Source organism: Rhinichthys klamathensis, unplaced genomic scaffold, assembly GCF_029890125.1.
Source record: "Rhinichthys klamathensis goyatoka isolate OS25496 unplaced genomic scaffold, OSU_Roscu_1.1 h1tg000401l_1, whole genome shotgun sequence".
Lineage (NCBI taxonomy): Eukaryota > Metazoa > Chordata > Actinopteri > Cypriniformes > Leuciscidae > Rhinichthys > Rhinichthys klamathensis.
This window is the reverse complement of record NW_026606902.1, coordinates 1,054,855-1,118,897: the sequence shown is the minus strand read 5'-3', so window position 1 is coordinate 1,118,897 and position 64,043 is coordinate 1,054,855. Positions and strand designations below refer to the sequence as shown.

At 39.7% G+C, this 64,043-nt stretch overlaps 1 protein-coding gene and 1 long non-coding RNA gene across 3 annotated transcripts; one reads left to right on the top strand and one right to left on the bottom strand.

Moving 5' to 3' along the window:
* Nucleotides 1-4,778: 4,778 nt before the first annotated feature.
* col1a1a (collagen, type I, alpha 1a) lies at nucleotides 4,779-22,535 on the bottom strand. Of its 2 annotated transcripts, XM_056234705.1 has the most exons (51): nucleotides 22,313-22,535; nucleotides 20,670-20,861; nucleotides 20,282-20,304; nucleotides 20,026-20,061; nucleotides 19,107-19,199; nucleotides 18,610-18,681; nucleotides 18,219-18,263; nucleotides 17,747-17,800; nucleotides 17,357-17,410; nucleotides 17,014-17,067; nucleotides 16,820-16,873; nucleotides 16,668-16,721; nucleotides 16,537-16,581; nucleotides 16,372-16,425; nucleotides 15,968-16,012; nucleotides 15,790-15,843; nucleotides 15,233-15,331; nucleotides 15,070-15,114; nucleotides 14,835-14,933; nucleotides 14,692-14,745; nucleotides 14,354-14,461; nucleotides 14,202-14,255; nucleotides 13,941-14,039; nucleotides 13,806-13,859; nucleotides 12,955-13,053; nucleotides 12,697-12,750; nucleotides 12,535-12,588; nucleotides 12,239-12,292; nucleotides 12,077-12,130; nucleotides 11,806-11,850; nucleotides 11,594-11,692; nucleotides 11,349-11,456; nucleotides 11,105-11,212; nucleotides 10,880-10,933; nucleotides 10,710-10,763; nucleotides 10,509-10,616; nucleotides 10,310-10,363; nucleotides 10,107-10,160; nucleotides 9,835-9,996; nucleotides 8,931-9,038; nucleotides 8,643-8,750; nucleotides 8,484-8,537; nucleotides 8,248-8,355; nucleotides 8,078-8,131; nucleotides 7,855-7,962; nucleotides 7,696-7,749; nucleotides 7,443-7,550; nucleotides 7,070-7,349; nucleotides 6,775-6,965; nucleotides 6,430-6,672; nucleotides 4,779-6,125 (listed from the first exon to the last, which is right to left on the bottom strand). In XM_056234705.1, the coding sequence occupies exons 1-51, from the start codon at nucleotides 22,392-22,394 to the stop codon at nucleotides 5,979-5,981; spliced, it is 4,347 nt and encodes a 1,448-aa protein (XP_056090680.1). In that variant the 5' UTR covers nucleotides 22,395-22,535; the 3' UTR covers nucleotides 4,779-5,978. The 2 variants fall into 2 exon arrangements, with proteins under 2 accessions (XP_056090680.1, XP_056090681.1); XM_056234706.1 differs by lacking the exon at nucleotides 15,968-16,012 and having other exon boundaries at nucleotides 15,790-15,840; nucleotides 16,378-16,425.
* LOC130070334 (uncharacterized) lies at nucleotides 18,584-19,245 on the top strand. The gene is made up of 2 exons (XR_008803866.1): nucleotides 18,584-18,715; nucleotides 18,991-19,245. It is a non-coding gene; the product is annotated as an uncharacterized LOC130070334 (long non-coding RNA).
* Nucleotides 22,536-64,043: the final 41,508 nt, after the last annotated feature.

The window sequence follows — 64,043 nt, the reverse complement described above, 5'->3', positions numbered from 1 at the left end:
GGAGATGAAGATTTCATTTTTCAGCACGACCTGGCACCTGCTCACAGTGCCAAAACCACTGGTAAATGGTTTACTGACCATGGTATTACTGTGCTCAATTGGCCTGCCAGCTCTCCTGACCTGAACCCCATAGATAATCTGTGGGATATTGTGAAGAGAAAGTTGAGAGACGCAAGACCCAACACTCTGGATGAGCTTAAGGCTGCTATCGAAGCATCCTGGGCCTCCATAACACCTCAGCAGTGCCACAGGCTGATTGCCTCCATGCCACGCCACATTGAAGCAGTCATTTCTGCAAAAGGATTCCCGACCAAGTATTGACTATTGAGTGCATAACTGAACATAATTATTTGAAGGTTGACTTTTTTTTGTGTATTAAAAACACTTATTTTATTGGTCGGATGAAATATGCTAATTTTTTGAGACAGGAATTTTGGGTTTTCATGAGCTGTATGCCAAAATCATCAGTATTAAAACAATAAAAGACCTGAAATATTTCAGCTGGTGTGCAATGAATCTAAAATATATGAAAATTTAATTTGTATCATTACATTATGGAAAATAATGAACTTTATCACAATATGCAAATTTTTTGAGAAGGACCTGTATAGAAATAGGCTAGTCCAGTTCCCCCTAGTTGCATTGAGGCAGATTTAGAACCCAGGTTGGTCATGCAGGTTTGTTTACGTGGCCACATATGTCATTGCCTCAATATAGGATCTTGACATAAGGATGTTTGTTACCTCCACAAAATTATCTTGCATTGTGGCCACAATAACCGGGACCCAGGAATAGACTTTTGTCAACTGTAGTGGACATTATATTTCAGTGAATTTCTCTGACACCATACATGTTTTAAGTTTGGATGTCCTGTAAAGAGCACATTCAGAGAAACCAAATGTTTTGAGGTTTCACCATGACAACAACTTCTCCATGGTCTTTAAAAATGACTGACATTAATTTAGTGATCAAATGTAGCACCCTTATGGAAATATGATAATATATTGCAATTATATTTCATTATAATTATAATTAAATCGGACTACTTTTCATAAACCAACATCTCAGGAGAACGTTATGGGGTTTCAAATCAAAATATGACTTTCTGTTACAGAACAGGGCATTGATTTCATACATGTCCACTGTAGTGATTTGAACACCAGGACTTAAATAATGTTTATCAGGCATTTTGGGGAACACAACAAGTGAATAGGGAAATAAATTATACATCAATATTCTTTAGAAATATTAGATATTATTATTAAAATGTTGCCAATTATTACTCTTACACTTCTTTTTCATTACATGTTTCCTCAAGAACACATTAATATGCGAATTAGATACAGTAGATACATTGTATTGAATGTGAATATTCATTAATGGCATATTGCATAAAGTGAAATGGTGTATCAATTAATTCCGTTATATCTTTCACAACATAGCCTTGAGTATCATCTTTATACAAATTTTGGTTGAAACTCAAAAATTGATTGGTGAATGAAAAAAAAAATCCCATTGTTTTTGCCTATATGCAATTTCATGTAATTTTTGTTTTTAACAAAAGAGTCCTGGTGTTCATTACAGAGGACATAGCATAACTATAATTGTTTTTTTTTCTTCTTTCTACCATTTGTTATTCTTATGCTCTAAACAATGTGATGATGTAACCGGTGGCTCGCGACACCAGTTATAAAAGCACTTGTCTGCGTTGTGTAGAAAGACACGGGACAACAGGCGGCGGTTTCACTGGATTTACTCTGTCTGATATACACAAACAAGAGAAGCATCTGTATAAATGACCCTCAAATTGCTCTCTTCAGTGCATTAACAATGCCAAGAGCAAGAAATACAGAGAAAACATACCTGATATACACAAACAAGAGAAGCATCTGTATAAATGACCCTCAAATTGCTCTATAACACAAATGTGATGTACATTTAAATCACCATGTGCTTTCATTTCCACATATATAGACCAAAGTCAAAAATATAACTTAAATAGGGAAAAATGATCAAAATAACCACACAGATAAGTAAAATAACATAATAGACATAAATTGCAGTGAAGATTTAGACACAAAAGCAACAATTAAAATAAAGATTAATTAAGATTGACAGGAGCCAAAAATAACCCTATTCAGTGCATTAACAATGCCAAGAGGAAGAGGAGGAGACAAAACAGGAAATTGTGTAGCTCATGATGACATCACAGCAATTAAAGGGGAAAACGCTCATTTCTCAGGCAAGTATACCAGATATATATGAAAATAAACCATTTTGTGTAAATTATAATAAACAATACATAAGTTTCAACAGTACACTTTCTGTACCTGTTACAATGACATGAAAAAATACTAAATTAAAAAAACTCCTCTCAGGACAGGAGGATATCACATTCCCATGACTTGGCTGTGTCTGAAAACTTAAAAATGCTGCCTTCGGAGGACGCATTCCAAGGTTGGAAGGCATCAAGACACGTCCGAATCCAATAGCTTCACTTCCTGTCTCATTATAGGCTATGCTATACCATGGTCATACCTTCATCTGATCGATTTTTGAAGCCAGCTTAGATGCATCTTTCGCAAAATATCCCACAATCCAGTGCTTTACATTCTGTGACAGTTGAGCTAAAAAATAATAATAAGGATGGCGTCTGACTGAAAATTGCGGTTTGTGGTCAGTTTGTACTAGGCCTACGTCTTTGACCAACTTTTTTTGCTTTTGATGTCATTTCTAGCGAGCAATTACTGTAGTAATTAAATATTTACTTAGTTATATCACAAAGAAAGCTCTCAAGTCATACGGAGGATCTGTGTTTTTTTTTATCGACTACTGTAACTAGCTACTTGGTCCAGTAGAGGGCGTAGAGATCCAGAGTAGGCTACGAGTACAGTCTTCCTGTGTTCGGTTGCATAAAAAGTTATCCATCCAATTTTTTTTTCTTTTCAAGACTGGTCAGTTACATAAAAAGGTAGATTGGTCTTGGATCTGAGAAGTAAGACTGATTATCCCTTGGTTAACTGCTAATTAGTCAGACTAATTCTTAAAACACACAGTCTTAACATAGTGGCTATTTCTGTCAGGACCACTATTGTCAAATACGATTGACAATTAGCATACAGTTTGGATTGGCGGTATGGTTCTGTTCTGGGCAAGAACTCCCTGCGCATCCACACAGCCTGGATAAGGGGAGAGCAGCAATAACCCCCCTTAGGTAAACAGAACAGAATCAACATGAAAGTATGCAGATATCATTAATTCAAGATTTTAAAGTACAACATCATTCGAGAATTTATTCTGATTCATGGGGAATCAGAATGCCAAATCCTGACTGGGCAAGAGGAGGAGCTGGGGATGGAGGAGGGTAATGAGCTCCTGAGAAACGCGATGCTGAAACTATCTATACTAGGTAGACGTGGATCAGCTGAGAGTTAGCTGATGCGAGCTTGACTAACGTGACCTGCCAGAACTGACTCTATGTTTATGCAGCTGGCCCCCAGATCTATAAACTAACGCCTTGAATTAGTCCTCATTGTATTAATAATTTAATATCACTAGCTAACATAGGCTACTCTATTTGCCTCGTAAGCACAAAGAACACATTAGCTTGTGAAGAATGAAGCCCAGTTTTCCCAATTCAACGAACTTTATGCATTTCTTACTCATCTCAACTAACTCGTGCTGTTTTTTTAAAATAGTTTTACCATGTAAGATGTATTGTATGTGCACCACATGGAATTTTATTTGGAATTTAATATTTATCATAGCCTACATGATTTAGGGATTGAAAACTGAATTTAGAACTAAAAGTTTTTTTTCGATGTAATGAACAATTTAGATGTAGGCAACAGTCACTCCCAATCGTTCAAATAATATGCTACTGAATTCAACACATGTGTATCATAATTTTTACCTAGCTACTCTTTAAATAAAGCCTACTATTTAACTTCAGTTAGGTTTGCAAAGTTTTCCCCTTTCCCCAAAGAATTTCAGTGTTTAAAAGTGAAAGTGAGTGCATGGATCCAGTTAGCATTTTAGATATTCAAGCCCCCCACTACGGAAGCCTCCGCATACCTTACGATACAATGGCCCTGTTGTGTCCTACAGGACTACCACCTTCACCACCTACCACCTTTAGCATTTCACTGCACACTGCAGCAAAAGATTGGTTCTCCTCAGTTTGAGCTCCACAAAAAGCTCCACTTTTAAATACTTGATATTTAAAAACAATAAATAGGCTATGTTTAGAGCAACATCTCTCTCAGCTTCCAAGTCAAAGGAATTCTCTGCCTGCGGATTATATTATCTTCAACAGCTCAGATGACCGATGATTTCAACAGATGTGGAGTTTGGAGCAGCAACCAACAAACAGTCTTGATCTGAATTTTCACCAATGGATCATTTGGATTATCGATGGAATATTATCCAGATCATCTTGGAGTACAATGATTTTAAGTTGCATTTTTGTCAACATAAGCGACTCAAGGCTGCACAAGGTTAGTACACGCAAGCATCAGAACATGCAGTATTTCTTTCTAACATGTTGACTTTAAGTTATTTTGCTTAAGTTTATGTCCTGTTGGTTATGGATTTCTCAGTAGTATAATAAACTACTTTAGCAAAAACACCATGAAAAAAGCACCAAAAAATGTAGCAGACATTTCTGATATTTTCTTTAATCTTTCCTTTTAGTAAAAACAACTGTAACAGGTGCAAGCTGTGCTTCATTCAAGTCCATTGGGCAGTCAGGGATGAGTCAAGATCACTTCTGACAAACATAAGGTCGACCACTTAACATGCTTTATTTCAGCATTCAAAATAATTAAAAACATCTCAAATTATTATACATATACAAAATAGGTACAGATCTTCTTGTTTTAACCCCCCTATGGTGTGCTTCTCTCATAATTGTATTACTTTTCTATTTTGAATTGCCTGTTTTATGCTTTAAAAAACCCTGGGTGAAAACCAAACAAATCCGGATTACAGAAGGGTGGGAAGGAAGTGGGGGTATAGCTGGAAGCAACTGGACAACATTTGGGGGGATATTTTGTAAAGAAACCAAAAGACAACAACCAAAAAGTGTCAAAAGGTGTTTGGAACATAAAAACAGACTCCACCTGCTTATTCTGCACTTAAAAAGACTGCGTGCATCACAGCTACAGTACTGCTTCTTAACAAAAGCTCTGCTGTCTGGCTCTTAGCTTACACTTGAGAAAGAGAGGCGTCTGTTACAACTGGGCAGCATGACACTAGGGTTTCTTTAGCACCAAAGGCCCTGTGAGCAAAAGTGACGAACAATACATTACTTTTAAAGCTTTCAGGACCTCATGAGGAAATAGCACCTTTACAGCTGTCAATTGATCTTTTAACCATACTTCTGCCAAGTAAAATCCTGACCTGGTGTTGGTCAACACTGGGAATTGCAGGTTTCTTTTTTGAGGTAGCCATAAGACATCAAAACAAAGTTGAACCCCTGTCTCTACAAGAAGTACTTTGTGTGACTCTTGAGAGGAACGTTGGCATTGGGCACCCGGTGGTCCTAATGGGTACAACACAAAGACACTTAAATGTCATTTTACAGATTTATTTAACACCTGAACATGGTACAAAGCATTTGGTTTCGCTCTTTCATTGTCCTTCCTCAGTGGTTGAAAAAAAGTCACTGCGATGTGTCTTTAAAACTCCAGGGGGATTTTACACTTTATAAGTATATATTATTTTCTTGTTGCCAGTGAAACAAATGAGTCTTCTAAAGTATCCTCTGTGTGGCTGATGACAAAATAGTGGTCCAAAAAAAGCCTGGTAACACACAACCACTGTCTTCTGAAGCACAGGTCTAAGCAAGTGGACCATTTGGACAGCCAAATTGAATTCTAGGGTTTGGTTTTAATGCATAGAAAAGATTTTAGAGAGATGATTGCTAGAAAAAAACACACACACACGCATTCAAACAATCTCAAGTCCAGATTTCTTTTTTACAAGAAGCAGACTGGGCCAACTTCAATGCCAAATTCCTGATTAGGTGCACCAACGTCCATAGGGGCGATGTCAATAATAGGCAGACGGGATGTTTTCGTTGTTTTGTAGTCAATGACTGTCTTGCCCCATGCACCGGTGTGCGACTGGAGAGATGGAAAAAGCAAAACAGGGATAGAATTAGAACCTTTGCCAAACCATTCTTTATGTTACTATAATAATAAACATTTATGTTGCTAAATTAATGTAAAGTTCATTCAGATAAAAGCTACTGCTAAATGAATATATATTAATGAAATCACATTGAAACAATGCTTTTATATTAATTGTCATTTTAATAATGTATCTTGTATTAGCTCTCATATTCAAGTAAACAGTACTGTTGTGATATTGAGATGCTGAATGACTGCGATAGTCACATCAATAAATGATCTAGAAGTTAGAACTCACCGTGCAACCATCCTCAGTGACACTGTATGTGAAGCGGCTGTTGCCCTCTGCTCTGATCTCAATCTCGTTGGAGCCCTGCAGCAGAAGAGCCTTCTTCAGGTTGCCAGTAGCCTGGTCCATGTATGCAATGCTGTTCTTGCAGTGGTATGTAATATTCTGGGAGGCCTCAGTAGACATGAGGCGCAGGAAGGTGAGCTGAATGTTGACATCCTCAGCCTTGGAGCCCTGACTGCCGTACTCAAACTGTAGGTTTGTACAAGAAAGTACAAGAAAATGAGCAAATATAAAAAAACAGACACATGAAAAAAAATATTTTATACTTTTTGGACTAGTTGACATCCTCACCTGGAATCCATCGGTCATGGCCTCTCCGAACCAGACGTGCTTCTTCTCCTTGATGTTCTTGCTTGTGTACCAGTTCTTCTTGGGAATGGAGGACTCAGTTGGGTAGACACAGGTCTCGCCAGTTTCCATGTTGCAGTAAACCTTGATGGCATCCTGGTTGCAGCCCTGGTCAGGGTCAATCCAGTACTCACCTGTGTTTTGTTTTTGAGGAATGAGAGGATTAAAGTAAGCATGACAATGTAGTATGATGACTGTAGAATTTAGGAATTTAGAACTGGGCAATTGAGAAACGTACCGCTCTTCCAGTCTGGGTGGCACATCTTCAGGTCACGGCAAGTGCGTGCAGGGTTCTTCTTGGTGCCATCTGGGCTCATGATGCTTTCAATCTGCTGGCTCAGGGACTTGAGGGTGGTGTCAACCTCCAGATCACGGTCACGCATCACATTGGCATCGTCGGCACGGAAGTGACGGAAGGGATCAGGGGCCTTCTCCTGTGGCTGGGCAATGAAGCCGATGTCAAATCCACCACCAGAGGGTCCAGGAGGTCCAGGGGGTCCGGGAGATCCAGGAGCTCCCTATATCAGCGAGTAAACCAAATATGGCGGGGTTAAAGTATATGTTTGGTTCACTGGGTGCATAGTCATGTAGAAAAAGAAAGAATCACCCACAGATGGTCCAATTTCTCCATTGCGACCACGGGGTCCAGGAGGTCCAATGGGTCCAGGAAGTCCGCTCATACCATCCTTACCAGAAGATCCAGAAGATCCAGCAGGGCCCTATTAATACAAAAACAGAAACATCCAAATTCACTCAGAATGAACTCCAAAACACTGTGTATATAATTTAACTACTTGATCAAATCAGAGAAATAATGGTAGTACCAATATGCAGCAAGATTATATATTTTATAATAATACTTACTCTAGGTCCAGCGGGTCCAGAAGCTCCAGCAGGTCCAGGCTCTCCAGAAGGTCCCTATTGACAAGAAAAAAAGAAATGAAAATTATAATTTTTTCAAGCTGTGGATATTACATTCGAGATTTAAACTGTATGTTCCATAAGCTAAAAAGAGTCACTTACAGGTGGTCCTGGGGGTCCCTGCATTCCAGTAAATCCTCTGTGTCCCTTCATGCCTCTCTCACCAGCCTCACCAGCCTCGCCCTTGTCTCCACGAGCTCCAGCGGGTCCCTGAATAAAGACATTACACCTCAGACAACAGGATTGTGTATACCACAGACAGAGCTACATGTAGAATCTGGTTTGGAAATTCTTTTGTGGTTTGAGTCTTTGACTCAGGACTTACAGAGGGTCCACGGGGACCAGCAGGGCCAGCAGCACCGGCAGGACCAGCAGGGCCCTAAGAAGGAAAAAAATAACTTGTCAGTTTTACAACTAACAACTATAAAACTAATCTACTCCCATACTTTTTAAGCCATCACCAGTTCAATTCATTTTTGGAGATGGGACACTTACAGACTCTCCACGATCACCAGTCTTTCCAGCAGGGCCAATGGGTCCAGGAGCACCAGGAGGTCCAGGAGCACCGGGAGTGCCAGCAGAGCCAGTCTCACCACGGTCACCCTATGTCACGAGCAGAAGAACAGATTTTTTTAAGGGACATATCCACAGTCACACAAACTAATGTGGGGTAACGAGGTTTGACTACTGAATGTGTTGCAATATGGGAAACCATTAAGTCTGCAGCTCACCTTGGGGCCAGCAGCACCATCACGTCCAGCAGAACCCTCATTACCTGGAGTACCCTAATGTAAAGCAAAGCACATAGGTGTCAACAAGGCAGGACTCTATAGTTTCAGGTTATGCCAATGAAGTTCAACAGGTATTGGTGTATAGGTGTGCATCCTTACCTCACGACCAGGCTCGCCAGAAGGTCCAGCCAATCCAGGGGGTCCCATGGGTCCTGGAGGTCCACGTTCACCAGAGGGACCAGAAGGTCCCTGCTTGCCAGGCTCTCCCTAGATGGAATGATGAAGAGAACTATGATGAATGCTTTACCATGACTGATGCTTAAGAAACCAACTTTCCAACTAGACGAACTCTTGAAAGTAGATACTGGCTGAATAAAATAAGTTCATGATTGTATGGCAGTGGATGAGCCATCAAAGGGTGTAAAACAAGGAAACCGGAATACTCACAGATGGGCCGGAAAGACCAGGGAAACCACGCTCGCCTCTTTGTCCAGGGAGACCAACAATACCACGCTGACCAGCAATACCAGCAGGTCCAGGTGTACCAGAAGGGCCCTGCAAGAAAAGAAGAAGGGATATTAGTGAGATAAAATAGTAAGTTCAGGGACATATCACAAGGAGTATTTATTTTATTCATGTCTTTATTTAACTGTGTTCTGTGTTCTTATAGCTAGAAATCATGTATAAATATCTACTAATTTATATTAGCATGGAGATCAAGATGGAAGACAGAGGGTGAATCTTATTTCCCTCTAGCAAAGAATTGTATTAGGGCAAACAATTGTGATAATAAGCACAGAATTGCCTTACAATTGAACTATACCTATAATTGATTAAATAACTACCCCATTTGGTAGACAGAAAGCTCTCAGTTAAAGTATAACTATTCAAGTTGTGAATTTGTAAGATAACTGTGAAAATTAGGACTAAAGAGTATCAAATAAGAAACAAATCCATGAATTAGGAAAAATGTATATTTTAATTAATATTATTATTTCAAACCATAAGTATTTTAAACCATCCTGCCTTTCATTCTGGGGATGACTTGGGAGAGATGAAACTGAGAGGCCAGTAATAAGTAATCTCCTTGATACAGTGTTTACAGGCCTTTACTCAAAAAGATTTGATGTGGGAAAACATTTTGTTGCCAGATGAGACCAGGATAGCATTTTAAATGCTCAAATAAATATATGTTGTGCACATATTTTGAGAGAAGAGAACTGGTTAAATCATCTGAATAATTTTGCAAGGCACTGTAATTGATATTATATTCATAGTTTGCTTACAGTCATGTATTTAACAAGGCCAGAAGGTAAGGCAATAGTGATATCGATCTGGATGAAAGACTTACATTGGGACCCTCAGCTCCGGGATTTCCTTTCTCACCAGGGGCACCAGGTGGTCCAGCAGCACCAACTTCACCAGTGCGCCCAGCAGGTCCAGTCTCACCACGGTTACCTTTCTGGCCCTCCTTACCAGCGGGTCCGGGAGCTCCTGGGGGTCCAGAGTTTCCCTAAGAAAAACAAGAAGCAATTAGAGAACCGTTGTTAATTATGGAAGAGGATCACAATTACCACTTTGATGTACAAATGACTACTATCAAAATATTTTGGAGGTTCTTACAGCAGGGCCGGGAGGTCCAACTCTACCAGCAGCACCAGGGAAGCCAGTAGCACCCTTAACAAAAAAAGTAAAAATGAATTAGTCTTATTGTGATATGTAATTTCCAAGTGTCTTTAAAAGCATAACATACTGTAATTTTTAGTTGTGCCAAGTACTGACACATCACCCAGGATGGAATATGAAATTATGAAAGTCATACTCACAGGGGGACCAGCAGCACCACGGGCACCCTTGGGTCCAGTAGAACCAACAGGACCCTGTATGGCACAAATCAATTTAATAAAAAATTTGGATGACACAACATTAGTGAAGATAACCATGACTATTACATGGATCAAACGTTATAGACCCAAAGGAGCATATGTCTGTTTTGGATGAGGAGATGATCTAAGAAGGTCACACCTGAGGTCCGGGGATGCCAGTTGCTCCTGCAGGTCCTGGAGGACCAGAATCACCCTTAGCACCATTGTCTCCAGCCTCTCCCTTAGCACCAGGCAGACCGTCGGCACCCTGTTGGAGAGAAATTAGACATTTGAACTAAGAACTGGCCTGTAATTGTTAAAACACTTTATAAGGATATATATATATACTAGAGTTACTCACAGGAGGTCCAGCAAATCCAGCGGGTCCTGAAGCACCAGTCTCTCCACGCTCACCCTGTTTGTAATTGTAAAACAGGTGAAATCATCAGATCATTTTAGTAAAAGAACTTCAATGTTTCTGCAAATGATCAATTTTGTATAGTATATCTGTGCATCAAGGATTGTGCTTACAGGTGGTCCACGGGCACCACTGGGTCCAACAAGTCCAGCTGCACCAGTCTCTCCCTGTTAAAATACAAATGATAGAACCATGGTTGAATATGCCCTTCGACTTTGTAAGAGTTATCATCAGCGATTATGAATATATGGAATTATATGGAATATATATATTGTATTATTCCATATATTTCATATATGTATATTCCATAAATGGAATCTAACACAAAAGACACTCACCTTGTCACCAGGAGCTCCAGCAGGTCCAGGAGGTCCAATTGGTCCGGTCATACCACGGATGCCATCTTTACCAGGGGCACCATCAGTACCCTTGCCACCTTGGTCACCCTGGGATAAGAGTTTGTTATCAGTTTTGAGAATCTGTGCCATTCGATTCATTTGCTCACTTGAATTGCTGTGAATTAGTACTGAGTGTGCTAACAGCTCTGACAGAAGTTGAAAGTTGTGCATCATTAGTACTCACTCTGTCACCCTTAAGACCTGGCAGACCAGCAGAACCACGCTCGCCAGGCATTCCTTGAAGTCCGGGAGGACCCTGAGCGCCAGGAGCTCCTGAGGCACCAGCATCACCCTAAGAAAGCAAGAAAAAAATCATACTCCTCAGGGCTTTGATTCGTATTTTGGGATATCCTCTGGATTGTGCCTAGCCATTCGCAGTAAATGTGTGGTATCACTTCAACAAAGTGTGTCAGGACAGGTGAGACTCACCTTGGCACCATCGTTACCAGCTGAACCAGGAGAACCACGAGCACCAACAGGACCAGCAGGGCCAGGGGCACCACGCTCACCAGGGAATCCTCTGTCACCCTGGGTAAAACGTAAATAGAGATACCATCAGTTCTTGTCCATCTCACAAATCTAGAACTAGAATAAGAATTATGGGCTATGTGCCATTTGGTGATCATGGTGTAGATACTCACTCTGGATCCAGAAGGCCCAGGAGCTCCAGCCTCTCCAGGAACACCCTGTAATAGGCCAAAGAAGGCAAATCAATAATGTGTCGCATGGCCTTTCATTTCGAATGAGGGTTTCCAAGAGACTTAATTGCTGTTGCTCAAAGAAAGAGCATGTTTATGCATAGTATCCTTGCAAGCAATGCTGAACTTTCATTAATCCCCTCTAATCATATTAGATCTTTGGTTCACATCTTCTGGTTTACTGTATATAATAAAGAGCAGTTCCATAACTTACCTGCTCACCAGCCTTGCCAGGCTCACCAGTAGCACCCATAGGTCCTGATTGACCCTGTCATTTAGATGCACAAAAAATAGATTAGCATATTGATGCCAATGTCTATAACAAAATAGTGTGTATTGAGTGGATGGGATGTGTGAGATGAGTTGGCACACTCACCTGGAATCCGGGAGGACCAGCAGGTCCCTGTTCACCTCTCTCACCAGCAGGCCCCTATTCATGAAAACAATATCATGAGACACAGTGGTTCATTAAAGTAATTATACCTCATTGTTATTGTAAGTATTATTGTAAAGTAGTAGATGTAAGAACAATATGAGTTGAAACTAATGTTGTATATAAAGCCATTATATGAATATTTGAGACAGTTTGTATAATGTATTAGCAGGACCACTGTTTTAAATGAGGCTGAAATAATGTTAAATGACATTATTGGATATTGAAGTGCTACTCACAGAAGGTCCAGTAGCACCAGGGGCACCAACATCGCCGTCCTTACCAGGAGCGCCCTAGAGTTAAGCATAAAACACAATAGAATAAGGCCCAGACTAAGATGCTATGAACCAAAAAGGGTAAAAGATAACTGTGGTGTGTAAAACAAAAGCACAGATACTTACAGTGGCACCGACAGCACCCATCACACCTCTCTCACCAGGTTTGCCACCCTCACCCTGCACAGGGGCAAAATTAACATCACTCTTAAAAAGATTTTTGTAACAAATGCACACTGAACCAGAACTCAAAAGTTTCTTAGACATAAAATATAAGCTATCAAGGTGTGACTGTCTGCATTTTGGCTATGCAGTGAGAATACTCACATTTTATAGTGTAGTTTGTTTCAAACTGAAAGAGTCAAGAGAGTTTAGTGCACTCACAGCAGCACCCTTAGGTCCAGGGAATCCCATGACACCAGGCTGTCCTCTGGCTCCAATGGGGCCAGGTGGTCCAGGGCGGCCATCTTGTCCAGCATTACCCTATTAAATATAAAACAAAAAGACCTGTGAGCTTTGATCCTTTTCTACAGATATCTGGGTATGAGATGGTATGTATGAATGAATGAATGAAGGTTTCATTAGTTAACATTAGTTAATTACTTACAATGCTTAAGTCTAGTCCCAGACTAACATGCATGTTTGAGTTGGGTTTTAAAGCAACTTGCTCTGACATATGTTAAAATATGTGACTGTCATTGTTTTGTCTCAAGATTCACACCAGTAGTGGTTTTTCTAAAGCACGTTTATAAAAGCTACTTTAATATCCTAATTGAACTATAGTCTAATCCTGGCTTAATCTAAACCCTGTCTGTGAAACCAGGCCAATGGTTTGACTGATTTAAGTGTCTTTTTTAAAACCAATGTTTCTTTAAATGTTCTGGAATAAACAATCTAAGGTGTCAAAAGCAGTTTTATGCTTGATATTGTATGATTCAGAGGTGTAAGAAAAGGTTCAGAAAGTAAAAGTTCTCCTCAGTATTTTGTTCCAATCACCTGGATTTGCTAATTAGCTCAGTTTTTTAAGACAGGATATAGAACTAATTATTAAATCAGTTCATGGGTGGAATAAACATATGGCAGGACTTCTGACCCCTGGACTTTACACCTCTGGTTGGATTTCAAACACCGGATCAAACCAGTAGTATTCTAGACCACTTTAGCATGCATTTGGGTTATCTGTTATAGTGTAGTTGGTTTGTTGTGACATTATGGAGAATTGTGTGGGCACTCACAGTTGGTCCGGTCTTTCCATCAGGTCCAGGGCTGCCAGGGCTACCAGTCATACCCTGTAATTGGCACGAAGAGAGAGGGGGTCAAACACTGACATACTAATACACAATCAATCCTGTGGATGCCAATTTTCTCACCTTGGATCCTGGCATACCAGGTTCACCATTGCGGCCAGGCTCACCAGTGGCACCCTTAGGTCCAACAACTCCAGGGCCTCCACGCTCACCAGTGGCACCCTGTTACAGAGATCAGAAAGAGTTGCACCATTTACCATTGATGAAATTTGATATATAAATATGGTAATATCCTAAACAGATTTTCTGCCTATTTTCTGTTTAGTTGCTAACTAAAAAGGATGTTAAATAGTATGAAACATTTTGTATCTTTTGTAGACCCACCTTAGGACCTGCAGATCCATCAGCACCAGGGAAACCACGAGCACCAGGAGCACCCTGCACAAAGAGGTGTGTAATTGTTAAGGTCTAGGCCGCTTTTAAGGTTCTTACTAATATTTTCGATTATCTGGAGAGGTTTAAGTGTGGGTACATACGCGTTCACCAGTGGGTCCACGGCCACCAATAGCACCGGGCTCACCACGGGCTCCTCTCTTGCCTTCCTCACCAGGTGGGCCAGGGGGACCCTGAACTCCTTGGGCACCCTGGGTAAGCACACAAGAAAAAGGAAGATGGTTAGAAATGAAAGAGACAGTCAGATTAGAAATCAATTATTGTAAAATAGTTGCTTTTTCAGTCCTAAGGCACTGTTTTTACAAAGCTGTGGAATGTTTCAACTAAATTTGCATGATTAGATTGATATAAAATGGAGTTTTAGAAACAATGAAGTGTGTGACAATGTTTTCTAAATCAAATAAATGAAGTTTATACTTACAGCCTCTCCCTTAGCACCACCCTCTCCTTTGGAACCAGGGGCACCGGCCTCACCCTGTAAAATGTAAAAAGTAATTGTGTGAAATAATTCACATTTTGTTTGAAAAAATGTGGCTGATGATCTGATAAGAAATAGACACTTACGGTGTTACCCTTAGGGCCAGGGGCACCAGAAGCTCCAGCAGGTCCGGGAGGACCGCGAGGTCCAGGGAAACCAGGAGCACCAGCAATACCAGGAGTGCCCTGCAGGTGGCAGCAGAGAGTAACAAAGATATGCCGTTAATTTACTAACACCAAAGTTCTAATCCAGGAAGAGGAAATACATTGGCCTAAAGAAGAACTTTTATCAACAAGAGCATTTGATTAAACCGATACTTACAGGAGCACCCTTGGGACCAGCGGCACCATCAGCTCCATTGTTACCCTACAGTAGAAGGAAAGCAAAATGGACAAGGTGGTCAGGACTGAACTGCACAAATAATTGAAATGTAAAACTGAAAAAAATATGATATTATATTTGGTGTTTGCAAAGATTTACTCACAGCGGGTCCAGCAGCACCAGCAGGTCCAGGGTTACCAGCCTCACCACGGGCTCCCTGGGGTCCCTCTGCACCACGAGATCCCTGAGCACCAACCTCTCCCTGGAGAAAGCAAAGAGCAAGAGTGAGATGGGTCAACATTACACTTAAGTAGAGCTACACGGGGCATCTCAATTCTCAGTGTAAATGAAGAATTGTGTTTATAGTCCATAAAAAAACCTTAAGATAATCAATATCTCTATGACGCTAGAAGATAAGTTTGTATGTCATCTTAAGTTTCAGATAGATGACTTTCTATTAATTTATCTGTTGTGGATCATTCAAGCTCCAAACAAATAATAAGTTCAAATAAATAAGCTTTGACCTATTAACACATTTCCAAAGATCAACGCTTCATTCATTGTTGGCCTACATAATCGAGATGATCGACAGAGTTATCGAGAACACCGACATCTGGCTCTATTGACCCACCTTGTGGCACTCTAGCTATGTGTTTGGTTTGATATGGAGTTTGAATTTGTGTAATCATGTGAACAAATGAGAGGTTTTTTTTTTTTTACCTTAGCTCCAGGGCCACCAGGGAATCCTGGGGGACCAGCAGGGCCAGTTGGACCCTAGAAATAGAACAAGAAAAAAAATTATATTAATTTTTCATATTAATTCAGATCTGGTGTCTTTACAAAAATAATCTGGTCTATTTTATTTTTAAAAAAACAACAACAAAAAACTGCTACTTACAGGAGGACCAGCAGCTCCAGCGGCACCATCATTACCACGAGCACCCTGAACATTTGAGAACATTGAGAAGTGGTGATTATTTGGAAGTCATTCATTATTTATATATTGAAAGTGTAATCTGTGCTATGGAGAGGACATGACTCAGATAAAGGATTTATAAAAACTCTGTTTTATGTTTGAAGGAATATCTCAACACATATAAAATGATCCAAAAGGTGCAGTAAACCTTTGAAAAATGTGGTTAAGCTACTGTGAAATGCTCAATATCCAGGTCTGTCCTTTGTTAACAAGGTACAGCCTGTTACATCTATAAATAATGTATAACACTGCAACATAAGTCATATATCAGGACAATAATAAAGTACAGATCACTTCAGGGTTATAAGGTTAAAAGGGTTACTTACAGCAGAGCCAGGAGGACCAGCACGGCCTCTCTCGCCAGGCAGACCACGAGGACCCTGGAAAACAGATTTACATTAGAAATTATGAATTTGAGAGAAACAAATTTGCAAAATAGCATGAAAGTCATGCTTAAATATGCAAATCAAGTGCGAATAGATGATCCTTACCATAGCACCAGGAGTTCCGTTCTCACCAGGGGAACCAGCCTCACCCTAATGGGCAAAGCAGGGTGTTAACTGGTCTGCTTACTGTGAAATTTAGGTTTAAGTGTAATACTGATTTTAAATTCTGTTTTCACCTTAGGTCCAGCAGGGCCAGAATCTCCCTTAGCTCCATCTAGACCGCTGAATCCCTGAGGTACAGAGGATGCACGTAAAGATTTAATTCATGTAGACATAGGTTGATAGTCATCAAACGAGAGGAACCACTCCCTAGAGCTAGAGCACTCACTCTGTGTCCCTTGATGCCTGGAAGTCCAGGGGTTCCGGGGAATCCACGAGCACCCTAGGGAGAAAGAGAAAGGCAGAAGGATTTTACACCCTTTTCTCCTTTTGTGGGTCAAACACCATAATGCTAATAACTAATGGAATGCAATTATAACAACAGTGTTTTAATTCGGAAATCCCGTGAATAGCAACACTCACCTGTGCGCCAGGGGCTCCGCGCTCACCAGGGCGACCGGGTTTGCCAGACTCACCCTACAGAGTCAGAGAAAAACAGATGAGAAAAAGGAGAAAGAAGCGGAATCACTGGCTAAACCCTAGAATGAATTATGAGAAATGTTTGCTATTTCACTGTCACTATTTCCTGATGTTTCTTTATCTGTTTCCCTATGATGTTGATAAGTTTAATGCTCGGCTCCCCAAAGTCTTAGATGAACAATATGCTGTACTATAACAGAACTACACTGTATTAACTAATGAAGTAAAAAGAAAAGGTTCTTACATCATCATAAACCAAAATCTAAAAATGATGTGGATTACTTACATCCTCTCCGTTCTTTCCAGGGGGACCAGCGGCACCACGGGGACCCATTGAACCCTAAAGCAGGAAAGCAGCAGAAAAAAAATCTAAGTTAGGAAAACCATTTGTGTCCATGTGAGTGTATTTTTATGTTTCACGTTGTGGCGGCATGAGTGAGTCACACTTTGGCAGAGTGAATTATCCAGATGAAAAAAGTGAAATATTGACTAAAATCTAGGTGCCTGAGGTCAAGATTCATGAACCCTGTACCATTTTGACCTACTGGAGTCACATATCTAAGTAGGTTAGAGTAATATTAATGTGGGGGAATGTAAATGGGTAAAGTGATTGACCTCAGATATTTACTGTGTGTTTGATTGGATAGATGTACAGATTATTTGTTTAGATACTCACAGGAGCACCAGCCTCGCCAGGCTCACCAGGGGGGCCAGTAAATCCTTGGGGTCCCTGTAGAGGAGGACAAAGGGCACAAGTTACAAAAAGCACAAGCCTGAGGAACACTGTTTACAGTGCGAGAGCGAGATTACATGCTAAATTAAGCATTGAGGAAAAAGGTTGTAGCTCATTTAGACTTCCTGGGTGGATAAAAATGAATAAAAAAAAAATAAAAAAAAAAAAAAAAAAAACGAATACAAATTACATGTATTCTGATTTTCCCAGGTATAAAAATGGCAGTAATCAAACTAATTTCACAAAGATTAAATTGAAAATGACAACAAATAAAAAAAGGGGGTTTTATGAAAAACATTAAAAATGCATGGTGCATATTTATATTTATCTATTCATTTAAACATGACTTCCAATATGGAACTGTTTAAAACATATTATATGTCAGGATGACAAGACTTTTAAGAATTGTACTCACAGAAGCTCCAGGAGGCCCAGGGGGTCCACGAGGGCCCATAGGTCCCTGCAAAAAAAGAGAAAAAGGAGATATAGTCAGTAAACCTGACAAAGTAACAATTGGTGAACATATTGTTCAAGGGATATTTTGTTTGAAGCTACATGCTACACATGCCTTGTATTGGGCTAAAGTGAGTTCTGTTTAGATCAAGAATATACTAAGCATGTGTTTGTAGTGCAGCAGCTGATTTGATGCTGTCTGTTATAAAAAGATGAATGGTGATTATATAGAGAGATAAATAAGTGGACATGCATATTGTACATTTATTGCAGTGGTATCTGCATCACTCAGGGGTTTGTAGGATGCATGCATGTAAAGGAATATGTGTCGGTTAGCATGTGTGCATTTTTACCATGGGGCCTGGGACGGCCATTCCACCTCCGGATTTCTCATCAAAGCCACCAGACATTTGAGGAGAAAAGTTCTGTGGAGGGACAAGAAGAAAAAGCAAAGACCTTGTCAGTAATTTGGACTGGGTCCATTTAGTTCTTACAAAGGATGAGACGAGAGACCCTTAAAAGGGATCTGTGCTCATCTCAGCACAGGACAGGATGAAACGTAACTGAAAGTATCTAGCAAGCTCATGTTCAGGGGCTTATCTTAAACTTAATCCAAAACTTTGCACGCCTGTGTGCAACTGTAGCCACTGCCCCAAGGGTGCTGTCCACTTTAATGGTGCTGAAATGTGTCAGCCCTGTGACCTAAAGGTGTTTTAAATGTGATCTGATTTCAGATTCTGGCCTAAACAAACTCTGGAAGTTTTGCACCTGGCCTGAAGGTACATTTAAGTTACACCTTTTACCGGTTGGAGAAATTTAGTATTTTCCCACTTTAGGATAAGATACTTACTCCACCAAGGCCAGGAGGTCCAGGGGGGCCTGGGGGCCCAGGAAGGCCAGGCTGTCCAGGGATTCCATCATTGCCAGCTGGGCCGGCAGGACCCTGTTTAAGGTCAAAGGAAGGGAAAATTAGGATTTAAGGGGATGAGGCAGATGCTACACTATGGCACAGAAAGGTTTCTACACTGAGTCCAGCTCACATTAAAGCGCTTACAGTTCAAAATGATTCACCACATCTATAGATCAGTCCTTTTTACTTGGTAGAGGTATAATGGTGGAAAGTGGTGGGCTGATATATAATTCGGTTGTCTTTTTACATTAAATATAGACCAAATCATCTTTCTGTGCCTCATCACAAGAGTAGCTAAAACACCACAAATACCATATAATAAGACAAACTAAACCATCTGTATGTGCTTGTGGCATAATTCTGTTGTTATGGAGACATGTCAGAAGTAAAGCATATCATTAGTGCTGCTGGTACTTTCTGTGTATGATTACTTATGATATATATATATCATGCATTACCATGCATTATAAACCACGCATAACCTTGCTAACAAACACTTGAACAACTCAAAATCTCAAATAAATCAGATTAAAACTAGTTTTAGATAAAATCCAATGTCAGTCAGATAAGCTATAAAAAAGAATTTATGACTAACTATGAGAAATGTAACATTTAGCATATAGTTATATAACATACACATACATACAACATATATATATAGTTTTTAAGCATTATATATATATATATATTATTTATATAGATGTGAGGGATAAAATCTTTTTGTGCAGTGCTAATGACAGCTGATTTTGAATTACATGTTTTTTTTTGTCTTCAAGAACTTAAAAGATGTTCATCAAGTAAACAAAACCCTCGACGAGGCAATAAACGGATGCATAAAAAGAGAGAAATATAAACCTACCCTGTCACCCTTCTCACCGGGAGAACCTCTAGGTCCCTAAGAGAGAGTGATGAACACAAATGAGTTTATAAGGATTTGTTTTCCCAGATAAACATAACAACTTTTAATTACCTAGTTTCAAATGAGTTCAAAAGATGCCTTGAGCATGCTGTACTTATTGCAATATATTGGACATTTAACAAGATTCTTCTATGAAGCAATGAACTGAAAACTTATTTGAGGCAACATAAGCTGATAAAAGTAAAGCAACATTTACCTCAACACTGGGTTCCTGGAAATCTATACAATTGAGGGGGGAAAAAGAAAAATTAGAATCATATAAAAACAGAAATTAATTAGATCCTTATCAATTCTAATCAACAATCAGCCTAACAAATGAGTCTCTGGTTTCCCCAAATTAGATTTGAGGCTTTGAGCCTTGATTTAGGCCTACTAGACCAAGAACCAAGCGACAAATTAATCCAGTGAATAACCATAAGGCTTGAAGCTTGAAAGTCATATTTAAAAATCCAAGGGAGTGAATGTTGTGGATCCATAAGAATGTTCCCAGACATTTTTAATGGGGGAAGTGGTGGTGGGGTTGTTTTGTTTGCCAAAGGTAAGGGGGAATAACCCCCCGATGCGTGAGAATCAAGGCGTCGTACCGTCGTCTGGGCAGACGGGGCAGCACTCGTCGTGGGGAATCACTGGGTTGGGGCAGTCGGTCGTGTCCTCGCAGATCACCTCGTCGCACATAACGGTGCCGCTGTCGCACACGCAGATTTGGCATGGCTCTGGTTTCCAGACGTCCCTGTCATTGTAGACCTGGCCGTCCAATGTGCAGCTGCCACTTGTGCCTATAACGAGTATAAGAGTTGCATGAGTGTAAAAGTAGAAATGTAAACGTTTGCTATTTGACTATGTCATATGATTTTAAATATTCAGGTCAGTGTGTTTCTTGTTTACTGTCGTCCACGTGAGCCTAAATCAGTGACAGAAGGTGGGAAATGCTGCTAATGTAGGCTACTTTAAATCATCTTTAAATAACCTCCAGATCTCTAAACTTAGATCTTATAAGGGAAATGTGAAGGATTTGGTCAACTGAAAGTAGGCCATCACTTTAGCATTTTCCTTTGAAAAAAATTCCCGTAGACGTGCATGGGAACAGAATAGCGGATGTTAACGCGTCGCACACCTTTACTTTTGCTTGAAAATGTTTGGTTTGAAAATGACCCCTAGGTGGCGTAGTGCCGTTAGGCCCAGGTTCTATTATTCAGTGGGAAAAGCTTGAGGGGAAATTTCCACGTCTGCTGAAGCTCACCGTCCATCATGACATTAAGTAATTGAAAACTGTCGACTTGGCAACGGCTAACGTTTTCCTTCAGTGGAAAGTCTGCTGGGTCCGCATGTGTTTTCAATCACCATAACAGAGGGGGGAAAGGGAAAGGGATGGGGTGGGGGATTGTCAAAATATGATGTCATTGCACATTTAACCACCAAGTGGCGCTGGGATACTGCCTGAAAAACGTAAGCCCTTCAGATGTAAAATTATGGGTCTGGAATATTAATTAAAAGTAAAAACAAAACAAAAAACATTTAAACTATTATTCTTTCTTTATTATTGTACAGAAAATCAAGTAGCTTTGTTTGAATGTAGGCTACATAGCAGACTTCACTATCCAGTTTGGAGAGATGCTCCAAGAGTGAGATCATCTCTTTTTGTTTGGGGGGAAAACTTTTTTAAATGGATGTCGCCCATATCCAGATTATTTTGCTGGAATTTAACATCTATATTGTTACCAAGTTGCTTGGTTTCCCCCAACTGGCCAATTTTATCACTAAGCAATGACTTCTGAATGTGTATTTATCTCAAAGTTTTTGGTTCCAAATTTTTATCAGCTACTCTTCAGTATTGAGCACATTATGGAATATTTGGTCTTCTCTTCCCTGTCTGCTTTTCTCATATAGCAGCTGTTGAGGACAACACATTGCGCGTGGAGGAGAATCTCCCAAACCTGTGCCAACTTGACTCCAAAGGCTCGTGCATGCAGAGCGTGAAAAGGCCCAGTGGGTCTAATGCATATCCAGACTAAGCAAATGTTATTCTTCCATTCCAGAAGAAAACATAATCTATGATAAAGGTTATAGGAAAACGCCTGCATTACTTCTTTTTTTTTTTTTGTAGTCCTCTGAGAATAATTTGTCTTGCTGTTTCCTTCTAAAGCATCACAAAATAGCCTCACTGCTTCACTTTTGCACCCACTAACCTCCAGCAAAGCTTAAAAAATTGTAGAAAAGTTATACTTACGATCATCCTCGCCTTGTCCTCTTGCCAAAAGCACCGTTGCGCTTAGCAACAGCGCCAACCGAATATCCACAAAGCTGAACATGTCTAAATATTAGACATGTAGACTCTTTGAGGCGAGGGAAGTTCTTTTTTTTCCTTTAGACTCCAATCATACACGGTAGGGTCCGGTCTTCTGTGATTCCAATCCAGACCCCAGCAGAAACTCCCTACTGCCTAAACCAACTCTAGGTCCTGGCTTTTATACCCCAAACTTTCTGGGAGGTGCCGGGCGTAGATAACTCAAGCATGTTCACGTTTAATAGAATAGCGTCCCTCCTTCACCGGACAGGGGGGCTGTCTTCACAACGTTTTCAGAACTAACATCTGAAGAAACCTGATCTCTTAATAAAAAGGTGAGGGTTTGCTCTCAAAACTTCTTTTTGGTGAAGCTACGTTGTGTGCCAAGGTGACCACCTGTATTGTGGGCATATCGTTTGTTTCAATATTGAATTCTGGAAAGACCTATTGACCAAAGACTTTCTTCAGATGAGGACTTGGGGACGAGGACCACGCAATGCTTTCTGAACTAAATTTGTTATAGTTTCTTTACTAATTTGTATACCGACGGAACAATTCTGTTTTATAGACATTAGTTCAGTTTTTTTTTCATTAGTAGGCTAGATTTCTTCTGCCAAGTATCTATCTATCTATCTATCTATCTATCTATCTATCTATCTATCTATCTATCTATCTATCTATCTATCTATCTATCTATCTATCTATCTATCTATCTATCTATCTATCTATCTATCTATCTATCTATCTATCTATCTATCTATCTATCTATCTATCTCAGCCTATTATTATTAAAATAGCGAATCAAAAGTTATTTATGTAGGCCTATTGTTTATAATTATTATTTGCCCCAGAAATTATTTGCCAAATTTATTTCGTTTTATTTGTTCTATGAAAGTAGTTGTGTTTGGTCCATCTTTGAAATGCATTATATTCTGATGCTGATTCAGGATGGACACATTTTCTTGTTAATAAAAGCAGAACAACAACATTGTTTTTTCTTTTAACTTGTCACCATGATATCTGTCATTTAGGCGTGCTCGATTTTATGATTGATAAATTCCAGGTGTTTCAACTCAATTTTCGTCATCGACAATTAAATTATACGTGGACGAAAAGTTGTCAACTTGGCATCATTTTGGTTTCACTATACAACTTAAGCACACGACTGAATTCTTTTTTCAGTTTTAGTGTGCATTTACTTTTTTCAATATCTTTGTTACAGTGAAGGAAACCACATTTGTAATAAGAAAGAAAGAAAGAAATATGGCCCAGACTAATAACCGAATGCGCTCTTAAAGGTGCACATCCTTAATACGCGGCCACGCACGAGCCATAAAAAGTGATTTGGCTTGCGAGCGGCTGCATCTCTCTTCCGCAGACACGTCGCACCTCTGGAACTGACCAATCAGAGCTGACGCTTACCCCCCCCCCCCCCCCCCCCCCCCTCCCCTCCCCCCTCTCTCTCTTTCTCTCTTCATCTTCATAGCAGTGTCTCATCCAAGAGTTGCGTCTGCCTCCCTATTCCGTTCAGAATAATGCAGATGAAAGGAGTCGCGAGCCTTGAGAGAAAGGGAGGGAGAGAAAGAGAGAGAGAGAGAAAACGCCACCTCATCGCTTTCAGGTGCACGTAGGGTCAGTCGCGAGGAAAGCACTTGTGCTATATTTACACACATGGCAAGTCAAAGCAATATGAATTAAGCATAATTGGAAGGGTTGCATGTACATTTAAAATTAATAACATACTAACATGGAGACTGTCAAGGGGTCTTTTGCAGTTCAGTGTGTGAATGCATGTGTTCTCAATATGCTAGTGTTTAAAAGTTTATGTGCATAAATTACTGAATTACTTAATTAATTAATTTATTTACATTATTCATTTAGCAGAGACTTTTATCTGAAGCAACCTATACAAATAATTAAAAGCCAACAGAAGATAAAATTATTAGCATTAGTATTAGTACCAATACTAAATTTGAGTACAAAAGCTAAATAATTATTATATTTATTACTGTGAAAAGAAAAAGATATTTTTATTTTTATTTTCTTTGGTAAAATGCAACAAATCACTGGCGACACTCACTGACCTCGCTAAAAATCCACAAAAATGAATTGTTTTTTTTAATAATTTGTTCCCCCATCCAACAATTTTCACAAAAATAGTAACCGAACATATTTCAAATGAAAGGCATAGAAATGAAACAAGAATGCTGCCAAAGGCTTGCCCTTTCTACTGAACAAAACAGCAAAAACACATTCATCTAACTATAAATAACTAAAGTCACAGAAACAGACGTATAATTAAGTTATAGACGATTTCTGAAGATTGAAAATGTATTTATTTAAATGTTAAACATTTTTGATGCTCAAAGTCAAGCATATGAACTGTGCACTGCCAACCATAAAGACATTTCAGTAATAATGTCAGTCAGTGGCAAACTTATGAGTGACAAAAAGTGCACAATGTTATAAAAGGCTCATATTCATGCCTTCATACCCAGCATATATACCCAGCCATTTATTGTCAAGAAATGTGCAGAAAAGTCTCTTTGCATGGCCCTGTCATTTGTCTAAATACTATAAATAAAGAAATATGCAGCAGTGGCCAAAGCAGACTTGAAAATTTATGAAAATGGATGCAACCACAAGAAGCCAAGTATTAGTGTTTAGCCTGGTAGAGCAAAGCCTTCTGGGAGCTCTCACATTGTCCAAAGCCAGCATGAACTGCAACAGAGAAAGAGCCAAGCACAACACAGCACAGACGGTTTCTAAAGATGTGACATGGAAAAGGCAGCAGGATAGAGGGAAGAAGAAGAAGAACTTTTCATTGGGCCGAAAAATATATCTGGTTGGTTTTGTAACACAGCAAGTGGTTCGTAATGGAACTAGGAGCCACTGTGCCAAATAAATTTACTTCAGTAAACTTAGGCCCGGTTTCACAGATAGGGCTTAGATTAAGCCAGGATTAGGTTGTATAGTTTAATTACTGTAGGATATTTATGCAGCTTTTATAAACGTGCCTTTGAAAAAAACATTACAGATGTGCATCTTGAGACAAAACAATGACAGTAACAAATTTTAAGATAAGTCAAGGTGCTTTTGGTTCAAACTTGCATTTTAGTCTGGGACCAGACTTACCGGTAAGCATTGTCTGTGAAACTGGGGGTAAGACAATTAAAAAGTAATTTTTCTTCATGTAAGCTGATAGGCCAACCTTCGTACGAATTTTACGAGGTGGCTAATTCGTACTAATTCATACGACCTCACTGATTTTTGCTAAATCATACATATTTAATGAGTTGCCCAATTCATGTGAATTCGTAGGAATGACCTATACCTGAATCCGCCCCTAAACCCACCCATCACGTGGGTTTAGACAGATCGTACGAATTGGTCGTGAGATTGCGTTGGATAGGCCTTTGTGTCTGGACATTTTGGGTAGTTCACCCAAAAATGAAACGTTTTTTTTTTCTTTCTTTTTTTCATACAATTAAATTCAATGGTGTCCAATGTTGTTTTGGATCACACCGTTCTTCGAAATATCTTCTTCTCCGTTTTTCCAGCGCAGTCTCATCCCAAGACGTCATATAACTGACGTCTTGGGACGTCTTTTGACCATACGTCAATATCCGCCTTTTTAGGGTACCCTTAAACGTCGGTTAGATGACGTTATCGGATCCTAACTCTACCCCAGACCTAAACCTACCCCTAAACCTACCCCGTCACCTAACTGACGTTAAAGGTAAAGCGTCAGTTGTATGACGTCCCAGGATCGTCATAAACCGACGTTTAAGGGTACCCTAAAAAGGCGGATATTGACGTATGGTCAAAAGACGTCCCAAGACGTCAGTTATATGACTTCTTGGGATGAGACTGTGTTGGTTTTTCCATTCCACTGCGCTACTTTTCCATAGTTTATTTTATCTACACACACGGTAGACGGACATCTTTAACCATTGTGCTCGCCTTACATCTTTTGCAGTGTCTCGTGCATGACACAGTGTTATAAAACGTGGCGCTAAAGTTAAATTAAATTCAACAACAACAACAAAAAAAGCTGCCCTGCATCTTCTGTTTTTAACCCCCAAAAAAGTGTTCTGTGCGAATGGCCTCTTACACATACAGGTTTGGAAACGAGTCAATGGGTGAGTGAATTATAGAATGTTAATTTTTAGGTGAACTATCCCTTTAACAAAGACCAAATCTGTTGCATCATGATATCTAGGCATTATTTTAAACCTTTTGAACGTCAACAAACACATATTACTCTTTCATTATAAACCAGAATCAAGCTAAACACTAGCATTTCATAGGCTACATTCATACTTGAAGAAAAAGGGACACGCTGGCGCTGCAGCATTGAGGAGCTTCTTCAACCGTCTTGTCATTACACGGCAACCGGCTCGGTCTTGCACGGTCGGAGACTCTGTGCTTTGATAGGCGGGTGTCTGTCCTGAGCAAACAGGTGTTGTGACCCACCCCACGCTTTCATGATGCAGAAGGCCTGCTCTCCAAAAATACCAGCCTCACTCTACTCCTGCTTCCACAGCTGTTCCTCTTTAGGAAAGTGCTTATCCTCTTTATGGTTCGCAGTCCTGCACACACATGCACACGCACACACACTCAATATGATAAAGGATCTGTGAACCTGGAAATACGGGAAGCATGTGCTAAAGGAATGGGGGTGGGGGGGGGGGGGGGGGGGACTGTAAAACACTGATAAATCACGTTGAATGCAGGCCCGCTCATCGGGAGATTGGGTTTGTTTTATTTTACATTAAATCCAAGTCAAGGTTCTCCAAAGTTACTCTGTGTAGTTTGGATGATTTTCATCTCAGCCCAATTCTTCAAAGCTCTGCTTTTTTTGTTGGAAATTTTGTTTGGTTACTCCAAGTTCCTCTAGTTTGAACAGAGTTTGATTTAATGGCATGAGGAAACCACATACTACAGCATAGATGAAACTGTTTCTAGCAAAAAAACGACACGCTTGAGTCTAAATCTATCTGTTTTTGCAGAATGTTCTGGAAGTATAGCTCCAAAAAGCCCAATTAAAGGATGCATGCTTGCTTTCTCAAACAACATGTGCATTGGCTATGAGGACACCAATGTAATTGTTTTTAAGAGTGGTGTCCTGGCAAAAGTACATTTAACCACAATGTTTTTGCCAACAAGTCGATATATGTTATGATACCCTTCTCAATATAGTTCCCTTTTATGTTACACACCATCAGGGTCAAACATAGGCATACTTGGATCTCTGCATTTTATTGACTACATTTTACTACATCCATTATAGCACATACCCCCAAGTACTGAAATATAAAGTACACAAATATCTGGTCTTTATGCAATAACTTTAGGTTACAAAATAAGTCTGTAATTATGAAGGGGATGTGTAAAGTTCTGGTGATACTCGAAAATCTTGCAGATTTCAACACATGAACAACTGTATCTTTTGCAGGAACAGTGGCCTGCATTTACTGGATTGTCGAAGGAATTGATTGATTGAAATGTAGGCTCAATCCAGACACAATGGGGGGAAAACCCCTGGCCCGGGACCGCCGGCTCACCAGTAAGAACTCCACTGAATTGGAAATGCAGATGAAACAAGAGGAGAAGTATTTTTTGTTGATTCTGAAATTGGTGACACATTGCAATAAGGGTTGATTCATTAACATTAGCTGATACATTAGGAGTCATTAAATAACAATATACAGTTTTACAGCATTTAGGTTAATGGCAACTTATTAATACACTTTTGTTAATTATTAACCGATTTGTATTTATACAACTATAAATATTAAAATGGTTAAAAATGATACCTAATGCATAATGATTTGTTACTTATTGTACACTACACTTTAGGATCAGTAAGATTCTTTATTTATTTAGCAAGGATGCATTAAATTGATCAAAAGTGACAGTAAATACATTTATGGATGTCCATTTCAAATAAATGCTTTTCGTCTGAACTTTCTATTAATCAAAGAATCCTGAAAAAATGCCACAAAAAAAAGTGTCCACAAAAATATTAAGCCGCGCAACTGTTTTCAACATTGATAATAATAAGAAATGCTTCTACTGTATTTTCGATATAATACATGCAACCTTGGACTTGAGAAGAGACTTCTGGCAAAATATTAAAAAGTCTCACCAATCCCAAATGTGTGAATGCTAGTGTATGTAGAAAACCTTTTCATATCTACAGCTAAAAGTTAATAATCCCTTTATATAATTGTATGGATGTTATTTTTAAACATAAGAAATGATTGCTTGCTCAAACTAACTTGGGTCTCTGCGTTTTACTGCTGTCTATATACAGTACACACTACACTGAAAAATAGATTTTAGGGAGCATCTCTAATGGCAAAAAAATGAGGAGACATGAAGCAGTCATGTCATTTCCATGTCCCGCCTCCCTTGTCCTTCTCATGATGATTTCTTTAGTGTTTGTGGTGGATGCCTTCAGCGTTCACAGAGTTTACAGAGCTACAGTGCCAGAAAGGCACAGCATTGAAATAGAAACTGGCATTTTCAGAACCTCCTCGTCTGACCCTGGTCTTTGTAATCTATAGTTCTGTGGTCAGTCTCTTCGAGATCAGCTAGTGATTATGGGTGGAGTCCCACTGGATTGAAAAAAGAGGTTAGATCAGAGTAACTTCTTTCTTTCTTTCTTTCTTTCTTTCTTTCTTTCTTTCTTTCTTTCTTTCTTTCTTTCTTTCTTTCTTTCTTTCTTTCTTTCTTTCTTTCTTTCTTTCTTTCTTTCTTTCTTTCTTTCTTTCTTTCTTTCTTTCTTTCTTTCTTTCTTTTTCAAATGAATTAAAAAACAACCAGACTTTAATTGGAAATCACTGGATAACTGATTAAGATGCATGCAGGTTGCTTTTGAAAGGATTTTTACCACCAATCATATGTAAAACCTTCATGTGTTTGTAGTGAATATGATTACAGAACTGTTGAGCTAAACGTTCTAGTGTGTACAAACACGACGAGTACTACAGAGTGTTGCGGAAGGCTTATGAATCCCCTGTGAACATCTGCTTTTTCATCACCCTTCATAACAGGGTCCTAATGAGTACAGTGTAGCTGTCCACGCTGACTGCCTGAACCAAAAGGTGCCTCTCTTTGAAGGCCTTGCTTTTATGAACGGAAGCAACCCGTTTGAAGAGCTGTTAAAGGACACATTTGCTGGGAGCATTGATGCACACACACACACACATTCACAACACATAGTTTACACGCATCTGCAGGGCAGGAACCAGCACACCAGGTAATGACGGTTAAAAACATTAAAAACGTTTTTACTGTCACTTTTGATCAATTTAATTGCTCAATAATAATAATTCTAAAGCTAATGGATGGATGGTTGACGACGGACGGATGGACGGACAGATAGATAGATAGATAGATAGATAGATAGATAGATAGATAGATAGATAGATAGATAGATAGATAGATAGATAGATAGATAGATAGATAGATGCATGTTGCAAACTGCAGTGAAGCAGCAGACACAATAGGTAAGACAATAAGATCTGTCACACAACTGACATATAAATCTGAATGATTAGATGTCCAGATGGGTTCATTGCATAATTCTTCATTGGAAAGATGGACACATTTCATAGGTTAGATGCACTACTATTCCTCTTTCTCTACTTGTAGCAGCTTGTAGACAGATGTTTCATTTGGCTGTGCTTGCCCAAGGCACTGCACTAGAAAAAAAGCTGCCTTGTTACGCAGGGGCCTTGCAGTGTGAGGGGTCATTTAAGCATCAGGAAAAGTTCAATACAGTTATGTCCTACAACCGTGTGTAAAAATGGACCTTTCCTTCCACTAAAATAAACTGAAGCCAATCTAAAATGAACGCCCCCATATTAAACCAAAGACATTGCAATGTCTCTGCCCCATAATAAGCGAGTCGCAAACTGAAGTCTAAGTATTCTTGTCCTGTCAGTCCGTCCGTCTATCTGTTTGATCTGTCCTTACATTCAAAGTTGAATTGCAAATACACTGATTTTGCTACCTCCATTTAAAATCAATTCAAATTCTGGAACTGAACTGCAATTTAAAAGGCAATCAAAACTGCACACGTCTGCATAGGCACCGTGTCCGTGTTCATGCTGTGTGTTTCAGTTAGTGTGTGTTTATTAGCCATGTGAAGTGCACGTCGGCTTGTTTGCGTGTGCGTTTTGCATATGTGTGCCAACCAGTAGCTTCTGGGTGTGAGGCACACTTCACAAGCTCCTGTTAGAAGTTAAAGAGAAACGAGAATGTGTTAGTTGGCGCCTGTGCTTACTAAGACACTTCTGTTGCTCAGCAGGTGAGCAGTCACACTTGCACATGCTTGTACAGCATCGGGTCTCACTCCAGAACCTCAATGCAATTTAAGAGCTAACAAAAAAATTCACGACACTTGATCAAAGACGCCACAAAGCGTGTATTGAATTCTGAAACAGCTTGCAGTCTACAACATCTCTCTCTCTCTCTCTCTCTCTCTCTCTCTCTCTCTCTCTCTCTCTCTCTCTCTCTCTCTCTCTCTCTCTCTCTCTCTCTCTCTCTCTCTCTCTCTCTCTCTCTCTCTCTCTCTCTCTCTCTCTCTCTCTCTCTCTCTCTCCATCCATCCATCCATCCATCCATCTCTCTATCTGTCTCTCTATCTGTCCGTCCGTCCGTCCATCCATCCATCCATCCATCGGTTTATATAATTCGCATTAAATAAATAGCAATTAAACAATTATTTATGTATTTAGCTTTATAATTATAATTATTGAGCAATTAAATGGATCAAAAGTGACAGTAAAGACATTTATAATGTTACAAAATTTTCCACAAAACATTGATAATAATAATAAATGTTTCTTGAGCAGCAAATCATCATATTATAATGATTTCTGAAGGATCATGTGACACTGAAGAAGTTCAGCTTTACCATCACAGGAATAAATTACATTTTATACATACAGTATATACATTAAATATTCAAATATAGAAAACAGTTATTTTTAAATTGTAATAATATTTCACAATATTACTTTTTTCCGTATTTTTGATTGAATCCTTCGTGAGCAGAACAGACTTATTTTAAAAGCATGAAAGAATCTTACTGACAACAAACTTTTGAATGGTAGAGTGAAAAAACATTGATCAACCACACACTTTATTTTAAAAAAAATGTTTATTAGATTCTTAAAAAAAAACAACAACAAAAAAAAAACCATTACTAACAATTATCATCGTCATAACAAAATACAACAATACTCCAGAGTCCTCAGTCTCCCCAGTCTTTCAGTAACCACACATTTGAATATTGTGTGTGTGTGTGTGTGTGTGTGTGTGTAAATATCACAGCATGTATCAAAACCCCACAGTATTGCCATCTGTATACCATGGCACTGCCCCAGCACTTTTTTTGTAAGGAGGGTGATGTGGATACACACCTGCAGAAAGGAAATGATGGGGATTCAGAGCCCTCTTCCTCCACACAGACAGCGTGTTTTACTTCACTCGCTGTCTGGCCACCAGGCACTACCATGGCATCACTTCTGCTTTGATAATCTCTTCACGTTCCAGACTAATGACAGGGTGAAGGTGGGTGGTGGTGAAAGGGGGGATCTCACTCCTGAGTGCCGCCCCAGAGACGACTGTAAACGTCTGTCATTAGAGCAGAGGTAAAAATCATCCCACACAATTACAGGTGCCCTCTGTACACAGAAACTGGAGAGAAATACTGGGCTCTGAGGAACAGGTGGTTGACTTGAAGCTTATCACATTTGCGAAACTTCAGACTATACAATTTTTTATGGTTTAGAATTTGAATTCAATTGAATAACGTTCATATATACTCAGCAAAATAGAAACATCCCTTTTTCAGGATACTGTATTTTAAAGATAATTTTTATATAATTTGATAACTCCAAAATAAGCTTTACAGATCTTTATTGGAAAGTGTTTATACAACGTTTGTCATGCTCGTTTAATGAACTATAAACAATTTTTACACATGCACCTATGGAATAGTCCTTAGGACATGAAGGCCTGGTTCCACAGACAGGGCTTAGTTTAAGCCAGGATTAGGCCTTATAGTTCAATTCAGCCCGTTCTCATCCCAAGGCGTCATCTAACTGACGCTTTTGACCATGCATCAACATGCCGACGCACATGGTACCCCTTAAGCGTCATTATGAGACGCGCCTCCTAGTGGTCTAACCCTAACCCTACCCCAGACCTAAACCTACCCATAACGAAAGCGTCATCTAACAGACGCTAAAGGGTGCCATGTGCGTCGGATTTAGACGCATGGTCAAAAGCGTCAGTTAGATGACGCCGGAGGATGAGCGTCTCATATTGACGCTTAAGGGGTACCATGTGCGTCGGCATGTTGACGCATGGTCAAAAGCGTCAGTTAGATGACGCCTTGGGATGAGAATGTGTTGTTCAATTAGGCCTTTTAAGTTTTAAAAAAGGTACCTTAGAAAAAACATCACTAGTGTGAATCTTTAGACAAAACAATGGCACTGATATATTTTAAGATATGTCAGTGCAAGTTGCTTTCAGTTAAAACAGCTCAAACATGTGTTTTAGTCTGGGACTAGACTTAAAGCTGCTCTAGGTAACTTTTGAAAACATGTATTTGCTAAAACTGTCATTATGTCCTGACAGTAGAATATGAGACAGATAATCTGTGTAAAAATCAAGCTCCTCTGGCTCCTCCCAGTGGTCCTATTGCCATTTGCAAGAAATACACGCTCCCGGTCAGAAACAACCAATCAGAGCCGGGAGGAGTGTCTTAGCAGTGTCAGTCACGCTCGTGTACGCGCTGATCACACCCCTCTCTTGCACAGCGCGAGCGCCAGAGCGCGAGCCGTCGTTCAAACTCAAGATTGCCGGCGTGCTGCAGCTGTGCTTATGACGGAGAAACAACCTAAACGGCCAATTCTCGAGTGACACCTGCTCATAAAACAAAGAGGTAAAAGGAAAAAGACTGATGACGATAAACAAGCGAAAAAGAAAGAATTACACAGAGCCCATTGACTCGGTGTCAAAACTCTAGCGGCATAACATGTAGATAAAATGTCACGCACTCTGCTAAGCAACAATTGAAACCTGCTAATTCACTGGCTTGTCATGTTGCTGAAATAATGTACTAGCACACCTTATCTAGCATTATATATCGCTATAATAATTACTTACATACTGTAACGTTAGTTACCGTTATATTAACGTTATCTTACTAGCTATTTATAACTTATAGAAAGAGTGCAACGTTATAAAGTTACATGTAGGCTATTGCAAAATACATAATGATTTGAGGACCAAGTTTGTAGTCAAAGTATGGGCAGGCCATAGTCAATGTAAAGCATATTGTTGACGTTTAGTCCCTATTAGTGAATGTGCCATTTAACTTTTTATCCACCGTCATCGGTGGGCCTGTTTACTAGCCTGCGCGTTCACGACGTGCTCCGCTGTGGAGGACGTGCTGTGGAGGGAGGGCTGTAGCGCAGCAGAGAGCAAGGGGGTGGGACCTGTAAGTTGTGCTTGTTCAAATTTTCGGGCTAAGTCAACGTTTTCTCAAAACTCCCTACTGCAGCTTTAAGCTCACAGCACGAACTGGCAAATCTGTTGCAAGTCCATGAAGATGAGATGCACTATAGGACTTAAAGCAGCTGTTGGACACCAGATTCTGACTGCTACTTTTGATATTGACCCTCCCTTTGTTCACAGACTCATTATTCCATTTCTGTTCATCAAATGTCTATAAAAAAAAAAAAAAAAAACATTTCAAACTTATGTTTCAGTTGTTGAATCTTGTTCATAAAAAATTTACACAATAAGAAATTTGCTGAGAAAAAATCAGTTGAAAGTGGGAGGAAGTTTCTATTTTAGCTGAGTAAATTTAATAGAAATCAGTCGACAATTAATAAACGATGGGACAACCAATACCAATAGGTAATTCCTGTTAGAGCCCAGGCATTTAAACTTAATTATGAATTCGTCATTTTCACAATTTCACAGAATGAAACCTGAGAAGATGAAAATAAAGAGCTAAAGTTAGACACTTTTCAAATAAGCAGCTGATACTCACTCATGTGTGTGCTGCTGTTTTCCCCTAAAAAAATGATGCTAGTCATTCAGCTAGTTAAAGAGACACTCCAAAAGACACGACTGAATGTGATTGAAACTATTATTTAAAATACAGGGGGAAAAAGTTAATTACCAATAAAAAAAAAAAAACTATTTTCAATATTGTAATATCAACAAGAAAACATGTTTGTTTTGAACATTTCCAGTAAAATAAAATACCTGGAATAGTAGTAAATAAATTGCAGAATAAATTTTAGATCTTACTTCAGGACCTGGGGTAAAAATAGCAACATCCAATGAGAAAATTCACGTTATTGTGGTATTGTTAAAAATATAACTAATATGATTTCCATCTTAAAAAATGGAAAGTGTAATATTTGTATCCAATATATTAAGACATAGCGATGGGGGAAGGAAAACATATTAGGAATGACCCAAATACTATTACTTCCACCAAATATTTGTATTTCCACGTGGACTCAGATCAATAACAGTGCAGGTACTTTATTGACCTTTTTATGTTGTTTGCACTGTTTTATAGCTCAGGGAAGGACTCAAGAGTAGTTGAGGAAACATGGAGTCTGTTCATCCTTTGCTGTAAAACACAGCAGGTGTTCAATGTTTGGGATAAATTTGACTTCTCCTTCGTGATTATTTGTGTTGGTTAGAAAAGAACAGCTCTGTGGTTGGAGGAGGAGACAAGGCCGTGGACAGCCACGTCTCCATGGGACTCTGCTGACAGAGGACTTATAGGGATTGAAACTGAACGAATGGAGGATTTCATGGAAGTTGCTTAGGTGAGCTTCGCCTCCAGGTTCGATTCCTGCTGTTTCCATTAAGTTGAGACCAGCCGTTCTTGATGCAGTCCACCTGATATCACTTAGTTTAATCCTACCTGCCCTCCCTGACAAAGGCTCCGGATGCTTGTTATGCCAGCTCCCAACACAAACACAGACAGCTCTAATGATTGGGCACGCTGGAGGCTGCAAAGCATTATGGAGCTGTGTGTGTGTGTGTGGATGTAAGAGCCGGCAAAGCTGAAAGAAACAAGGTGGGGTCGTCTTCTGTGTAGTTCGCCGTTCACAGGGAGGGCAGCTGCAATTTTGACAATTCCAGAAAAATTCAAACCCTTTTAGTCAGTACAATCCGTGCAGTCCTTGTAAAAAAGGTTCCGAATATCAAAATTAATGTGGCATGAGCTTTTGATTGACGTATATTATTGCTCAACCATGGCTGATCACAGCTCACACCAGAAGCGAACGAGGTTAAGGGACGACCTACAGAGAGAGACGAGAGAAAGAGACATGTAATTTACCAAAAGAGCTTGAAAGAGTGGAAGCAGGATTCTGTTTTACTTTGGTATAATTTAATCTCCTTTGCCTTGGACTGATTATGTGTTTTAGGTTTAGGCGAGGCTTCTTGTCTTTGGCGCTTGATTTTTTTTTCTCTCTCTCTTTTACTTTCTGTCTCTCTCTATCCTGTCAAGTACTGTATCATAAGATTGATAAATTCATTCCACCAGTTTAAGTTCAGTGGCCAAACTATTAAGTGAACAACAAATTATCATCTGTATCTCACAGTTAGCTTAACTTGCTTTTTGTCATTTTAATAAGCTTTAATATTCTCTTCCAATGCAGAACAAATATTTGGCTTGTGTGTCCCTTTGCACACCACAAAATCTTACATGGCTTAATGAAATGGCTTCAACAAGGTCTGTTCTATTAAAGGCCATCACTAGAAGTGCCTTGCAGTGCATGGGATCTCCACAACTGCAGTCCATTAATTCAACAAGATGTGAGACTGACAAGAATAGTTAGTAACTCAAAATGACACATCTTTGTTATAAATTATACATAAATCAACATTTGAATGCAGTTTGAACTGAATTGATAATAGAATATTGTGAGGCGGAAAGTATAAAATGTAGTACAGTGCTGTCTTGCAGCCACAATGCATTTATTTTTTGACACTTTTGCTACATTATTTGAGGACCACAAGGCTAATGACTGAGAAAGAAAGATAGAAAAGGAAAGAGACAGAGAGTGAGTGAGTTTATGGAAAGCATGGCAGCACTATGCGTTTATGCTGCCAGAAATGAAAGCACAGAAGGAGGACACGAGGCAATAAACCCAGTATCACCTAAAAGTAAATGGTAGGGAATGAGGAGAAGAGATGAGGATTTCAGGAATGTAGGCGAGAGAGAGAGAGAGAGAGAGAGAGAGAGAGAGAGAGAGAGAGAGAGAGAGAGAGAGAGAGAGAGAGAGAGAGAGAGAGAGAAACAGAAGGAAAATAAAGTCTTTTCGCCCTCCGACCACATGAATGCATTTACCCTGCTACTGTATTTGTTAATGAATAAGAGGAGCACATATGATCTTTGTGCCCAACAGGTCGTAAACGCAAACGAGTAACCCTTACATTTAACACTCATACTATACTCATACTATATACACTCATACTGCTGGGCAACTTGTGATACATTAGATTACGAACAAAACTACATTTCCACAAATGTGCACAATGGCCAACATGACATATTGATAAGCATGCAGTGTTAAATTATGTCATTTCATTATTTATTAGGCTTCTATGCAAAACTCTGAAAATTTTAGGAGAATTCAAGTCACTCACAAACTTCCCTGAACCTTGCATGTTAGTTATTAGCTAAATAATTTAGTTATTGTTTTTAAATGCTTTTAGTTACCAATAAGAGTGTATAACTCTCAGCTAAATTTAACCCATTTTTCTTACAATAAGTGCAGGAAATAGGTCAAGCTCCCCTATGGGCCTACGATATTTAGCACCCAGAAAGAACCTACTTATTAAAAGTGGAGCTGAAGATACTGAGTTGGTGCTCAAGAAACATTTCTTCTTATCAATTTTGAAAACAGTTGTACTGCTTTATATTTTTGTGGAAACTGCGATACTTTTCTTCCAGGGTCTTTGATGGAGAGAAAGTCCCAAAAGAACAAAATTTATTTGAAGTTGTAATGTAAAAGTCTTTATTGTTAAAGGAGCTGTATGTAAGATTGTGGCCAAAACTAGTACTGCAATCACTTTCAAATTACTGTAGAGCGGTGTATCCCCTCCCCCTCCTCCCTGACTCAAGGTTGCCAGATCGGCTGCAGGATCCCGCAGGAACGTGACGAGCTGCAGCTGTGGTAACTAGAGCAGAGCTGGCAACCCGGATGCTGCAACACTACTGACTTCGTGATTGGTAGATAGGTGGAGGGTGGAGCATCAGACCAAAACACAACATGACAACATCAACATCAGTTGAGGGCTGCAACTGCACTTTTTAAATGACAATATCCTGGCCAGACTACTGTTGTCAGTGATATAAGTATTTGAAATGTACATGATTTCTTAATGTCTAGTGACATATCAGGGCCATTTTATGATTAATTGAAATAAATTTCTTACATACAGCTCCTTTAAATTAACTTTTTATTAATTTAAAGCTGCAGTCCGCAGTTTTTCCTCTTTGTCGCCATCTCTGTTCGAAATCTGCAATTGCAGTTATTCGCGGAATTATCAACTTTACGTGAGTTGTACTCAGCGGATGAACACAATGTTTGAGGAGAGTGTGCAGCTGTCACAGTCACTGCGCCGGTGTGGATACTGGCATTCAGAATCACAGATTATTCTTGTAAGTATGACCAACATAAGAATTTTCACCGGAAAATGTCATCTGAACAAGTAAGTAACTTTGTTCCGACCAACTAAGGGGGAAAAAAGCATTGCAGTAAATTGAATCTAATGATTGCTTATCATATCACGTCAAAACGTGCAAATTATCCTTTGTTCTCAAATTGTTAATGTTAACAACATCAGCATTGCGTGACTACATTTAATGCCCTTCCGATATTATCCTTGTTTTCGCATGGGTCCGGTTGCAGTCTCTTTTTTTCTGTAGCCACTCTGAAGTCTGAAGTCTTTCGCATTTTACACCGGGTGAGTCTCCAGTTGTCACTAGTGATTGTCATTTGAACCTTTCTGGATCCGCCATCAAATTGATAAGTTTAATTATATCAAGTGCTGTGAGAAAAGGCAATAAATCTCCACCTCCAACATCCTCACACGCAATATAGCTTATAATAGCCGAGACTCCTTCTTTATGTGCACAGATGTGACGTAATGACGCAAAGACACGCTCGAATCTCCCGCGGAAATCCACCAGTACCACTAGAATTAAAAACATTATTACAAGCTTATCGTTTTGAATCGAGCTAAGGCAAGCAGATAGTTTTGAACGCTGGTTATGTATTTTTTCAAAAATGTATTTAGGATCATTTTTAACCCAAAAAAAGCTATGGGCTGTCTTTGCTGAATAGAAATCTTACTGACCCTAAACTTTTAACAGTTTAGTGCAATTATTAGAAGTTTTAAGGGAACTGTGAACACTCTTAAGTGGATACTTTTCATACAGACTTAATATTTTTATACTTCAAACCTGAGGCACCCTGTATAGGGCACTGGACACAACCATTTCCTCTCCAGGGGACAGGGGAAGCCAGAAGGTCATGGAATATTCCAACAAAGTGGATGGAGAGCAGATAAAGGGGAGGAATACATGGAGTTGTTTCTTCTAACTGAGTGCATGTGTTCTCAGGAAGTCAAGTAGATGTCTCATACTGTTTCCAGCATAACTAACCAAAAATTCAATGAGCAAAAAAACACCAGATAACGCATGCAGCAGAAAGGTCTTTAAATACTACGTATCTGGAAAATTGAAACGATGTGAATTCAATTATTTGTGCAATGACGAAGTAAATATTTACAACATTTGGCGATCAAACACAAGCAGTTGCGTTTAAATGGGTCTGTTTGGAGAGAATCTATCAAACTTTCATGACTTTGTTGCCTCAGGATTTGGGACTTTTTTTCACTCTGCCACAACTTGATGATCCATTATAAACTCACAAAACTGTTAATTAATGATGCACAGAGGATGTATTCACCTGGATGTCAGCTTCAAGAGCACATTTAACGTGTGCAGAGAAAAGCCATGGTGAATAAACTCAAACGTTTGACCACCAATGAAAATCTGTCATTATTTACTCACCCTTATGTCGTTCCAAACCTGTTTGACTTTCTTTCTTCTGTTTTGATAAATATCCAGGTCAAGCACTTCCAAATAATTAAAAGTCAATGGGGTCGGAGGCTGCAAAATAAATAAATAAATAAAATAAAGCACCATAAAAAAAGCTTAATAAATGTTGTGCATCACAATATTCTAAATCTTCTGATGCCATATACGACAGCAACCCGGCTAGGAAAAAAACCCACCTTAAACCAGCCTAAGCTGGTTTTCTGGTCTCATTTGGTCTCCCAGCCCGGTCTGTTGGCCAAGGAATGAGGCTTGTTCTTCAACATGCCATTTATCAGTCATTCAGAATCACCACTCTCAATCCTTCAAACTCTTTCTCCTGGGAGCATTTTACCCAGCCTGGTCTGTTGGCTGGTTTTAGAGGGGTTTTGGACTCTTTTCTGCAGGCCAGGCTATACCAGGTGCTTAACCCAAGACCAGCAAATTGTTTTAAACAGATTTAGAGTTTTTTTTAGCAGGTAAGTCTCAGAATAATCAATTACACAGTGGAGCAAAAAATTAATTAATAAGCTAACTTGTGGGAATTTATAAATGGATCGCAAGAACTCGCAAAGGTTTGTTTACTGACAAAACTGTCTTTAAAATATGGTATTTGATCTCTACACATTGAATACATTAGATATACAGTCTTCATTTTAAGTGTCATGATAACCTCATGTCCTCAGAAGCCTCTCTAATTTAGATTTAAAAGGCCAAGGAATGAGGCTTGTTCTTCAGCATGTCATTTATCAGTCATTCTGAGAATCACCACTCTCAATTTTTCAAACTCTTTCTTCTGGGAGCACTTTGCCCAGACCTGCGTTCTGCTGGAAAAATGTCTTGCTGAAAAGCTATTAGTCGCTCCCTTCCCCCTTTCTGCAGTGTTCCAGTCGGGGAAAATTTGTCAGGGAGTGAGCTCTACTCTGCGTCTGCAGAGAACATTACCTCCCCCTTTCTTTCTCTCTTTCTCAGGCTCTTGAATTCTGAAATGCGCAGAAGAGAAAAGACTAAAATATGTTGTGAGAATAATGGTCATGGATAGGAAATTTCCAACAACTTCCAGGTGCATTTAGTTATATATTACTGGTAAACAACCATAATGCAACTGGTTTTACAAATCTGTCCCAGAAGATAAAGGTGATGCAGAGCTGAACGTTCAAGGGTAAATGCAGACCATGAAGAACCAGGCCGTCACTATCCCTTTAGGGAAAAGCATAAACGTTGCTAGATAGTGTTTCACTCTCCAGCTAAAGGAATTCCTTCCCATAGGCTAGTTTATCTGACTTGAGAGGTTGTCTGGCACTGAAGTCCTCCTCATACTCTGGAGGGGGAGACTGGGTGATTCATTTCACGAATATGTACACACATTTTATCTCGCCTGCTGATCCATTGTAGAGTGCTGGGTTAAAAAAAAAAAGGGAAAGCAAACTAGCTTTTATACTATTTATTTTTCTTTGTTGTACTTAAAAATCTAGATTTTGCAAGCTGGTCCTATAGGTGAGAGTAAGTTCACGTAGTGTAACAGCGCAGCGCTTCTGTGTTGTACGTCACACGTAGGCTCACTATTGGCAGACGCTGGTCATGTGTGCGATGCGCAACACAGAAGTGCTGCGCTGTTACACTACGTGAACTCACTCGAGGCCCACAGAGAAGGAAATTAATAGTTGAATAAAGTCGTTATTTTTGTGTGTTTTTTTGCGCACAAAAAGTATTCTCGTCGCTTGATAAACTTAAGATTGAGCCACTGTAGTCACTTGGACTATTTTAATGATGCCTTTAATAACTTTTCTGGGCCGGCAAGTTTCAATCCCTTAGAAGCCTATGGCGGAGTGATCCAGCTCTCAGATTTAATAAAAAATATCTTAATTTGTGTTCCAAAGATGAACGAAAGTCTTACGGGGTTGGAACAACATGAGGGTGAGTAATTACTGACAGAATTTTCATTTTTGGGTGAACTATCCCAATGAAACTCTGCAACAGGGTTGGTTAACTTCAGAGTGTAAAAATGGTCTCCCTTTTGATTGTGTTTAAATGAATGACAATGAAATTTTCATTTTACACATTTTCATATTTCAAATCGTCATAAAACAGCGAACAAAGCCATCATCACAGGGTTAAATTAGAATTAAGTGTACATTGTGTATAAAATAAAAAGTATTGTAAATGAATGAATGTGTAGCATTTTAAGTTTTAATTGGTGTACGCAATGTGCAAAATTTCCTAAGGTGAAGAGGCTTCAATAACGATGCCACATAAAAGCTGAAGAGCTGCTATTTCCTGTGTATTTAACAGCTTGTCCGACTGTTTTGAGTTTCATTGGAGGATCTGTTTAGATCTGTGTGGCGCCTCAGACTCTGTAAAGCAAAACTTTGAGAGTCGTCTTAAAATTCAGAAGTAGAGAGTGAAGTTAACAACAGGAAAGAAGAATGACTGAATAGCCTCTAGTAGCTGTTTACAGGAATATTTTGGAAATACAACACATGCATTGTTGAAAAGGCATTCAGCTTATTAAACCAATGATAAATCAATAGTAAATGTTCTACACTTTGTGATAAGTGTGGCTGTTGTCTCTGGCCGTTTTGATCTGTTTGGCACATTATTAGGGTCTATTTTTAAACCTGTTGTTTCGTAAACAGCTCTTTGATCCTGGTTGACCTTTGACCTTAGGCCAACTGGGATACTGACAACAATATTCAGAGAGAGAGAGGGAGAGAGAGAGAGAGAGAGAGAGAGAGAGAGAGAGAGAGAGAGAAAACTTCTATATAATCTATATAACTGTGAAATCATCATAAGCCATCCAATTTAGGACAGGATTATCTGGATTATTTCCTTTTAATGGTATAACCTAATCTTTAGTGCAGTAAAGCTGCCTGCAGTGTAATAGGCAACCACAACATATCACGTATGGAGAAAGTTAGGCTTACTTCCTCTGTCAAGCCCACTCTTTCCTCTGCGTCTCATTCGGTCCATCACCCCTTCAGTGCAAACAACATTCTCCATTCTGCAGTGGCCATTACATCAGCTGTCAGGAGGCTGTTGAGTCAGCTTTAAGTCAAGCCCAAGTCTCTGTGTGTTAGAGAGAGAGTACGAGTGAGAGGGTTTGTTCATTCCTCTCAATCCCCCTTTCCCATACAGAGAGAAATGTTAATTGGTGCTAGCTGGACAAAAGGTAAAGTAGGTGAATAGGTGTATTAAGAGAGGGTAAAGAAGGAAGAAAATGTTTATTTTCACATAAGCTGAAATCTCCAGTAGTTTCCTTTAGTTTCTATTCTATTCTGGCATGCATACTCACTCACTTTTTATATCTAGACTTAAAATGCATCTTTATTCCCTGGCGTCTTCAAAGTCATATTTGATATAGTGTTTCGTCTTATGTATGTCATGTATTTTATTGTGTTGTAATTTACTTTCAGCACTTTGGTCAGCTTTGCTGTTATCTGTGCTAAAAATATTTTTTACTTACTATTCTATAATCTGTTACTCATTTTCTTGCTGGGACAGTTTCTAATCACTGTACAAACCCTTTAACCCAAAGGTTTGCGTCTTTCAATCTTTATCTCAGTTCCACTTGGTCTGCAAATATTCAAAAAACTTTGATGCAAAGAAATGAAAACTATGCAAAACACCTGCCAGAAATGAAGGGAAAAGACCAAGGAAGGAAAGAGAAAAATGGAGAGAGTGAAAGCTGGTTTAAATGTGTCACATTACTTGCTCCAATATTTAGCTTCTCTCAGGGTATTTAGGAATATGTCCCACCCATAAACGCCATAGGTCACACCCACTTCTCCGCCCAGCCCTCTGCGGCAGAAGCCTTACAGGAAGCAGCATTCTGGGCTAAGATCCTTCTGTAGCCACGTCTCGATTGGCTGAAGCCCAGGCTCATAGGCGACGGACAATAGCAGGTTTCAACCACAAACAGTTACCATTTACAGTCCCTTTTCCTTCTCACTAACTGGATCTGGAACTCCTCAGAGATAGTCTAAATCTCAGCATTTGTTTTGAAAAGGGACCTATTAAGTCATGTAGACTCCATACAAATATCTATGAGCATCACGCTAGCTTGAATAGAGTTTTTCCTCGCTCTATTTTTCAACGCACATCTGTTTGTGCTTAGAGCGACGTTTCCAAGGTGATCCTCCAGTGCTAAAGAATAGAATAAATCTCATCCCTCTCTACAGCCACATGTGAGATCCAGGCAAAAGGCATGATGGGAAGAGGGCCATTAGATGTCTGGCAGGGGGGAGAATTAAGAGGAAGAAATGGGTGGGATTTGCTAGAAGCCGGGGTCAAAGTTCATCCCCTGGAAGGTCAACGTTGGCAGCTGCTACAGTGGCCTGGGTGGCTTTCTTACCCTTAAAAATGTGCAGTGACACCATCCCATAATATACCAGTTAACTTTACCATAACTGTAAAAAATTATTGTGCAAAGATTATTAGAGTATGTTTCACAAGAAAGTGAAAAATGTTTCTACACAAGGGGTGTCCAATCCTGCCCCTGGAGGGCCACTGTCCAACCCCAATTAAACACACCTGAACCGGCTAATCTATACTAGAAACTTCCAGACTGATGTGTTGAGGCAAGTGGGAGCTAAACTCTGCAGGACAGCAGCCCTCCAGGACCGAGTTTGGACACTCATGTTCTACAACAATTTTATTTTTATTTCAGTGTTGGAGGAAAAGTTTGAAATGTATTCAGCCACTTCTTCATAAACAAATGCAATTACCTCTCTCAAACCAGGTCCAGGATCAGTCTTTCCTCTATTTTGTTGAAGGTTGAAGATGTGAGAAACCTGGTCACAGACTTTGGGGATCTTCCCAGAGAGCTGTAAATTTCAGACTGAGATGCAGATGTTTCCTCCATTAGACCGTAGCTCCTCCTTTCCATGGGTGATGACCCGGCACATGGCAGAATACATACAATCAAGGGTTGAGTGCTAACATACCAGCCCAAGCATTGGCAACATGGCATAAAGTGGTCACTCTTGGCTGCAACAGCTTGCCACTTGTTTTAATCCTTTATAGGCCACAATCAAAGACAGCTAAATGGTTCTTGGTCTACGCCCTTAAAATTAGTTTTAGCTGAACCCGGCATGTAAATTATATAGTTAAAGTCAAGCAAAATACATTCAATTTATGTTTGCTAAATGTGCTAGCATTTCAATAAAGCATACGTAATTAGCTAGATGCAACAAAAACGGGCTCAAATGGAATAATCCAACAAATTATTTGTCACTTTAATGATAAAGTCACTAGTTAAATTGCTGTAATATTTCATACAAATATATTCATACATACATGTACTGTATCTTTGTGGAATATTACACTAATCATTTTTTTAAATTATTGTTATAGTTATTTTTTTATAAATATAATATAACGCTTTACAATAAGGTCTCATTTGTAAACATTAGTTAATGCATTAGCTAACAACAACGAACAATATATTTATAAAGCATTCAATAATGCTAGCTAATAATAATATAATTGTTCATCGTTTCTTCAGTGCATTAACTAATGTAAAAGGCACACTATGCAAGAATTGTACCCTAATATAACAGCTTCAAAAGTCATTTCGGTGGTAAACAAACTCAGGGCGAATCATCCTGGTAGTAAAGCTTGGGGGGAAGTTTGAGAGGAGCGCCCCCGACAAATCTCGCGAGAATCACGACATGCTTTACGGCAACGACGTCACACACATCAACCACAACATGAAGCACGAAGACACTTGCGCGCATTTCAGACGTGATACTCGACGATGGAAAAAGCTAAGAAAACGCGGTCGGAAGAGACTAGGAAAAGGAAAAGAGAATCTGACCGCGTGAGGAACCGGACAAGAGTCCCACTCGATCGGGCTTTTCACTTGTTGGCGCGAGCTAAAAAGCACCACTGGATGCAACAGTGATGCTGACCTGGCGATCTTGTTGATGGACTAAGTAAATCTTTCTAAGTTTGTGTGCATTTTATTTTGTGATTTCACCGGAATGAATAGAGAGTCTCCGCAACGGCGATAGATTGAAGAGCGCGTCCGAGTTTGAAGAGCTCTTGTCCGCGCGCGCCGCCACAAGAGACACTATGTATCCATGACACTGATAGCAGCGGACACGAGCGCTCAGCTTGAGTTCAAAAACACATCTCTTATTTAAAGGCACACTATGCAAGATTTGTACCTTAATGTAACAGCTTCGAAGGGGTATCAGGCCGTGAGTGCAGAGACGCTCTGCGTGAGTGGTATTTACGACAGTAACGTTAAATACAAGTACGGTACTCCACAGCAACTCTAGGGGTCGCTGTTTGACAAAAACGGAATTCCTGCATAGTGTGCCTTTAACAAATACAACTTTAAAAAAAAAAATTATGAGATGGAGAACTATTTCGCTTAATGGAGTCGTATAAATAATTCCGGTCCTTTGTCAATGTCCCAGTGTTGCGTGGCCGAAATGTAGTGGCACGGGTAGAGGAAGAAATTACTACATGTGTCACGTGTTAGCAGCATTATGGGACTCTATAGTTCAAGTTTAGTTTCCGCTTTTTGTTGTTCTGACCTGCAATCATGAATAAACAGTCTCGGGCCATTACAGACTGAGAGCAGGAGACCGTGAGAGAGAGGGATTTGCTCAACAAAAAAAAAAAAAGTTCCACTTTTTTAACATTACGTCTAAAATGGGGAGACCTTCTCCTGACCACACCACAAAAATGTACGGCACGCCTTGTTCCTTTAGAATAGACATTCTCTCTGCCACTTTCCTCTCTTTTTCTCTCATTTCTCTTCTCAAGATGCGACAGAGTATACAAAAAGCACACAACCATATATATGCACTTGGTTCTAAATCCTTGTGCACTGCCTCAGTAGGCACCATTAAGTCATCATAGACACGCCTGAAGTGAAGACTATTCCAGAAGTTAGTTACCTAAGATACCTCAATTTATTAAGGCTGCATGTACCTTTCAAAGAGGCAATCCCAGAATGCTCAGTGAAAAAAAAATCTATCCAAAATGGCAGATAAAACTAAGTAGGCTATTTACTTGTATTATAACTATTCAAAATTATATATACAAATATTCTAAATCCGTATATTCTATATTTCTCTTTCAATGTTTCTGAATCACAAGATTCTGAATAAAAACATCAAATTCATTACTACTGAAATGTATCAAAATCTTTAAATGATTAAAAACTGACAATTCACCCCAAATATTTGGGCAATATGTAGATTTAAGCTTATTATATTGTGTCATTCATCTCATGCCACCTGTATTGAAATCAAATGAGAATAGAGAGACCTTAGGCTATGTACGTGTCAGATCTATGGTCGAAGGATAAAAACATTTATGGATTTTAAGTGAAAAGTGACTCTAAAACATCACCAATCTACTAGTTTTGTAGAAACTGTGAGTGAAATCTGATTTACACAGACTAGAATTCCTCCAAATGGTACAAATTTAACCAATCATGACCACATTCAGATTGTTTTTCCAAGAGTAAATTCTGGCCAGCAGAAGCAATCTAGAAACCAAGAGACAAAGTGAGAAAATATGGCTTTCCGATAACGTGGCAGTGACACGTACTGAGTCTTGAGGTAAATCCACTGCTGAAGCTAATATAGACTAGACACAGATAGAGAGAGAGATAAAGACAAAACCATAACTGTGATACAATGCACAACACAGTGAAATTACTTTTAAACTCATATTCTCCAGAAGGAGAGAGAAAGCGAGAGAGGAAGGAAAAGTTCAGTGTCACTTTAGACACATATTGCTTGAATTAAACTGCAGAGAAAGGGAGGGGGAAGAGGCTTTGAATTCTTTTCCATTGAGATCAGCTCTTTACTGCCTCTCTGACCAGTCTGAGACAGAAACCTCTTGAGTCAGGCAGCTCCCATCCACCAGCAACGGTGCTGCAGAAGAATTCAGAGAAAAAGGACAGGTCGAAATTGTTCCACTGATGCAAGAAATCTCAGAGCTCAATCTGACACATCACATCCCTTGTTTTGTGTGTACCTGATTTCATTTAAAATCCTTTTCTTTCAGGAACTGTAAAGCTTCTAAACAGGTTATAATAGTTTCTTCAGGATTTCAGACTGTGCTTAAATAACTATAACATCTTATTCTGTGGTCATGAGTCATTACACTCTGACTAATTCTTAGGAAAGAGATCCCAGCTAACAAAATCATGTTTTGAAAATGTTATTTCTGAATGTTCTCTGAACGTTCGAAATATCCAGATTTTAAAATGTGTCAAAAACATATTTTCTTGGTTATATGGATGTTAAGGGAATCTTACATTTTATCATCCTGCACATATTATGGGAATGTTACTTTTGAATGTTCTCTAAACATTCTGAAACGAGTAGTATTTAAAATTTTTTAGACGATCATCCAACCAAAACATTTCAGAAAAAAACGTGCCGAACGATGCATAAATAATGTTTTTGTGCTACTGTTTTGAGAACGTTAAAGTGCCCCTATTATGCTTTTTCGATTACCTTTCATACAGTGTAATACAGCTTTTTTCTTATGTAAAAGGTCTGCACAGTTTCAAAGATCAATGTGCACAACAAATAAAGTTATTGTCTCCAAAAAGAAAGAATCAAATCTGAACGAGTCCTCTGCAATTCCAGTCTCACTTCCTGTTACATACCTATGTAACAACGTAACAAATTTGCATAATGCCACCCTATGGTCTTCATTTGTTGCCCGCAAATTACATTAATGTCCGAATTTCTGAACAGTTTTATATGTTCTCTGGGGGCGATACATTTAATGGGTGATATGACATACGTATAATTGGTCTTTCATCGTATTTGTTTACTAATTTCACTGTTGATCCAAGGCCACTGGTTTATTTGGCTTTCCTGGGCATGCTAAACCCTTCAACTCCTCCCTAAATGCTGTGGACATCACCAGTGAAGACATGGAAGACAAGAACAAAGACAAAACATTTGGCTCACATAAAACCTTGCAAACTGACTTTATCCCCATGGAATAAGTGACTCATGTGAAGATCACTTTATGGGAATCAACTCAAGTGAGGCAAGAAACAAAATTCTGATGTTAGCATAGCAGCTAGCTGATACTCTACATACACAGAAAACATATAAATAACTACATTTTTCACCCAATATCAGTGTAATTCTTCCCTCAGCTCAATCAACCATTGTGGAAGAGAATGTTTTTGATAGCTTTTGCTTTTTTTAGGAAGGAAACAAAATATGCTAAGATTGCAGATAGAAAGTCTGCAGTGAAATTTCAATAAATTCAAACAAATTCTCACAAAACTAAATTACTTCTGGTATGCAATCTACTTTAGTTGTATAGCTCTATAAGCTAAATGAAGACCTACATCTATAATTGTCTAATTTGTATATAATTCTATAGTATCAGTGGCGTAACTATCGGTAAGCAGGGTACGCGGTTGCTTACGGGCCCGGACAAATCAGGGGCCCGCTTGACTGGAAGATATTGATTGACAGCCGGGGCCCCCTATCGCATATTACTACTTTTAGTTTGATCGCATTTTACTTTATCACGATTTTGTTTTAAATAAATAATGACAACAACATATTTTACAGATCATTAAATACATGTGTGAAACGAACAATCATGGATTTTGGTGTAATTTGTTTTGAGCTGGGACTGGGGAATCCCCGGGTCGGCTGTTTAACGTTACGCGCGCGCCACTTCATGCGTTTTCTCAGATCGGATAGCTACTGATTTATCAAAACGATTCCATTTACAGCTGGTCACATAAATGTGTTTTTGCAAAACAGATATAAATCCGATCTTCAATTTCCGCGCTATATGCAGATTTAATAGAGTTCACGTCACCGAAAGCAACAGATAAGCTGCATTTTATTGATCATCAGCTAAAATTTCTAAATCGAAGACCGCAATTAGAGAGAGCGGCAACAGTACTGGTAAGATCATTTCGTTTCTTTACTTTTAATGAAGATGATTGTGTGTTAAGCGAGCGTCTGCGACTTACTTTCACTTTGATTTGCGATAGTTTGTGCGTTGGCTTGATGAATAGATGCTCATCTGCGGTGATGCGTGTTGTTGCAGAAGCGTCGTCATATCTGACTATGACATATAGCCTATAACACGCTCTCACACGTTTATTTTTTTAGCATTTTTTGTGGAGTAAAATTGACATATGTGGTTTCAACAACCAGATGCATTTACACTTGTCCAGTGTCGTGTGGAATGCGGCCCAGACCACCTCCTGAAGTGGTTTGAGCGACCGGATTCAAATCCGTCTCGAATGCGTTTCGAAGGGAATTTACACCTGGTATTTTCACGATCGGATAGCTATACGATCACAGAAAAAGCATGAAGTGGCCAGGTGTAAACAGTTCCTTGCGTATTGCATGCAAAAGCCTACTCGTGGACATCGCGTCATCACGTGTTGTAGTAGGGGGCCCGCCTTGATAATCCTGCATAAGGGCCCGGTGTTGGCTCGTTACGCCACTGTATAGTATGCTAGGTGGACAAAAATCTGAGACAAAGTTGATACTTAAAAATGAAACATACTTGAGAAGTCCATTAGATCTCCTGGAGCTAAAAAAGAGAAATCAAAAACTTTCCCCTGTACCTATTATTACTTAATGAAGAGCAAAATTTCAACCATATTGTGGAGGAACCTTAAATCTATTTTATATATTTATATATGCCTACAATTTACTGAGTGCATCAGGAGCGAGTCTATAACAGGCTAAATTTGAAGGCAATGGTGCCTGTGCATTGAGCTATAAAAGCTAAAAATAACAAAAACACAGCAAAATAGAATATAATAAAAAATACCATTAAAACCAGTTCAAAATATTAATAAAACTACAATAGTGTCACAATGATAAGCCGACAGGTTGAGGTGTTTGGACTTGCTATTAGGGGGATCAGGAACATGAGCTGAAATCCCAGCACTCTGCTCTTCTGTGTTTTAGGCCAGCACCCCAATCCTTATGTAAACACATGCAGACGGCTGGGAATATTCACATCTCTCATGTCCCACCCACACGCTCTCCCCTCTTTCCCTTTCCTTTAAACACTCTCAATCTCAAAAATGTTTGCTAGCTATCTTAATGGTCACTTTTGGAGGCTTTAAGTGTAAAATGAGTAAACAATAAGAGTTAGTATTGTTTTGGGACAGCTTTCTCCCCCCGTACGTTCTCACACTCAGTATAAAAAGCACTGATCTACGCACTCTGCATTAAAGCTAGTACTGTTTACCATGACTAAACGGGTAGCATACTTTCAGCTCCAAATGGCCTGTGTGAATCCAAACAGTACAATGTTAGAGGCAGCTCCTAAAAAAAACTGTTATTTTTCAGTAAAATGCTAGTCTCGTGTATATGTGTCTGACTGGTGTGGGGAGCAGTCTCAACACTGTTTTGGTTATTGAACTGAATTATAACTCTGGAAAATTCCACAGACAAACTGAATGACTGTTAATGTGGGCTTCTTTTTCTTTCTTTCTTTTTTTGAGTATTGAAGAAGTTCGCTCTTTGGTATTTGATTTACTAAAGCGTTTCTGTTCCATGAATCATCAGCCAAACTTTAACTCACTGAGAACGACGATAACTTGAGAACTACCAACCAGGAATCGGAAAAAAGGGAGCCATGCGTGGAAATTTAATCTCTTTTCTGTCTACAGTTCCTTCCGTTTTCGTCTGTCCCATTGCACTGCGCTATAGAGTTCACCAGCCATTCTATCTCCCTTTAAATTTGCATTTATATGCAACACTTTTTTGCACTTCACTTTCTCCCGCACAACATACATTTGCCTTATTTCTGTGCATTTGTCAGAGCATGCAGGGGAAAGGGCATTGAGTGTGGATTTTGTTTACATGAGGAAGTGACGGAGTGCTGCCGTCTGGCCTTCCAGAGCAGGAAGAGGCAGTCGCACGACTTTACACGGTCTCTGGCCATAAAGACACTCATTAAACTCTTTCACACTATCTGCACAAACAGTACTAAAAAAGGCGGTTTCTAAATATTTTTTTTTTTTACAGCGTACGGATAGTACTTGTACATACTGTTCAAAAGCTGCTACTAAAAGTATTAAGAGATATTTTTTCACCAAAGAAAAAAAAAATCTGCTGTTTACTCACCCTTGTGTTGTTACAAACTGCAGAAAAGGTTTAGGTTACAGACATTTTTGTCCATATAATGAAAATGAATGGGACCCAAAACTTTCAAGCTCCAAACAAATGTTAAAAAACATTTGTCAGGAAAACGTCACAACTGACTAGCTACTCAGAATCAAGTATTAAAGATTAAAGAAAGTCAAGCAATAATTAGATAATACATGTCACATGTGGAATTTAAAAGTATAATTATGTGACATGAAAGTGATGAAAACACATCTGTGCATACTATATTTCTTGTAATTTACGTAAATCTAAACCTCCTTTTCATTTAAGGTATGTTCACACCAAGAACGATACTGTCAGTTACAATTGAAAAAAAGAGATAAATGAACAGATCTAAATGCAGCAGTTATAAATGTATTAAACAAAAAATTCAGAACACTAGACAACTATAGGAAACAGAACAACCGATTAAAACACAGAAAGAACAAACAATGAGCAGAAAGAAACCCAGAGCTTAAATACACAGACAAAGCAATCAACGAAATGAATAACAGGTGCGCAAATTAATCAAACCAAGAAAAAAAAACGTAGAAACGAACAAAAAACAAGGACACAGATCTAAAACACGTGACAAACCCACCTACAACATAAACAAACTCAGATTATCCCTTACAGATACATAAGAAAATTTTAAAATCGCTCTTACTCTAACAAAATAGCTGAGTTCACACCACAACTATAATGATAAGGGAAAGATTACATTGAAATAATTTTTCCATCTTATGAACGTCGGACTGCAGTGCTCACTGCATTTACGTTGGCAGAACAGCTGCATGTGCTTAAAAAGGGCGTTATCGTCCATTGGCGTCCATGCTAATATAGTTATTGTTATAGTTTTTGATCTAGTAGTGAACAAATTTCTTCAGTCCTATTTAGATATTTTACAGATATTTTAGAGTGTCGTACATATTTTGGGAGGCAGCTTTTCATCTGTCAAGAACTGTAAAGCGTTTTTCTATTTTGTTAAACAACTTGTAAAAAATGACTTCTGGTTTTTTTTAGACAAAATGTGACATTTGGGGCGTTCAAAAAAATGAATTTTTACTAGCAAACACCTATAGCGAAACCCTGTCATTTTGCAGAAGAGCAGACTGTCTCAGATAATTAAAGCTTTAGGAGAGAGGAAAGGGATGCTTGTACAGACTGTTCAGTGCAAATTCAGATGTTATGTGACTATATTTCACTCTCACAGGTCACAGAAATGCATAGTGTCTTGTACTGCAGTAAAAGTTTCACTCAATCAGGCCAAAAAAGAGTGAAAATGAAGAGAATGAAATGGAAGAGTTTGCTAGATGACATTACTTACTAGTTCAGCATCACTTAACACTAAGTTCCAAACAAGAAAGACTGTAATACATGGAGAAAGCTATCCGAATACCTGATGTAGAGACCTGGATAAATGTTTGTGTTTCTAAACGTATAACTGTCGTTTTTCTTTGAAAAGAGAATTTTATTATTTGTATCTTGGGTCTGAAAACATACACTCAAACAAAGTGTAGATCGACTGTGTTTTTTTCAAGTTTAAATATGAGACATGTTTATAAAAGTTTTTTTTTCAATATGTGTGTAAGGGAAAACAACTCATAAAATGGCTGCATTTTATTGAGTATTCTGAGAGAGTTTCAGTTGGACAATGAAAACGGTGGACTTTGACCCCTAAATCTCTCGCGAGGGTTTTTTTTTCTGGGAAGTTCGACACGAAAAAAGCTGACAGTGGTCGACGCTCACGCAGATTTTTTGTTTTAGTGCTAGCTCGGTGACGAGAGTATAGTGTGAACTGAAAAATTCATGGATGAGTTTGCAGCTTGCCGAACGGAAAAGAAATGCGAGAGAGTTCGCTGAAAGACTGCATGCGCACTTTAGTTTCACGTGAGTAAAAGAGATAGAGGATATCTAGCACGAGGATCCCATGTGAGAAAATCTGTGTTTTTTTTTCCTATCATCGTTGATTTGTTTTATTAGTTTTACGTGTGAAATCCGGAAGAATATATCCGTGTTTATTTTCTCAAGTTCAGTGTTGCAGTTTGAGATATAAGAAGTTGAGTAATTCGTGTGAAATCCGGAAGAATATACCCGTGTTTATTTTGGGTAAAAGTACCGCAGTGGAGTATGTAGTTGGGAATTCATGTCAACTGTGTGTTTATTGTCTTTGACACCGAGTGATTGTCGAAATCGGGAGATCTGTGTGGATTTTCGCGGATGCATCTAACCACCACGAGGGAGGAGTTCATCGAGGCCTACTCAACGTCGTCGTGGGTTGCGTCACGGTTGCTGTTTGTCATCTCGTTGAAGAGTGATCATTCTGCAATTGGAATTCTTTTTCCTGATTCGTGAGTAGCCTACTCTGGTTTTGCATCAAAGAGCTCCAACTAGCGCGCCATCTGTGTACTGAAAATCCCAGCTGGGTAAATTTATTACATTGACATTTTATTTTATTTTATGGTGATTATTGGTTGTGACTTTGTGAATTGAATTATTTGGTCATTCAAAGAGGAAAAAAACAAAGACAACAGAGTACTGAGAATAATAAATGCATGTTTATTGATCTGCCATAATTTTGTGTGATTTCCTGTGGAAAGACTGTTTATTATTAATTATATTTTTTTTTCCTTTGAGAGATTTGTATTTAAAAAATCTAAAGGTAAACACAATAGTGTTTTTTTTATTATTATTTCCAAATAGAAAACACAAATCTGACACTATCAGGTGAAGATCTGAGATCTGGGTTATGTGTTGATACTGTAACTGAAGGGAAATGTGCCTCCACCGGGGTAGTGGATAAATTTAAGATCCCCTAGACAGATTCTTACATTGTGAGCCACAATATTCTACCCGGCAGGAGGGCTACATTTTGTGGGGGCTCGTCCGGGATTAGTCAGATTGTGTTTAAGACACAGTGAACTGTGTGTTCTGAAAAAAAAAAAAAAAAAAAAAATTCTGTGAATTTTATTTTGGAAGTGATTTATTTGTATATTGTTTCTTTGAGAATTCTGTGAAGAGAACTTTAATGCTTAACGGTCATAACCTGTTTCTTTTGAGCACATACTGTTGAGGACACAGGTGAACAAAATGGAGGTTAGTGAGATTATTGATTGGTGCAGTGAGAAAGGTGTTGAGTTGAACAGAGTTATCATTCTGAGCAACGTACCTGCAGATTGTGAAGACAGAGTAGTTTATGAAGTGCTGGATGCTGCTCTGGGAATGAGGAAATGCAAAGTGCTTGATCGCCTCTTTGATAAGACTAAGCGACAGCAGTTTCTTCTGATTGAGACAGTTAGCAAGGTTTCTGAGATGTCTATACCTGCAGAGCTCGGAGGACCTGAAGTAGGTACCTGGTACACACAGGTTGTGCATGTTGCAGCTGAAGCACCTAAACACAGTAAGGAAGATGAGTTTCAGACTAAGTTGATGTCTTTTCTTCAAGCAGAGGGAAAGTCCCTATCTGACATTCCAAGTCTGGCTTCCTCTACACCTGTTCTTGATACTAAACTGGTTGATGCCATAAATTCCCTTGTTCAAACCTGTCATGTGGCGTCATCTGAGGAGAGAGCTGGATATAGGAAGCTGCGTCCATTCTCTGGGTTCATTCCCACTCCCCATGGAGAGGATGAGTATGAGGTATGGGTGGAGCAGACTACTCACATTCTGGAAGAGTGGCAGTGTTCCGATAATGTCAAGAAGCAGAGACTAGTAGAGTGTCTTAGAGGTCCTGCAGCGGACATTGTAAGGTTCGAGAAGACTGGTAACCCATCTGCTATCTTCAGTGACTACCTCAGTGCGTTAGAGTCAGCGTTTGGCACCACTGAGGATGCTGCAGATTTGATGCTAAAATTTAGGAGCACTTACCAGAGTGAAGGAGAGAAGCTCTCAGCTTACATAATGAGATTGGATAGGATGCTGCATAGTATGCTGAGGAAAAGAGGCATTGAGTTCCCTGCAATGAATCGTCTTCGAATGCAGCAAATAGTTAGAGGTGCTCTTTCAAGTGACCTGGTGGCAATGCGCTTGAGGATGACACATAAGCTGTGTGCCCCTCCTTCCTTCAATGAGCTAATGAAAGAGGTGCGAGAAGAAGAGAGTATGTTGAGACAAAGGAGCTCAGTGCATGCAAATGTTGCTGTGTCTGGGGTGCCCCCTGCAAAGAATGAGTCATCTGGTAACACCAATCTGGCCAATTCAGAAGTAGAAATGCTGAAGAGGGAGATTAGGGGGCTAAAGAACGAGGTGTCTCGCTTGTCAGCTGTGGCGAAAGAACCAGTGACTTTCGACCGTTCTGTTACACACAGTTTAGCTGCGATTGCAGAGAGCAAAACGCCAACCAGACCAGTGAACAAGGCTAACATCTTCTGTTACAGATGTGGAGAAGATGGGCATCTGAAACGTGACTGTACAAAGGAAGAGAATCTCAGGAGAGTAAACCAGCGGCTCATCAGAATGAGACAGCCGTCGGGAAATGCCTCCGGGGCTCAGTAGAGGAACGGCCTGAAGCTCCGGGGAAGACAAGTTCCACAAAGTGCAAAAGAGCAAGAGCTGAGCAAGTATATCTTCCGAACGGGTTAGTGGGACCTAGCTCTGTCCTTCCCATCCAGGTGGAAGGTATCTACACTAAGGCTTTGCTGGATAGTGGATCGCAGGTCACGCTGTTGTACAGATCATTCTATGAGAAACACTTAAAGCATCTGCCATTGACACCAATTGAAAATTTGGAGATATGGGGATTAAGCTCGCAGAGATACCCCTATGATGGCTGCTTGTCTTTAAGGCTGGAGTTTCCAGGATCTGTGGCAGGAGTGGCGGAATCCATAGATGCACTTGTGTTGGTCTGTCCCGATCCTGTCATGAAAGGTGATGTCAACATTCTGGTGGGAACAAACACGGCTGTGGTAAAGAAGCTTGTAGACGTTTGTAAGACGAAGATGGGTAATGATTTCCTTCATACCCTGACTGTTCATCCTGAGATCAGAACTGCCTATGAACGGGTCATTGCTGTTAACAAGTGTGATGTTGATGACTGTAGAGGGACAGTCTGGTTTCATCGCCTTAAGCCGTTGAAGTTGACTCCGGGAGAGATTGTGAGGGTTTCTGGAATCCTGAAATACCCAGTCACATCATCTGCTAAAACCCTGTTAGTGGATCAGCCTGAGGAGTCCCGTTTTCCTGAGGAACTGCTAGTGAGAGCTGAGGTGCAGTCTGCTACTGCTGTCCAGTCAAAAAGAATTGGAGTCACTATTAGGAATGTCTCTTCTTGCCCAGTGACAATTAAGAGAGGAATGCCGATCGCCCATGTGTTTCCGGTTGACGTTGTGCCTACCGTCTCTAAACCCAGAGAGAGTAGTGGCCAAACCAAACTGACCAAGGATTCATTTAATTTTGGCGATACATCGGTTTCTGCAGAATGGAAACAACGGCTGGCCGAAAAGATGTTGGAGAGAAAGGATGTTTTCTCCTGCGATGAATTTGATGTGGGATGTTCAAAGAGTACTCAACATCACATTAGACTGACAGAGGAGAAGCCTTTTCGTGAGAGGTCACGGCGGCTTGCACCAGCCGACATTGAGGATGTTAGGCAGCACTTGGAGAAGCTAAAAGAGGCTGGAATTATTGCCGACTCCAGAAGTCCCTACGCTTCACCGATCGTCGTAGTCCGAAAAAAGAATGGACAGATAAGGATGTGTGTGGACTACAGAACGTTGAATCGTCGCACAATCCCTGACCAATACACTGTTCCACGCATTGAAGATGCTCTGGCCTGCTTAAATGGAAGCCAGTGGTTCAGTGTATTGGACCTTAGGAGTGGATATTATCAGATCCCTCTGAGTGAAGACGACCAAGAGAAGACAGCTTTCATTTGCCCAGTGGGGTTTTACCAATTCCAGCGGATGCCACAAGGGATTTGTGGAGCTCCCTCAACTTTCCAACGAGTGATGGAAAAGACGGTGGGAGACATGAACCTGTTGGAAGTGCTGGTCTACTTGGACGACCTCATTATCTTTGGACGGACTTTGGAGGAGCATGAGGAGAGGCTGCTTAAGGTGTTGGACCGCTTGCAGAGCGAAGGGTTGAAGTTGTCCTTGGACAAGTGCACCTTTTGTCAGACTTCTGTCAGCTATGTGGGTCACATCGTGTCTCAAGATGGTGTCTCGACTGATCCCTCCAAAATTGAAGCTGTCCAGTCATGGCCCAGGCCCCAGAACGTGACAGAGCTACGTTCCTTCTTAGGTTTCTGTGGGTACTACAGGAGATTTGTCAAAGACTATTCAAGAGTGTCTTACCCACTAAACCAGTTGCTGCAGGGGTGTCTACCAGCTAAGACCTTGAAGAAGATTAAAGCTGGGGACAACACCGACAGAGTTGTGTACAAAGCCTCGGATCCATTTGGAAGTAGATGGACTGATGCTTGTGAAGCTGCTTTCAATGAGTTGAAGGTGAGACTTACCCAGGCTCCTGTGTTGGTCTTTGCTAATTCTCAGCTCCCGTACGTCTTACATGTTGATGCCTGTTGTGAAGGGTTGGGCGGGGTGCTGTATCAGGACCAAGGACAGGGGTTGAAGCCTGTAGCGTTTGTCAGCAGAAGCTTGACGCCTTCTGAAAGGAACTACCCAGTCCATAAACTTGAGTTTTTGGCGTTAAAGTGGGCTGTTGTTGACAAGCTACATGATTACCTGTACGGAGCAAAGTTTGAAGTGCAGACGGACAACAACCCGCTAACTTACGTTCTGACCACAGCCAAACTGGATGCTACGGGACATAGGTGGCTGGCGGCCCTTTCTGCATACGACTTCAGTCTCAAGTACAGGCCTGGGAGACAAAATGTTGATGCCGATGCTTTGTCTCGTCGTCCTCATAGGGGAGTGAAGGAGCAGGAGTGGACAAATATATCATCCTCTGGAGTGAGATCCCTGTGTAAGCTGCCAGTGCAAGACAAGTACAACTGTTTCACATCTGCCAGCAGGATTGTCACGTCATTGGGAGGATCTCCTAAATCAGTCCCCAGAGCTTACTGCAACTTAGCCACTCTGGATACTTCTATGATTCCAAAACTGAGTTCTGCAGATCTGTCACGTGCCCAGCAAGAGGATCCTTGTCTTGGAGAGATATGGAGAGCTCTTAAAGGAGGAGATCCATGCAAGGTCAAGAAGGAATCTCACAAGGATCTTCCCTTGATCATGAGAGAGTGGGAAAGATTAGAAATTGAGAATGGAGTGATGTCTCGATGCACTCAAGCTCCAGACAAACCCCGTCGTAAGCAATTGTGCTTGCCCAGAAAGTTCCATGAAGTAGTTCTCCGGTCGCTTCATGATGATTCTGGACACCTGGGATTTGACAAGACTTATGGCTTGGTAAGAGAGAGATTTTACTGGCCACGAATGAAGATGGAGGTGGAGAAGTACTGTCAAACATGTGCCAGATGTGTTCAGAGGAAGACCCTGCCAAAGAGAGTTGCGCCATTGTCACACTTATCCAGTGATGGACCTATGGATCTTGTGTGTATGGACTTTCTATCCATTGAGCCAGACTCCAAGAACATTGGAAATGTCTTAGTCATCACTGACCATTACACAAGGTATGCCCAAGCGTTTCCGACTAAGGACCAGAAGGCGTCCACAGTTGCAAAGGTCCTGTGGGAGAAATACTTCATTCACTATGGACTGCCTAGACGGATGCACTCGGACCAGGGACGTGATTTCGAGAGCAGGCTCATCCAGGAGTTGTTTGACTTGTTAGGAGTGGAGAAATCCCGGACAACACCATACCATCCCCAGGGTGATCCGCAACCCGAACGGTTCAACCGGACACTCTTGGATATGTTGGGGACCCTGGATCCAAAGCAGAAACCACAGTGGAGCCGTCACATTGGGCATCTTGTACATGTGTACAATAGCAGCCTGAATGAAGCCACAGGATACTCGCCTTACTTCCTTATGTTTGGAAGGGAAGCCAGATTGCCCATAGATCTGAGTTTTGGTGTGTCTAGTGATAGTACTTCCACTAAGTCTTACCAGCGTTTTGTCAAAATCATGCAGCAAGAGCTGAAGTCTGCATACGAGCTGGCGGAGGAAAAAGCTGGAAAGAAGAATGCAGGAAATAAGAGGAGATATGATCAGAAACTGCATTACTCTCACCTTGTTCCTGGAGATAGAGTACTGATCAGGAATCTTGGATTGCAAGGAAAGCACAAGTTGGCGGACAGATGGAGTGCTGAGCCCTACCTTGTCCAGAGCCAGATGCCTCACTTACCTGTGTTCCGTCTTAAGCCAGAGAGTGGAACTGGACCTGTCAAGATTCTGCATAGGAATCACATTCTTCCTGTTGGACAAGGGTTGAGACAGCAACAAGTTCCTGACCATGTCCTGGAACCCAGGAAGAGAGTTCTGAGGAAAAGGAAGAATGCTGGACAGACACAGAGTCCAGCACAGGAAGGTGAGAATACATCTTTAAGACAGGAAACAGAAGCCAGAGTTGATCAGAATTATGATGTGAGTTCAGAGAGTGAGGATGAAATGTATGGAGTGTGGTATCACGTACCTGAAAATCATCCTTTGACTACTAGGAGAAGAGACACTCCTCAGAATGATGCAGGGATTTCTGATAATGCTGTTTCAGAGACTGTTGAACAGAGTGTTTCTGAGAAATTTGAGCATTCTGGAGCCAGAGTTGAGATTCCTCAACGAGTTGAGACAGATGAGTCTGTAGAGTCTGTTTCAAGACTGCTACCAGAAAGTGATTTTGATAACTTGCAAAGTGTGAGCCAATTGTCAGACATTGGTGATGATGTTGAAAGTGATGTGCAAGACTTTTCAAATGTGAATGAGGATGATGTAACTCAATGTATCTCTACTGAGGTAATTGAAGAGCAGAGAAGGTCTCAAAGAGAGAGAACTGTGCCTAAGAGGTTTACCTATGATACTCTTGGGAAGCCAAAATTTGAGCCTGCCATTGCTCAAACTAAAAGTGTAAGTCCTGTTAGATACTGTTCTACCATCTTTTTGTGGATGAATGTGCCTGCAAGAAGGTTAAGTACTTGTTCAGTTGATTTAACGACTAGACGCTAATTTGAGTAATTTGTTTCAGTGTAGACATGGGTCTATTGTGATATTATTTTGCTCATTCATTTGAAAAGTGGATAGGTGTCTAAAAATGTGAAAAGAGATAAGGTATTGAAATGTAAATTGTGTGATTTTCAGTTTTCCCTCGTTATGGGGACATAACGATTCTTGGTGGGGGGAGAATGTAGAGACCTGGATAAATGTTTGTGTTTCTAAACGTATAACTGTCGTTTTTCTTTGAAAAGAGAATTTTATTATTTGTATCTTGGGTCTGAAAACATACACTCAAACAAAGTGTAGATCGACTGTGTTTTTTTCAAGTTTAAATATGAGACATGTTTATAAAAGTTTTTTTTTCAATATGTGTGTAAGGGAAAACAACTCATAAAATGGCTGCATTTTATTGAGTATTCTGAGAGAGTTTCAGTTGGACAATGAAAACGGTGGACTTTGACCCCTAAATCTCTCGCGAGGGTTTTTTTTTCTGGGAAGTTCGACACGAAAAAAGCTGACAGTGGTCGACGCTCACGCAGATTTTTTGTTTTAGTGCTAGCTCGGTGACGAGAGTATAGTGTGAACTGAAAAATTCATGGATGAGTTTGCAGCTTGCCGAACGGAAAAGAAATGCGAGAGAGTTCGCTGAAAGACTGCATGCGCACTTTAGTTTCACGTGAGTAAAAGAGATAGAGGATATCTAGCACGAGGATCCCATGTGAGAAAATCTGTGTTTTTTTTTCCTATCATCGTTGATTTGTTTTATTAGTTTTACGTGTGAAATCCGGAAGAATATATCCGTGTTTATTTTCTCAAGTTCAGTGTTGCAGTTTGAGATATAAGAAGTTGAGTAATTCGTGTGAAATCCGGAAGAATATACCCGTGTTTATTTTGGGTAAAAGTACCGCAGTGGAGTATGTAGTTGGGAATTCATGTCAACTGTGTGTTTATTGTCTTTGACACCGAGTGATTGTCGAAATCGGGAGATCTGTGTGGATTTTCGCGGATGCATCTAACCACCACGAGGGAGGAGTTCATCGAGGCCTACTCAACGTCGTCGTGGGTTGCGTCACGGTTGCTGTTTGTCATCTCGTTGAAGAGTGATCATTCTGCAATTGGAATTCTTTTTCCTGATTCGTGAGTAGCCTACTCTGGTTTTGCATCAAAGAGCTCCAACTAGCGCGCCATCTGTGTACTGAAAATCCCAGCTGGGTAAATTTATTACATTGACATTTTATTTTATTTTATGGTGATTATTGGTTGTGACTTTGTGAATTGAATTATTTGGTCATTCAAAGAGGAAAAAAACAAAGACAACAGAGTACTGAGAATAATAAATGCATGTTTATTGATCTGCCATAATTTTGTGTGATTTCCTGTGGAAAGACTGTTTATTATTAATTATATTTTTTTTTCCTTTGAGAGATTTGTATTTAAAAAATCTAAAGGTAAACACAATAGTGTTTTTTTTATTATTATTTCCAAATAGAAAACACAAATCTGACACTATCAGGTGAAGATCTGAGATCTGGGTTATGTGTTGATACTGTAACTGAAGGGAAATGTGCCTCCACCGGGGTAGTGGATAAATTTAAGATCCCCTAGACAGATTCTTACATTGTGAGCCACAATATTCTACCCGGCAGGAGGGCTACACTGACTACAACAGAGAAAGATGCTTTTATGAACCAGCCTTGACCCTTTGCTTCCAAACAGCATAAATACTAATACCCATAAAGTGGCATACATGTTAATGTCACTCCAAACCTGAATGGTAATAAAATAATAGCAAATCAAAGCACCTTTGAAACAAATGTTTTCATTGGGTTCAACTGACAGAAAACTTGCTAACAAGATTTTTTTTGTACTGGATCAGAAACTCCTAGTTTGGTGTCGCAAACTATATTAAACCAGCTGCACCTGGTTGTGAAAACAAAGCTGTGAAAAACTTTGATCTCTGATTTATCAAGGTATTTAATTACTATTATAAACCTTTTTAAAATCCTGTCATTTTGTTGTTTTTGTTACTGGTACGGTACTGATGTTATTCATTTACAGTGAATGTCTTTGATCTATTATAAAAGTTGAAAAAAGTACACGTTTAATTTATGTATTTGTGTGTGTGTGTAATACATATATATACACAAAATTCTGTCATGAAACTCTAGATGGCGCAGACTGATACTGTAGATCCTTCACTCAATCTTCTTGCAATCACATCAATAGGGCACAGATGATTGGTTCATGCTGTATCAGTAGCCAATTAGCTCGCTGCTCAACCTTTAAATACTTGGTTAGCATTTGCACTAGCAGTGCAGTGCACTTTCAGAAACTCTCCACCTTCCCCAGCTCCATCTGTATCTGCTGGTAATTGCCATATTGTACAGCAGCAGCATGTCTTACTTGCTCACAGCAGCACGTCATGTTTTTTATTGACAGCAGCAAGTCAATAACCAACAGCAGCAGTGTAACAGATCTATTCCGCCAAAACCAAATATATGAACTGGTATGGCACTTTTTTCATGACTGCATGAACCGATTTATCACTTCCAGATTACCACATCTTGGCTTGACATGACAACTGTCAAAGGTCAAACTCTTTACAGATTGAACAATGATAAGAAATTTAGATTGAATGACATAATTGTGGCCTAATCAATGCATTCCTGAACTGCACAACTGCGTTGATTCTACCAGTGTTTATTTACAGGATTGAGTTTATTAATGCCAGATCTTCCAAATAGGTAGACATGCTATAAATAATCCTGCAAGAGGCATTGAGAAACTACAAAAAGCAGTACAAAAGTATATATCCAATCTAACCTGGAAACTTCATACTGAAAGTTTTCATTTCAATATCCCCAAAAAGACATTACTATGGACTACTATATAATAACTGAACTGGGAGAAATAGCAGCAACAACAAAAACAGCTGGGACTTATAAGAAAAGGTAAACTGATCTGCTTAAAACTACAAAGAAAAGCCATCCCAAAAATGCTCTACCTCAAAGGATTGGAGGATTGGAATTCGGTGGAAATTCCAGTACCCTTTCTTTCTGACAAAAAGAAGAAGTGGAAAGCTGGCAGATCTTCTCAGTAGCACTTGGAAACTCATTGATTGAACTCTGATCACAACTGCTCTCTGGATATCTCCTTTAAAGCAGAGCCTCTTTCTTTTTTTTGACGAAAAATATCTCAAAAAGTGAGAATGCGAACCGGGGATAGCTTCATTTCTGTGCTAAAGCCCAAAGCAATGCTGAGCTAATTTAAATCAGTACAGCCAAACCAAGTAAATGCGATCTGCATATGTGATCACTCAT

Excerpts from the sequence above, each read along its gene's own strand:
- col1a1a (XM_056234705.1), bottom strand. The coding sequence starts at position 22,394 with ATGTTCAGCTTTGTGGATATTCGGTTGGCGCTGTTGCTAAGCGCAACG. Across the intron at positions 14,462-14,691 it reads GTGGTGCTAAGGGAGAGGCT|GGTGCCCAAGGAGTTCAGGG; the intron begins GTAAGTATAAAC and ends GTGCTTACCCAG. Across the intron at positions 7,750-7,854 it reads AGGGACCCCCAGGACCACCT|GGACCTTCTGGAGAGCCTGG; the intron begins GTAAGTGACTCT and ends TCTTGTCAATAG.